Below are 60,948 nucleotides of genomic sequence, written 5' to 3' on the forward strand. Positions count from 1 at the left end.
CTCATCAGGGGCTGGCATGAACCTATTAATCTGTTCAGATTAATGAAAAACATGAGTTAGTGCGCGCTATCGCGCGCATTTGTGTCATCAGGGGCTGCCATGAAGCTGTTAATCTGTTCAGATTAATGGAAATGTATGAGTTAGTGCGCGCTATCGCGCGCATTTGTGTCGTCAGGGGCTGCCATGAAGCTGTTAATCTGTTCAGATTAATGGAAATTTATGAGTTAGTGCGTGCTATCGCACGCATTTGTCTCATCAGGGGCTGGCATGAAGCTATTAATCTGTTCAGATTAATGAAAAACATGAGTTAGTGCGCGCTATCGCGCGCATTTGTCTCATCAGGGGCTGGCATGAACCTGTTAATATGTTCTGAATAATGGAAAACATGAGTGAACACAGGCTGGCATAAAGCTTTTACAATAGGGCCGCCATGTTGTTTCAAAAGGCCTGAAATGTCTTTTTGAAAGGAGCTGGAGATTTAAGAAAGAAAAGTAGCTGAATGGGATTAGTTGAACATGCTCAAAAAGCTGAATCTAGTGGAAATTTATCAGAAATGAAGTGATTAATAGTTAAAATGGCTTCAGTGTAATATACAGCAGGGAGTGGAAGAGTGATGTCATCAGTGACAGCAATGTTTGTCAACAGCTGCAGCTCTCTCCCTGTATAACCTGCAGAAATTGCATTTTGGATACTATGACCTCCTGTGAGAAAACCGGAAGAGCGAGGAAAATAATTTGAAGACCGTAAGAAGCAGAAGGCTTGGAGGAACACAGCAATGTAGTTTTTATTTCAATGGATTGAAAAAAATTTAAACGGCAGCAGGTTGAACACAGTTGAACCTGTCTCTGGCGTTCCACCAAATTTACATTGGAGTTAGTGAGAGAAATTGAAAGGTTTCTCTCGCTTCAAGGCTCATAGCTGAAATTCTGTAAATGTGAGCTATTTAGTAGTTACATCAGCTGAAAGAGGACAAGTGTACCTACATTTTAAGGTATAATTTGTTTATCTGAGTTGAACAGTTTTAAAGTTAGAGCAATTTGTTTGAATATGAGAAAAAGTTAAAATGATCAGTCTGCCACTCTAATCTTCTCATTCATAAAAATCAGGAAGGAGCAAAAATGTTCATGTTTTTTAAACTGTCATATTTCAGAATTGGCTTAATATTTGAAAAAAGCTGTATAATCACATAATAGCAGAATGTGTTGTGAACATTTTAAAGTTTGAATGATGTCTCTGTGATACCGTATGGCTGAGTTACTGCCCTCTAAAATAGGACAGTTTGGGGCTCGTTGAGTCTGGCCTCCTAATTAGTTGCTGTGGGCAACAGCTGCACGTGCCCACTGCCAAATCTGCACCTCACTTTGTCCCCTTAAAATCATGGGGTTTTCATTTTGAGCAGGAAATCTGGAACAAACGGTCGCTGTTCGAAAAGTAGAAGTCGTATCCGAATAATTCTTTCACCGTGAGCGCCAGAAGGCCCGGGGGAAGCCAGCGGTGTAATTTTTATTCTTCTAACCCCCGTGGCTCCTTTATTATGGCAGTTTTAAAATGATTTTTCCGACTGATTTCAGGCCTCGCCCGTTTTATAATGGGATTTAATGTTCCCTCTCTGCGCTCAGAGGGGATTTGTGAGAAATCTGTGAGGCCCAGCTCAATGACAGTCACATTGGGTGAAAGACAACTAAAATACCTACGTTTTGATGTATAATTTATCCAGATCAGGCAGGGATTTTGGACGTGAGAGGCATTTGTTTGAAAAATAATTTTTTAAAGATTTTTAGAGTGAGAGGTAGAGTGGAGAGGATCAAAATTTGCTCCTCTGGACACCTAAAACGTAAACTGCCGTTGTGTCAAAGCCGTATAAGCTATTAACAAGCCCTTTACACCAGTTAAACCTGAGTCTTTCCTGTCACACACAAACTTTGAATGATGTGTGTGTGACCTTGTATGGCTGAGTTCAGAGGCCTCAAAGGGGAGGCAGTTTTGGGCTCTTCGAGCCCAAAACTGCCTCGTTAAGGCCTTCTCCATTCATTTTCCCATTGACAATTTGCCCGCTTTTTCCCATTTATCCGCTATTCCGGTCGAGTAATGAGAGAGAAAAGTAATAGCACACCTCTCCCGATCGGCGCGCACGCAGCCATGTATTTTTTATTTGAGTCGGACCTTCGCTGTGGGACGAGTAGCGCGCCGAAAAACGGGCGGAAACGGAAGAATAATAAGTATGAGCAATAGTAATATGTGTGCCCTGCCTATGGCATGGGGCACCCATAATAAAAGGTAGGTATCTTTCCTCTGTCATATCAGCACATGGCAGTGAAGAAAATGATGCTGGAATTAACTCTTTAAATCTAGTTACAGTATTCTCTGATAGACACCTTCTATATGTAAAATTCTTCTCAGACGCTGTATAGTCAATTGTAAATTGATAATGTAAATTTGATAGTTATCAAAAAATGATTAGATAAGACGGGTTATGAGGGAATACTGTTAACTGTTCACTCTCAATGCCATAAGTCAGCACAAGGTCAAGGGTATGATTAAGGCAGTGAGTAGGTCTGTGAACACTTTGAGAAAATCCAATCAAGTCTAATATAGAATTAAAGTTAATATTTAGGCTGTCATTTTCAACATCTACATGAATATTATAGTCACCCACTACAATGACTTTATCTGTACTCAGCACTAACTGGGATAAAAACTCGGTCATTTCCAAATTTGGGCCAGGTGGACGATACACAACAAAAAACACAAAACATTTTTGTGAGAATCAGAGATTAAAAAAAGAGATAAAACTAATCTTGGGTTTAAGACTGATTAGTACCCCTGATCTGAAGATAGCTGCCACTCCTCCTCCTCTGCCTGTGGTTGGAGGAACATGAACATTTAAATAGTCCGAGGGAGTTGATTCATTAATGCTAACATGATCCTCCTGCTGCTGTAAGACAAAATATATCAATATGATGATCACAGATCAAGTCATTCACTAACAGAGACTTCAAAAGGAGAGATCTAATGTTCAGCAAACCACAGTTTAATAGTTTATGTTTTTGTTTGTTTTGTTTTCGGTTTTCTGGATTTGCTCCTTTTGTGATTATTGATGCATCCTGGTCTCAATTCTGAGTTATCACTTTCCTTAAACATGCAGCGCGATCTACATCTGTATTTTTCTAAGTAAGAACTGAAGGCTTTTGAAGTTAGAGGGGTGGTGGGAGTACCACTTAGTAAGGTTTACAAAAACACCAAAGCTTAATATAAACTCTGTCACAGTGATAACCTTGTTGTATTAGCACATTGTGTATGAGATGTCCCTACATTAAAAAAAAAACAATGTCCCACTGTGTGATCATAGCTTACTCCTCTCATTTTCACACTGTCTCCATGATCCCTCCCCAAGAGTTCGGTGTCTTTTTTATCTCTTTGTAGTCTCTGCCTAATGAATCCCACAAGTGAGGATAATGGCACATGTTTTTCTGGTCTCTCCTTGAGAATATTAACGGTGTTGTGTGGTGAGAAAAAGAAAATGGTACAAACAAAAATGTGTTTTCTAAGTTCTTATGTCTTTGCATCTGGCCAGTCTATTTGAAGTGGGACAACCATATAAGATTGTTGATAGAGGCTAGCAATGTGAACAGGGGGTCTCAGATGATTTTATCTATGAAGGCATGTCAATTTGAAAAGTGCAAACATTGTGCAAAAGTTCTTTATGACTGGTACGGGCAGTTTATTTATACGAAAGTAAACGTGCATATACTATATGATTTGCTTTGAGGGGTTATAATGTCATGCTGAAGATAGAGCTATAGTTGATGTCTACCCCCTTAAAAGTGGAATTGTGAGAATGCTGTAAAGCACTATTGTTTTCCTGTTTCTCTTCATTATTATTATTATTCCAACATCGTAGTTCTTCCGTACATTGTTCTTTCTTTAACAACTCCTGCATACTTTCACTGTTTTCAACCATTTTGTTATCAAAACGTTCTGCTCCTCCAGGAGATTTATGCAATGACTTTTGGTATAACTTTTATGCTTTTTAAAATATTTAACTTTTATTCAAATTTTCCCATCATTCAAATTAATGGGAAATGCTTTCAACTCTCTCCTCTTTCCAACCCAACTGCTCCTGCAAACTTTCAGCTAGAGACACCAGTCAAACTTTAAACGGGTCACAAGACATTCAGTTATTAAATGGTTCAGCTTCTTCAAATACTAAGCCAATTTTGAAATGTGACAATTTAAAAAGATTTTTGCTTCTTGATTTTTATGAATGAGCAGCCAGCAGAGTGGCACACTGATCAGTTCCATTTTTTTCTGATATTCAAACAAATTTCTTTAACTTTCATACACTTTAACTCAGAGAAACAAATTATACCTTAAAATGTAGGAAACGTCCTCTTTCAGCCAATGCAACTACTAAAGAGCTCACATTTACATAATGTCAGCTATGAGCTTGAAGCGAGAGAAACCTTTCAAATTCACTAACGCCAATGGAAAGTTTGGTATGACACCAGAGACAGGTTTAACTGTGTTCAACTCGCTGCTGTTTAAAAATGCTTCACTCCATTGAACAAAAACTACATTATCGCATTCCTCCAACCCTTCTGGTTCTTACGGTCTTCAAATTATTCTCCTCACTCTTACAGTTTTCTAACAGAAGGTCATAGTATCCATTCAGCCATTTCTGCTGGTTTGACTGGGAGGGAGCTCGTTAAGCTGCAGTTGCTTAAACACTGCAGCCATTTTAACTATTACTGACTTGACTTCGGCAAAAATATTTTCACTATTTTAGCATTGTCAGCTATCCCAATTCAGCTCTTCAACATTCTCACTGGTATTTCGCAGGAACAGCTTTTTCTAGTTGCACATCAGGGTTACTACCTACACATTTTTTCTTCTTGTACAACAAGTCACGTTTGCACAAAAGGAGTTGGAATTGAAGAAGCAGAAAACAATTTGTCATGGTTCGGAGGGGTAGGACCCAGATGCAGTTCTTTCAAACGGAACAAGGTTTATTAACAAAAAGGGGACAAGGAGCAAGAACAAAAAGCGCGGCTGAGCCGGATTATCAAAAACACTAAACTATGAAATAACAAAACCATGAGAAACTAAACAAGACTGAGAACGGCTAAACGAGACATGTGTGGCAAGGCATGAAGTGAGGTAAGGCTTCTGCAGTGACTGAAAGGAAACCAGAAGACTAAATACTGTGGAGGGAGTGATCAGTGAATGAGGTGCAGCTGTGAACAATGAGCCAGGTGACTTGAGTGAACCGAGGTGGCAGGGGAAAAACATGACTAGAACATAACTGAAACCATGATTAAACAAACTGACCGATAAAACATAGACTGTGACAGAGCCCCCCCTCAAGGATGGCTCCCAGACATCCAACGAGGGTGGGAGGGAGGGGCTCTGAAGGGCCTAAAGCCAGTTCCCGTCTGGCGGACGGCCCGATCTCTGGTGACCCAGCCGCCCCTTCAGGGCAGCGAGCCGAGGTGGAGTCCGCTGCGGGACCACCAGGGGGTCCCCACTGGCGCCAAGCAGTGGTGAGTCCGCCCGGGCTCCCATCGGCGACGGCGCAAGGTCGCCCGAGCCTCCATGGGCCAGGACCATGAGCCCACTCTGGCTTCTGTGGACGATGGTGAGGACAAGGCTTTGCCCACCCGGGCTTCCATAGGCGGCAAGGTCAAGGCTTTGCCCACCCCTGGCGACACCCATAGCCCCCTCCTCAAGGAACGGCTGCCAGACGTTCCTAAAATGGGCTGGGTGGGCGAGGCATCAGGCGTGGACGAAACCGGCAGGAAGGCCGGATCAGGCGTGGTCGTGGAAACAGGAACGGCGGCAGCGGACGGCTGCGGCAGGACGACCTCGGCGGCAGCGGACGGCTGGCAGAGGTGTGGATGAAACCGGCGTAGACGTGGATGAAACCGGCAGGACGGCAGCGGGCTGTGCCGGGACGGCGATGTCAGGAGACGGTGCTGGGGACGCAAAGGGAGAAATGAGAGGCCCGCGGAGAGCGTGCAACATTTGGGCCGAATCCACGCCGAACACATCCACGAGTGCCTCATGGTGGATGGCTCTCACGCCCTCCCAGGCAGCCTGGATTGTGGGCGTCCCCGGACCGAGTCCCCACCGGAACACCTCCGGGATCTGACCCGACAGCCACCACCGGTTGAACGAGTCGGCTCTGAAGCTCCTTCTGAACTGCTGGGTCCATACTGGCAGAATCCTTCTGTCACGGTTCGAAGAGGTAGGACCCAGATGCAGTTCTTTCAAACGGAACAAGGTTTATTAACAAAAAGGGGACAAGGAGCAAGAACAAAAAACTTGACTGAGCCGGATTATCAAAAACACTAAACTATGAAATAACAAAACCATGAGAAACAAGCCTGAGAACGGCAAAATGAGACTTATCTGTGTGGCAAGGCATGAAGTGAGGTAAGGCTTCTGCAGTGACTGAAAGGAAACCAGAAGACTAAATACTGTGGAGGGAGTGATCAGTGAATGAGGTGCAGCTGTGAACAATGAGCCAGGTGACTTGAGTGAACCGAGGTGGCAGGGGAAAAACATGACTAGAACATAACTGAAACCATGATTAAACATAAACTGTGACCGATAAAACATAGACTGTGACAGAGCAGACTGTGACAAAATTAGATTTGGAAAAAGCTACGTTGCAAGAAAACTTAGAAGCACTAGAACTTGAAAAGGCAGCTGCTGCTGCTAATGCAGAGGCTGAAGTTTTAGAGGCTGCGGCAAGAACGGAATATAAGGATACATGCAATGTCGCTAGAAGTGATGTCTCGCCACGATTAGTTCGACAACGAACAGAGGCATATCTAGAACAGCAAGCTCAGGTCAGCTTCAATCCTAACACACCTGCCCCAGATACACAGCCCCGTCCCCATATCAAGGAGACACAGCCATTGACAAAGCAGGAGCCCCCTGAAATAAACTCCACCTACCACCATGATGACTGGCCCACAATGCCAAGACACACAGCAAAGAGAATGTGTATTAACACCAGTGGAACAGGCGTCAGCACTTAAGTCCACAATCTCACTCCTCTTACAAGACGCTTCAGGAGCAACCCACCTCTCCACTTAGGTATGTGAGTTATTCAGATCGTTTTCCAAGGAAAGACACAGGACTCTGCTATTACTCCAGGTGCTAAGATGACAGAATTGGCTAAATATCTGGCTTGCAGGGAGTTAGTAACCACAGGTCTTACCAAATTTGATGATCAGCTTGAGAGCTTCAGACCATGGCAGTCCTCCTTCATTAACGCCGTTCAGGACTTAGACTTAACAGCTATTGAAGAGTTAGATCTACTTGTAAAATGGCTAGGAAGAGAATCATCGAAACAAGTTAAAAGGATTCAAGCAATCCATGTCACTAACCCTCAAGCTGCACTGCAGATGACTTGGACAAGACTCAGAGAGTGCTATGCTGCACTCGAAGTGATAGAGAGTGCTCTATTTAAGCGACTGGATAACTTTCCTCGTCTCACTTCAAGGGGGAACATTAAACAAAGAGAACTTAGTGACCTGCCCATGGAGCTGATCTCAGCTAAAGAGGATGGGTACTTACCTGGACTCAGTTACCTCGACACACCCAGAGGCATCAACCCCATTGTTGATAGGTTGCCTCCAAACCTGCAAGAAAAATGGCTGTCAATTGGGTCGAGATATAAAGAACGATATGGAGTTTGTTATCCCCCATTCTCTTTCTTTGCTGATGTTATCAGTAGTGAGTTAAAGGCCAGAAATTATCCCAGTTTTGTCTTGATGAACAGCATCCGCACTCATTACCGAAATGAAAGTCTCATAGCAAAGCATGATGTTGTGAAGGCAGCTATATCTGTCCAAAAGACAGAAGTGTCAGCAACAGCAGGCTCAAGCGCAACATATAGAGCAGATATGGAGAAGAAAAACAGTGGTAATCCAGCTAAATAGTGTCCACTTCACAACAAATCTCATCCTCTAGAAAAAGGCAGAGCTTTAGAAATGAAGTTGCTGACAGAACGCAAGAAGTTACTAAAAGACCACAGACAATGTGTTAGGTGGTACTCTGCTTCTCACATGGCCAGAGAGTGTTCTGTGGAGCTAAAATGTAATGGGTGTGAGAGTGACAGACACTGCACACCCATGCATCCAGACCCTGGCTTCTCACCAGCAGTGTCATCTGCAACTGAGCCAGATACAGCGCGGCAAAACAACCCACCTCCAGAGAATACATCAAGGTCCACTGAGGTCTGTGGAGAAGGCCTCCCTGCACGTTCGTGTGCAAAAATATGCTGGGTACAAGTTTTCCCGAAAGGACAAAAAGAATGCTCAGTCAAGATGTATGCTATCCTTGATGACCAAAGCAATCGCTCACTGGCTAGAGTCGAGTTTTACCGAGCCTTACCCTACCCGATGAGAACCTGTGCTGGCACTATTGGAATGACTGGAAGAAAGGCTCTTGGTTTCCAGATAGAGGCCATGAAAAGTGAAGTGTATTTAGACTTACCACCACTTATTGAATGTAACGAAATCATGACCGATCGATCAGAAAACCTTTTCACCAGAGGTTGCTCTTTCCCATACTTACCTGAGACCTGTGATGCCTTACATCCCAGAGCCTGATCCTGAGGCACAGATCTTGATCTTACTGAGGAGGGACCTCATACGTGTTCACAAGGTGAGACAACAAATCAATGGGCCCCACAATGCACCTTTTGCCCAGCGTTTGGATTTAGGCTGGTGATAGTGGGGGAGGTCTGCAGTGACAATGCTCACAAACCTACAGTAGCCATCTTTAAGACCAACATCCTGCAGAATGGATTTCCATATTATCTAACACTGTGTCAGACACACATCTGTGTTAAAGAAAAAGTGAGTTACGGCGGGGAGCACAGGCATGGCATTTCCACCTATCTATCCAGCTGTCCTGCTGTCAATGTGCCTGCTGAAGACAAACAAGGGCATGGTGTGTTCATGAGAACAGAGAGAATGATGACAAACCTGCTTTGTCTTTTTAAGATGAAATGTTTCTGGAGCTTATGCAGAAGGAGCACAGCAGAGATGAAAAGAGCAGCTGGATTGGCTCACTACCATTCGGGTCACCCAGACCACGCCTTCCAAATAATCGTACTAAAGCCCTCTCCTGCCTCCACACTTTGCAACGTACATTGAACAAAAATCCTGAAATGAAAGAACAATTTGTTACCTTTATGGAGAAGCTCTATAAAAATGGACGCGCTGAGGAAGCTCCACTCCTCCCCGAGAATGCAGAGTGCTGGTACTTACCCATTTTTGGAGTGTATCACCCCCAAAAGCCGGGTCAGATACAGGTTGTATTTGACTCGAGTGCACAAGAAGGTGGCATCTCTCTTAACAACATCTTACTCTCAGGCCCTGACTTGAACAACTCCCTCCTTGGAGTACTGTTTAGGTTCAGAAAGGAGCTTGCAGCTGACATCCAACAAATGTTCTATGGTTTTTTTGTGAGAGAAGATCACAGAAACTACTTAAGGATCCTCTGGCACAAGGATAATGATCTGACTAAGGAGGTAACAGAATAGTGAATGTGTCTACATGTGTTCGGAAAACGGCCCCTCACCAGCAGCGCCTATGTATGGCCTCCGAAGAGCTGCCCAAGTATGTGGAACTGTGCTGGCAGCTGAGATGGCTGAACTGATCTCTGACAAGCTTGACCACAAGCCAGATGCAGTGAGATTCTGCTGTGACAGTAAGGTTGTCCTTGGCTACATACATAATGACTCCAAGCGATTCTTTGTATATGTACACAATCGTGTTCACTGTATACGCAGGACAACTTCACCTCAACGGTGGCATTATGTGCTTACGGATCAAAACCCCGGCTGATCTAGCCACCAGGTCTGTTCCAGTATCACAGCTCACCAACAGAATGTGGTTTACAGGACTTCCTCCACAAACCACGTCTGGCTAAAGTGCATGAGTCCTTTAAGCTTGTGGCTCCTGTAACAGATGCAGATGTGAGACCTCAGCTTACCACCCTCGCTACTCACTTAATAGAGTGTAAACTTGCCTCTGGATGTTTTTGACGCTTCTCCACTTGGAAGCCTTTGCTGAGGGCAGTTTCATTCTTGATCCACCAAGCTCACTCATACAGGTCCGACTCACAGACTACATGCAAAGGATGGCATCAGTGCAACAAACCTCATACCCCAGAGGAGCTGGCTGCACCAAAGTTGGCCATACTAAAGTCTGTCCAAAGGGATGTTTATCCAGAAGAGTATGCTGCACTACAAGAGAGTACAGTAATTTCAAGATCAAGTGCGATCCTGAACCTTGATCCTTTTATGTGTGATGGTCTCTTACGGATTGGGGGACGGCTGAAACATGGTAGAAAAACCCAACCATTTTCCCAAAACAAAGTCATGTCACAACATTACTGGTTAATCATTATCACATGATAGTGGAACACCAAGGACAACAATTCACTGAAGGGGCAGTCAGAGTTGCAGGCCTGTGGATTGTTGCTGGCAAGAGGCTGATAAGTTCAGTCCATCATCAGTGGCATCACCTGCCGCAAGCTGAGAGGGAAACTTTAGGTGCGAAAGATGGCTGATCTCCCTCCAGAGCATCTAAGCTTGTCACCAGCATTCACATATGTAGGATTAGACGTTTTTGGACCCTGGAATGTGGCCACCTGACGCACCAGAGGTGGTGTAGCTTAGAGCAAGCGGTGGGCCATACTTTTCACATGCATGAGTACTAGAGCTGTGTATGTAGAAGTTATAGAGTATGGATTCAGCCAGTTGCATCAATGCCCTGCAAAGGTTTTTTGTTTAAAGAGGGGCAGCAAAACAGCTGAGGTCGGATAGAGGCACAAACTTTGTTGGAGCCAGTTTTGAACTGAGGATGAGACCAGAGGATCCAAGTCAAACCATCACTTTAAGGTACCTACATGAGAACGGTTGTACATGGGTATTCAACCCCCCACACTCCTCCCAAGTGAGGGGGAGGAGTGTGGGAGCAGATGATTGGCGTAACACGGAGGATACTTGACTCCATGTTGCTTCAAACCAAACATGCTCACCTGACTCACAAAGTGCTTTTCACTCTGATGGCCAATGTCTCTGCCATAATCAATTCTAGACCAATAGTCCCTGTCTCCTCTGATCCTTCCTCACTAATGTTGCTGACTCCTGCTATTCTCTTGACCCAGAAACCAGGTGTTCCTCCTCCAGCTGACAGTTTCAATGAGAAAGATCTCTTCAAGTGTCAGTGGAGGCAAGTGCAGGCACCTGCAAATGAGTTTTGGAACCGGTGGAGAAATGAGTACCTCCACATACTTCAACCAAGGCATAAGTGGCACACAGCATGTCAAAACTTGGAAGTTGGAGACGTTGTGCTACTTAAAGAGAGCCAATCACCCCAAAATGAGTGGCCAATGGGTCTAGTCACCTCTACCAGTTCAATGATGGGAGGGTCCGCAAAGTTGAGGTCAGGACAACATCGCAAGACAAAGTAAAGTTGTTGTTAAGACCTGTCTCTGAAGTGGTCTTACTCCTGACAAAGGAAGGGCAAAGCTCTTGTTAGACGTGTTAATTCTTAAGTGATCATCAATAAATGCCAGTGTTCTGCCCTGAATATGTTTTATGTGTTAAAAAGACTCTTAATTTGAATTAAATGTTTTTATTGTTACGGAGCCTTTTGAAATCCAGCTAAACAGGAAGCAGATAGTAAGATCGTAAACAGTGAGAAAACGGCGACTGCATGCACTAAAAGTCTGATGGCTGATTCATAGTGATTTTTGTCTGCATCCTTCAGAAAGCAATGGCTGTGAGTGTCTCATGTTAACATTAAGAAGTTAATACTTACCTGTTGTTCACATAACAGTTCATTAAGTCATTCTTGTATCTTTCTTTTATAGTTTCACTCCAATTCATTGTTGTCACTCTGACTTACCTGCTGTGTGCAAAGTTATTAGTCGTCCCAGTCGAGGTGTGTGTAGAATTCCCTCTGTTAGCGCTCCTATAGCTGCAAGTAGCCACATAACAGTAGCTATGTGCTAACAGAGCAATAGTACGCATTCGTTCATTCATTCATTTTAAAGTATTGGTGAAATAAAGACAGATAATGCCTTATTTAGAGGCTGCATCGTCTAAGCCCCGTTCACTCCGTTGAAGGGCTAGGTTTAAAAATACTGGAGTTCCCCTTTAAAGGAGCAAGCACGGTCATTTCCTGGCTCTTAAAAAGGAGTTTGGCTGGCTCTTTATCTATGTTAACAATTGAGAAGTATAACAAGATAATAATAATAAGAGAGAGCAGTACACTTACTATGAAAAACTATTTGTTTACCAACCTGTTACTTATGCCAGAAGAGACTGCCAGCAATTGTAAGTGCAATGAATAATTTGGAAAAGGTTGTGTAACAAATCTTAAACTCACAGAAAGCATTTTATGTAACAACTGTATTAAGTAGAAAGTTAAAAAAAGCGGGATCATGCTTATCAAAAGAATATAAAGACAAGGACCATAAAGGGCAGCTCCACATGGGCTTGCTACCATCAGTGAAGAAAAGCAAGGTCAGGTGCAAAGTGAGCTGGGTGGCAGATGAAGGTAGGTGTCTGAGTTTGCTGTCTGCCAGTGACATAAACATGTCACCTTACTGGTGGAGAAGGAGCCTAAGCTGGTGTGTGAGATGGAGCAGAACCAACTACAGATAAAGAGGCTTGCCTCCACACACAGCATGGCCTCTGGAACATAACTCCTGGAGAGGGGATGGACTCTTTAATCTCTATTGCCCTCATAGAGCTGCGTCGAGTGGGGGTGTGGATAATCATCAAGTCCCCAACTGTGTGCCTTGGTACTGGAGTTCACCCTGCCAAGTGAGAGGGTCGCCTCCCTACAGGTCCTGGAGGGAATGGAAGGATCTTACTGTGGATTATGCATAAGCACCAAACAGTAGTTTAAAATACCCAGCCAGCTTGGATTCCATTGTTCTCATGTTATACTTCAATACTCATGTGGGCAATGATATAATGACCATGAGAGCCATGATTGGGAAGAACAATATCCCTGATCAAAGTCCAGGTTGTGTTTATTCTGTAAGAGGTTGTGGTACATAAGTGTACTTGGTACCAAGACCAAAGACTGATGTTCACTTCTTTCTTTTTTATTTTCTTTAATTGTATAATCATACCTGGATTCATATGTCTTTGAAACTCTGGTGAAGACGGGGCTGAGCTGTGAACTAATCCCCAAGTGGGAGTGACTTAAATCCAGTGACACGACAGACTGCTGAACAGACCTTAAATAAACTTGAAACATCTGGTGGAGAGCCATGTATGGCAGATATGGGTTCAAGGAGCTGTAGCCAGAAAGTCATCGGTGCCTGGGAATCTGGTAAGATGATGAAGGACGCCTTTCAGGCTTGGTAGTCCTGGGGATCACATGAAGCAGCTGATAAATTCCAAGTGATCAAAAGGGCTGAAGCGTTGGTGGTTGCAAAGGCTAAAATTCAGGCATAGGAGCAACTGAATGAGGCCATGCAGATGTATTTTCAGTTGATGGATGTTCTTGCAAACTGTTCAGTGACTCAGGAAACAAGTGCAAAGTTTATCCCAGTTTGTACTTGGCCTGGGTGGAGAACAGCTGACTGGAACGTGGGATATCATCAAGTAGTGGACGAGCATTTTGAGGAACTCCTTAAGAATCCTTGGGAGATCAACTTGGCAGAGATTGTTGAGGCAGTTAAAAGGCTCCCTAGTAGTAGGGCTCTGGAGAAAGAAGAGATTCACACTAAGATGCTAAAGGCCCTGATTGTTGTAAGGATGTCTTGGCTTACATGCCTCTTCAATGTCACATGGAGTTCTAGCACAATGCCTTTGGATTGGGGGGCGAGGGTGGTGGTTCCCATTTTTGAAAAGGGGGAGTATGGTCCTCTATCACAGGATTGTAATTCTAAACTTCCTTGAGAATTTTTTCACAGGGTAATGGAAAGGAGGCTCTGACCAATTGTCGTCCCTCACATTCAGGAAGTGGAGTGCATTTTATGTCTAGATCATGAAACATTGGACCATAGTTCCCCTCGCAGAGCTGCTTACGGGATAATGAGAGCTTGACAAGGCTTTTGTGTACTTGGAGAGGGCTTTTTACCTTTTCCCTATGAGGATTACTGTGGGTTCAGGGCTCTAGAGTGTGACCAATCTCGTCACTCATGCCACCTAATTTCTCAACGTTGCAGCTAAAAAAAATCTGTGGTCGCACCGGTGCCACCAGCCGTTCGAGGGAAAAAAAAATCTTTGTGACTCTGAAAGCCTCCCTTTGGTTCGACAACAGACATACATTAGGCCTAAACCAATTAGGTCTAAACCAATCAGAAATAGTGAAGGGCGGGACCTCCCTCTGATTGGCTGTGGTCTAGATATTCCTGTAGATGTGTGTGTACGTTTGAAAATGCATGTGCTGCGGTCACCTAGAGAGAGGTGAGTGGCCTAGGCCCATCAGATTTAGAGTGGAAATAGCCCCGAATGATAAGATGAAAAGAACGATTGACAACTTTTTCGTGAAGAATATTAAATTAAGGCCTGATTAGTCTGAAAGTCATAGGTTTTAAAATATAGGATTTAAAAAGTAGATTACATTATAAACAGTTGATCTTGGAAGTAAATGGTATTATCTTTTTATTGTTTTAGGAATTTATGCTGCCTCAAATAAAGCATTTGCTGCTGGGGTAATTTAGATTTTTTTTAATTTAATTTATCTCGAGATGTTTTAAGTTTATATTTCAGCTCAGTGAAGCACTTTAAGCACCAACACTTTTCAGTTAGTTACCTGTCTTGTGGAATTGTGCTTCAAATAAAGAACTTTATGTTGACCAAGTTGTTAGTTAATCATTTACCAGTCAATATTGCCTAAAAAGACAGGCAGCTATTTTTAAAAAAAGAGTGAATCTGTAAAACTGTGGTGTTCAACTTAATTAAGTTGCCCTAATTAGGTGCACTAATTAGATGCACTAATTAGGGCAACCAGTATGAGACTGCAGCTGCTGAATGACTGCAGACCGGTGGCTTTGACATCTCATATCATGAAGACCTTGGAGAGACTCCTTGTTCGTTGCATGATATTGCGGGTTGCTGAGGATCTTGACCCCCTCCAGTTTGCCTACCAGAAACATATAGGAATGGAAGACGCGATTCTGTACATGCTGCATCGGGCATATGCTTACCTGGATGTGCTTGGTTCATATGTGAGAATCATGTTCTTTGACTTCTCCAGTGCCTTCAACATCATATGGCCTCCCATCCTGAAAGGCGCATTACTGCCCCCACAGGTCACAAATAGAAGTTTGGATAGCTCACAAATCTCGCAAGACAGATTTTTTACGCGATAAGATAAGTTACTTGCATATGAGTTGTTCAGCTGTTTGGCTTTTCTCTCTAGTTCATTTTCAATCTCCATGTCTTTTTTCTTCTTGTATGATGAGTATGATGTTATTTTCCTATCATTACTGCTTTTACCATTTCCCACAGAGTTGTTGGTGAAGTGTCTGGAGAATCGTTTGTATCAATCAGGGATGGCCATTCTCTTTTGAAATAAATGTCAAAATCTGGATCTTTAAGGAGAGAGGTATTGAAGCGCCATCTTGAGCAGAAAGGTTTGGTAGGGGGATTAGTATTCAAGGAAAAAGATACAGGGGCTTGGTCACTTATTACAATTGGATGGATATTTCTATCAGAGATAGTGGATATGATGGAGTTGCCAACGAGAAATAAATCCATGCGTGAGAAGGATTTATGAATGTTTGAGTGATAGGAATATTCCCTTGATGTTAGTTTGTGTTTTTGCCAAATGTTCCAAGACCAAACTCATTCATGTATTGTTTAATTATCTCAGATGAGGTCCATGGTTTGAAGATGGTTGGGCTGTACGATCTGTCGAGAGTGCTGTCTATAATTATATTAAAATCTCCTCCAAAAATTAAAGGTGAATCATGCATGTGATTGAGTGAGGAGAAGAATGTGTGAAAAAAAGGGAGATCATCATTGTTTGGGCTATAGACATTTGCAATTATATAATTATCACTGAAGAGAGAGGCATGGATAATAATGTAGCGTCCCTCTAGATCTATTATTGTTGAATTTATAATAAGTGGAATAGTTTTGTTAATTAGAATTGAGACCCCTCTTTTTCTAGAGTTGTATGTATGACGGGCCTAAATCAGAAGTGAAGTGGTCCGAGAGTGCCAACAGTGTAGGACACACTGGGAAACAAGGGAGACCGTGGTTTAGTCTGTCATGGCTGGTAATATTTTGTTTGGGTGAAACAATATATAAAATATTTGTTTTTTGTCATTCTTGAAGAAAGCTATTGCTGTCAGAATCTGTGGTAGATAACGATGTGAAGGACACAGATCCAGACACAGATTAAACCAGAGGTAGAAGAGACTGATTTATTAAAACAAAACAGAAAATCGGGCTGAGCCGGAAGACCATGAAACTGTGCAAGACAAAAGACAAAAATGGAGCAAAAACAAGAACAAACTGAGAGGCAAAAGCCATGGAGTAGTAATGGCAACAGCAAGGATCTGACAAGGACTGAGAAAAACCAGGGAGCTTCAAAACAGAGAGGAGTGATTGATGAATGAGAATAGCTGAAGATAATGAAGACAGGTGAAGTGAGTGGAGCTGATTATCAGACCAGAGAGACACTGAGGAAACTATAGGTGAGAATGTGAAACAATAAACAAAAACAGGACTAAGACGAGATCTAAACTGAAACTAATAAAGTCAAATCATGGAAATAGCTGAAAAAGCTAACTAAAGACTAGAATATAGAATGAAGAAAACAACCAATAACTCAAGAACACAAACTGAGTACACCCAAAAACCGACTAAGAGTGAGAAAAGAGAGCAACCAAAAGCTAATCAAAGCACAAATCGAGACTAAACAGAATAAATCATCCTATTGACAATCACTGACAAAGGAACTGACAAGAAACTGAATAGAAACACAGAGAACCCAAGACAAATACAAAAACAAAACCAAAAAATCCAGAACCCATGACAATAGCATTTCCAAAATGAATTGTAAGGAACCAATAATGTTGAAAGAAACCATGTCTTACATAATGGTAAACCTGGTGTATGCTTCTGTTAATACTCTCAATGTTGAATGGAATGGTTTTGAAAGAACATCTTTATCAATAAGGGCATATAATTATGTTCCTTTCTAATACATACAGTTGCCTCTTGCTCTGTCATCTCCACTTATATTTCTCTCCCTTCCATGATTCTACATACTTCCACAACAATCACTTTCACTCACTTACATGCACATATTTTCTCTCTTCTTCGGCCTCATATCTTTCTATTTCTTTTACATTATATATTTTAATCCTTTCAGTTTTTCTTCCATATTTTCTCTTTTCCATCTCCATGTTTTTCCTTTCCATACCTCCTTCTGTCAATTCCTCTGTCTGCTAGATTTCTAATAAGCATTCAGCAGCAGTAGCATCAGATTCCACTCCCTCACTCACAGTAATACACACATGCACCCAGCACCCACTACCCCGCATCTCCCTCCAACCTGCCATTGTATCTTAGCAACCAAACTTTACTAGTCGTAGTGACATCATTCTTGCGTCTTCTCTCATCACGCATGAATATCCTCCCTCCATTTGAATTATTGCAGGTTAGTAGTTTGTCTGTGTGAAATTACATACACTTACAGGTCAAGCAGTAAAAACTATCTACTTTGGTTCTGAGTTTTTTCTCAGCTTCTATTATTTATTAAGCACTTTGAATAATGCATGTTTTAAAGTAGGTAGTAACAATGACAGAATGTGCTACCCTAAGTTTTAATATTTCCATCCAGTGAATCACAGCTCAAACAGGCCAAACTGTGAATTATTTGAACACTGGAATGAAGTGCTACCAGATTTAGAACACTTAATCCCTCCTCCAGCTTTCCATAAAATAAGATCTGATGATTTTCTGAAAGAGTTGAGGTTTAATTACCATAAATGGCCTCCAACTGAGACAAGTGATAATTCTGTGAATGCTTTGTGGATGTGTGAGGATGCATCACTGCAGCATCGTCATGCTTGTAATGTGTTTAGGATCAAAGCATATTGGATCCCCTTGAAAAACATTTACTTCTATTATGATCATTATCCCAAGCAACACCAAACCTAACAAACTGTGTTTTCCACTCTTAACAAGACACTGTTAAAGGTGAACTCCGGTATTTTTAAACCTAGACCTTATTTCTGGCATGAAATATGTTTATCTACTCACCGAGAACAGTTTGTTGAAAGTCGGCATCCTACTGAAGATATTTAGATTCCTCGAGATCCACATAACGGAGTGAATGGGGCTTAGACTATGCAGCCTCTAAATAAGGCATTATCTGTCTTTATTTCACCAATGCTTTAAGATGAATGAATGAATAAACGCATACTATTGCACTGTTAGCTCATAGCTGCTGTGTTATACCTGAGTAAATAGTCTGAGTAAAGTAGTAAAAAATCTTGGTTCCGGGTTTGTCATATCACAGATAAATGTATGAATACCCAATCAGTCAAACATGAATGAGTACAGCAGACTTCCCGTAAATAAGATGGGGTCTCAAAATCATAAGAAAAATGAGCAGTGCTCCCTGCTCTGAGACATTGAGGGGGTGTTCACTGAAGACCCCTTATTAACAGATATTAATATATTGATTAATATAGATATATTGATACAGATAACAGATACTCTAATGGGGTAGAAACTGAGTGGAGCTTGTTTTAACTGAAGCAAACTGCTTAGATGTAAAACCACAAACACACACTGCAGATAAGAAATATTTCCATCAACTTCCAGTTTCCAGAGTTTTCACTTCCAGCTCCTGATACAAGTGACACTTTCAAGTGTGCCTATGGTAGCTTACAGTTACCCTCCAGACGCACCGCCAAAACATTCAGACAAATGCATTGAATCAGCCTAAAACTACAAGACCTTGTAGCACAACAATTAGAAAGTATAGGCTTTTATGAACTAGAGTCACTGTAAATTAACATTAAGTCTAGTCAGACACAATCATAGTGAGACACAGCTATAATGGTAGGCTGCTCCCATTGACCCCCTTATACCATTCCCCAAATTTCACACCCTTGAGTTCTCCACTCGGCTCCTCTCCTCATATCTTACTCAGTCCACCAAAGATGCCATTGGAGGAGGTGAGGACAAACATAAGAAGAGAGGAGGCATGGTGACAGACATTTAATGAGACCATAATTGCAAACAGACCATATTTGACACATAACTTAGCTACATCGTCAACACATGAATTCGATTATTTTTTAATAATTCTGCTAAATGAGCATTAAATCTGTTTGTAGCAAAGCATATATTTACTTTTAATCCAATATACAGTGTAGGATTAATCGCCATACCCCCTTCAGACATCAACAAGCCTCCCCTCTCCTCTAGGTGCATTATAGGAATTCAGACATCCTTCAAAATATTTTACTGTGAACGATTTCTGAGACAAAGGAGAGAAGAGATTAGACTTAAATTACACAGATCAAATTGAGCCTTAAATTGTAGCAGCCCAGAACATCAGCTGAGCAAGGGTTAAATGCAGCCCAGCCAGGTACTGGGATGCAGAGACAGGCCATTTAAGAGCTAAACCGTTGAAACCACATGTTCAAAATCCTGATACCAGTTCACAGCGAGAGGATTGGGCTATGGCCCCTAACACCAGGTCAATGCAGAGCATGTAAAAGCCCACTGATCTTAAAATTAAAAAAGGATTACACCAAGCTGGCTGGTTAACTAGTGCAGGATGTCTTTACTGTGGGGATGATAGGGATTCAGAGGGGCTTCAACCACTTCCAAAGATTAATGGCAACCTTTGAAACAATTTTAACATTAGGCTTACTAGAACACCAGTGTCTGTTCCTAATCTCTTCTCAAGGTATAATGCCTGAGGTGACATTCCCTTTTACAATCAAATTTTTATGAGCAAGTTGAAGTGTGGAGAATGTCGGTTCTTTGTTTTAACAGGATGGTGTGGATCAAATTCTTGTGCAGGGTCTTTCCAGCACACATTTGACAGAAACATTTTGAGTCATTCAAGCAATATCACAATATCTAAGTTACAGAAAGGTAAGAAATGGATTGTTTGTTATTTAATTAATATTAAATAACATATTATGCATTACAAGTGATTACAGGTATTGGCTTTTGGATGTGATGTAATGACTGACATAAATTAATTGCAAAGCTCCTTGTGATATTGTGAGCTGTCCTCATTTCTGCTGCTATAATATTGGTGAAGCAGTCTTACTGAAAGGCATTATCTTTGCCACTGTGAAAAAACTAGCAGAACAGTTAGAGATATTTCTCAAAAGGGTAAGCTTCATACATCTTACAATACAACGAATCTAACCTTTATTTTCATTGTCAATGCTCCCACCTCTCCAGCCAAGTAGTGGGCAACAACAACTAAAAGAACAACTGACGTCTGTTAAAATCAAATACTCAAAAAATTTAAATTCTCTGATTTCCAGACCTTTTTTAATGTATTTCTACCTTTATTCAAACAAGAGAATGTGATTCTTACGATTTAGAATCTATTTTGGGAATGTCCTGGCTGGGACAGGTGGCATTTCAATCAGCAACATTCACAAAATATACAGAACATATGCACACAAGATATACACAGTACACTATACTGCCAAACCGTATTCGCTCTTCTGCCTTTACACGCATATGAACTTAAGTGACGTCCCATTCTTAATCCGTAGGGTTTAATATGATGTCGGCCCACCCTTTGCAGCTATAACAGCTTCAACTCTTCTCGGCAAGCTTTCCACAAGGTTTAGGAGTGTGTTTATGGGAATTTTTGACCATTCTTCCAGAAGCTCATTTGTGAGGTCAGACACTGATGTTGGACAGAAGGCCTGGCTTGCAGTCTCTGCTCTAATTCATCCCAAAGGTGTTCTAACAGGTTGAGGTCAGGACTATGTGCAGGAAAGTCAAGTTCTTCAACATCAAACTGACTCATCCATGTCTTTATGGACCTTGCTTTGTGCTCTGGTGCGCAGTCATGTTGGAACAGGAAGGGGCCATCCCCAAACTGTTTCCACAAAGCTGGGAGCATGAAATTGTCCAAAATCTCTTGGTATGCTGAAGCATTCAGAGTTCCTTTCACTGGAACTAAGGGGCCAAGCCCAGCTCCTGAAAAACAACCCCACACCATAAGCCCCCCTCCACCAAACTTTACACTTTGCACAATGCAGTCAGACAAGTACCGTTCCCCTGGCAACCGCCAAATCTAGACTTGTCCATTTTCTTCTATGTTTGTTTTAGGCAACATGTAACATGTCTAAAGGTGTTGATATTTCCTCAGTTGTAAATTTTTGTATTTTATTTGATTTATTGATCACTCAGAATGTTCAAACAACCAGCTTCTTAGTTAAGAAGAGGTACATTAATGAGAGAACAAGTGCTCAGTTTAGGGAGGCCATAGCTATGTTACCTATGAGCGCAGAGTTGGTTGACAGACTGCTGGATCATTTCAACTTGAAAATGTTGAATGTAATGGAAGCCGTTGCACCGATAAGAATCAAGAGCACCTTGAGCAAACAGAAAACACCATAGAGAAACACCACTATGGTCAAAAACCTGAAAAGAGAATGCAGGAAAGCTGAACGTAAGTGGAGGAAAACAAAGCTTCAGAATCACTGTGAGCTGTACAAACAAAGCCTGCGTAGTTATAACAATGAGCTGTGCAAGGCCAGAGAGCTGCATTTATCTGAACTGATTAATAAGAATGCCAACAATTCTCCAACTCTGTTTGCTATGATTAAAAAACTCACAAATCCTTCTAAACAGTCAAACCCAGACCTCCTCTCCACTGAGAAATGTAACAAATTTGCAAACTTTTTAAGCAAAAAAATCAAAACAATTAGACAAAATATTCACGCCACACAGACCAACAATATGTCTCTAAAACCTAGAAATAACTCTGACGTTATGTCACAATTTAATATTGTTGATTTGAAAATTCTGGAGGAAACAGTTTAAAAACAGTTTTTACCTCAGTTGAAAGTGACCTCCTACAAATAGTTAACAGCTCACTGGCATCAGGCATTTTTCCCAAGTCACTAAAGACAGCTGCCATTAAGCCACTAATAAAGAAGAGAATTCTAGACGCCTCTGTCTGCATGCCTAGGTGGCCATGGAAGTGATTGGAACACCTAAATTTAATTATTTGGATGGATGAGTGAATGCTTATGGGGCTGCACGGTGGTGTGGTGGTTAGCACTGTTGCTTCACAGCAAGAGGGTTCCAGGCTCAATCCCTACCCTGGTTCTCTCCAGGTACTCCATCTTCCTCCCCCCATCCAAAAACATGCATGTTAGGTTAATTGTGAGTAAAATTTATTTATATAGCACTTTTCGCAGAAGAAAAAAACTCACAAAGTGCTTCACATAGCACCGTCAACGTATCAAGTTAAAATCATGAAACAGGTACACACACAAATAAAATAAAAATACAAAGACAAAACCAACAGACAGAAACAGTCAAAATAACACTACAACTCCTTAAAAGCCAGCCTGAACAGGTATGTTTTAAGATGTTTTTTTTAAATGTCCACGGTAGCTAAGTCTCTCAGGTCCTGAGGAAGACTATTCCACAGCCTGGGTGTGACAGACTGGAAGGCTCTGTCTCCTCTGGTTATGCACCTGGTTCGAGGCACAACCAGAAGACCCAGGTTGGCAGACCTGAGAGACCTGCTAGGGACATGAGGGCGAAGAAGTTCAGACACGTAATCTGGTGCCTGACCACAAAGCGCTCTAAAAGTTAAAATCAAGACTTTAAAATGAATCCTAAAACTAACCGGAAGCCAGTGCAGCGAGGCCAGGACAGGCGTTATATGGCAACTCCGCCTAGATTAACTCATAAGCCCATTTCATGCAGTCTGTTCAAGGCAGGACATATTTTATTTACATCAGTCAGCACATTTTCATGACACTTAAAAACACGGAATCATTGTGTTAACTCGCCTCCTAAAATGAATGTAAACATTTTTATTCTGACCAAAACTGTTTAACATCTCAGAACTAGACAAACACATCTACATAATGCAGTGAAGAATCAAATTTCTAATACATGCATACTTTCAATTAAACTCAAATGTGCTTTGGCACCACACATATGCTCCACAATTCAATCTATTTGAAAAAATATAAAGTGATGTATTGGTGTGTATTGACTCAGCAGATTTCCTAATAAAGCTGTTCTCAGTTGCATTTTTTTTTGTCAGACAGCTTAACACTACATTGTGATTAAAAATCAGCCCATATGTCTTTGGACTCCCCATCGAGAAGGTGGGTAAGGAGAGGATGATACCTTAGCTAACATCCATGAGGAACAATGCCTTCCACCCCCTGCATGTGACACTACGGGCTCTGAGCAGCTCATTCAGCAGCAGACTTTTACTCCTGCAGTGTAGGAAGGAACGCCACTGCAGGTCAGTGGGATAATAAAGGTTATTCTATTCTATTCTATTCTATGTCTTGATGCCTTTCCAGTCATTACTCTTCTCTGATAAAATCCTGATTTTATATCTGCAGCGTCATCAGACAAAATCACGATGTCAGTAACTATGTAGCCATGTAACTGTAGCTATGATTACAAGTATGATGACCTCCCACAGAGAAAGTGAGAGGCAGCAGAATGTTTTAAAATTGTTCTCACACCATCCACTGTGTTAGTATAGTGACTTTGGACATACCTCAGTTAATAACTCGATACCCCTCCCATGCATGTACACTGGGAAAAGGACAGTGGTCCAGTTGAATTGCCCAGTCACTCTCTAACCATAGCTCAACTCTGCTGTGCACGTAACCAATGTCCTGTTTCAGAGGAGAAATGGGGGGGGTCAAGTTGATGGATTGCTGATTAGGCCCTTAGGCGGCAACGGAGGTAGCCACAAAGCCACGACTGCTGTGTATAAGGGCAAGCCAGCATGGCCAAATACATTGCTCTAACCACCAGTAACACTTTTTTCAATCAGCTGATTCTGTCATACTGGCTTCTTGTGGTTATGCACACAAAGACATAGCACTGATCTTCTTCTAGCTGGTTGGTTTGCATGAATTATGAAAGAGACTGCTGTAAGGAGAGAAATTCCCAGCAACAACCATTTTACACACAAAAATATTTGGTTGTAAAAACATTCCAAACTATTTGGGAGCAATGTTGTACCAGCATAGAGTTTTTCGACAATAATGTTTTTCGACATTGAAATTCTATCCGATCTAATGAGAGCACACTTCCACCACATCATGAAATTATTTTCTCAACTTTTTTTTTTCTCAACTTTGTGTAGAAAGTAGGCTCTTCCTAGGACATGAGACAGTTGAGGTGCATATGTGAATGCTGGTACTGAAAGTCTCTTAAGCACCTATCTGTGTATTAGATCACTTTAATTGCAACACAGAGCTGGAAAACTAGAGACTGCAGACACCTCTAGTGGTTTGCTGCTATCTGGTGGAGAATGAAATAACTGCAAACAGAATTTAGTGGATGAGAGCATCTGGGAAGAATTTGAAGGTGTAGGTGCCAAATTCTACTGTAATTCCTTATTATTGGGCTGTCCCACATATGCTCTGAAAAACCTCCAGCTGATCCAAAATGCTGCAGCCAGAGTTCTGATGAGAACTAACAGGAGAGATCATGTTTCTCCAGTTTTAGCTTCTCTTCATTGGCTCCCTGTTAAATTCAGAATAGAATTTAAGATTCTTCTCCTCACATATAAAGTTCTTAATGACCGAGCTCCATCATATCTTAAAGATCTCATTGTAAGATATTTTCCTAACAGAGCACTTCGCTCCCAAACTGCAGGTTTACTTGTTGTTCCCAGAGTTTCTAAAAGTAGAATGGGAGGCAGAGCCTTCAGTTATCAGGCCCCTCTCTTGTGGAATAAGCTGCCAGTAAATGTCCGGGAATCAGACACCCTTTCCACTTTTAAGATTAGGCTTAAAACTTTCCTTTTTGATAAAGCTTATAGTTAGGGATGGCTCAGGTGATCCTGAAACATCCCATAGTTAAGCTGCTATAGGCTTAGACTACTGGGGGACCTCATCTGTCACACCTTTCCTCACTTTGCTCTCTTTTTCTCCCTGTTTAATTTCACGATTGATTTTATGTACATGTGACATTATTGTGGTTATTAACTTGTGTTTCCCTGTTCCAACAGATATCCTTTGAATGGCGTTATGGTGTTTTTCCCCCCTCTTTTCCCTCTTTTCTGTCTTCTCAAACCCCAGCTGGTCGAGGCGGATGGCCACCCTTCCTGAGTCTGGTTCTGCCAGAGGTTTCTTTCTGCTAAAAGGGAGTCGTTCCTTTCCACAGTCGCCACAGGCACGCTCAGGACGTGAGATTGGACTGAAGACACGTTTCGGTGCAATCTGTTGGTTTCCTTAGCTAGGATATTAATTTTTTGAATTGGCTCTATATGAATTAATTGGATTATGATTACAATGAATTGAATTCCAATTGGCTTGAATTGGACTATATTACTTAAGTGCCTTGAGATGACAATTGTTGTAATCTGGCGCTATATAAATAAAATTGAATTGAATTGAATTGAATTGAAATTCTTCTCAGTTTCATATCTTGTAATGTACTGATGACGTTGAGCTGTGTAGGTCCAAAGGCAGCAAAATAACCGCAATCACATTGATGCCTCCATAGTTTTTTAGCTGTGACATGTTTTGTGCTGGTATGCAGTGCCTTTTTCATACTGCTTTATATTTTCATCCAAGAATCGTTTAATCAGTACTTTAAAAATAGCAGCTGCATTGTTGGGTTTCAGGAAGCTTATTTACAAACTTTAGGTGTATGCTAGTTTTGTAAGTGGCTTTCCTTCCATGAACTGTATGCTTCTTTATTTAAATGCATACTATTATTTATTATTTAAGTGCATGACTGCACTGAGTTGTTAAGTCACTTCAATGATACCTTTAAGTATGGTAATGTTGAAACAGAATAACAGGAATGTGTTACCCACTACTATATGAACGATGCAGTTTTGCCTCCCGGTTACATCTGAAGACACTTTACTACACTTTTTAGCTGTCTTGGCGAGATTAAAGGCTGGCTGACAAGTCATTTCCTTCAACTAAATTAAAGTAAGGCTAAAGTGATGCTTAGTTCATCCCACTCCATCAACAGACTCAACTTTCTGACATCATGCATCGGTTTGCTTGACCACCATGTTGTATTTGAGCTTGCTCTGAGGCCGTCTTTTGTGTGCAGGCCTTAATTCTGACTTCAGGATGATGTTTCTAAGTTCAAACTGTAGGAGCAGTCTCTAAAATCAAACCATAGTCCATTTCTATTCCTCGTCACTAAATCTTAAACATAGCAGTCCACTGCAAGAAAATAAAAATCACATTTTCATTGAGTTTCAATACTAAAACACATCCTGATTATCAATGTAGTGACTCACACATCACTTAATACAGTAAACACATGGCTGTAATCTTTGGTAGTTTGATGATGTATCTATTAAAAAAAACTAGTAAAAAAATAATTTAGCAAAAAATGGCAAAACTAGCATTCAACAGTGTGATTTAATTATTCACAGTTAAGTCGATCTTCTTCCTCCTTTTTTCTTTCTTGATGTTTTCTCTTCTTCTCTAAATTTCTCTATATTTAGCCAAACAACATTAAATCTAGCCAAGTGACAATGGTCTTAAACAGAGGTAAGGGGGGGCTACCTCATAAGATGGCACTCCTATCCCAGTCTATAATAAGTTGTAACCCATCTTCACTTTCTCTATACTGTTTTGAAATTTTTTCTGAAAGAATCCACGACTCACAGTTTAGTAAACTAATGTATTTTTCCTGTAAAAATAGCACATTGTATACTCTGAGTGGATTTCATCTGAGCAAAGAGAATAAAGCCAAAAGGGGGATAACAACCAATGAATGACGAGTTTCGTGGCTATCTAATAGCCTCTGGAAATTGAAAAATAACCCGCTAATTTTGTGTGTTGTATATATATGATAGCTCTTGTAAACCACACCATAGACACAGTCCTTGTGAGGATTGATACTTAAGTATTGATATTTGTTAATACTTAACAATATCTTCATAATTTAAGATATATGATGGAAAGTATTAATAAAAAACTACCTTGAACACTGAAAAAAACACATTTGTCACCTGTCCACCATGGAAGCGAATCGTGATCAAAATTTAAATTAAAATGCATTTGCAGAAATGCTTTTTCACTTGATTTTTTTCAATTTTTCAATTGATGACTAATTTAATTTATGAGTCAAATAATACAGCCACAGTCTTAAAATGAAAAAGTATTTCTGCAAATGCATTTAATTTAAATGTTGGTCACAATTCGCTTTCAGAGTTCTCATTCTATAACATTACACTTTAGGATGAAATATAATGAAAGAAATCCTGAAGTAATATTTTTTTTGCATTTTTGTGATACTCCATATCCCATTTTCACGTACATATATTTTATTCAAAATAAATCTATAATATTTGTGTTAAACTACACATTTTAGTTGTGTTTCACTCAGTCTTGTTATTCTAACACATTACCACATCTGAAAAATGTCTACAAGTCGCATGCACAACAGGAGGTTGTTCAGTTGGATCCTCTAAAGGCCAAAGGAAGACCAAAAGTATGTTCTCTAATTTATTTTTCTGTATATTTGATAATATTTTAACTACGTCTGAGAAGGTCAATCTCAATATACTGTCTTGTTATCTAAATTATATCTTAGTTGTTATTTGTTCATTTTAGAAATACACATACGCAGTGTGACTGCTAAAAACTCAGTCCTGTTATTGTCATCAACAGGAGAGAGTAGAGTCCACCGATTATTACTAGTTGATATTACACTATGATCTTTAAATTTTACTGTTAAAATTACTTAAAGGGGAACTCCGGTATTTTTAAACCTAGACCTTATTTCTGTCATGAAATACATTCATCTACTCACTGAGAACAGTTTGGTGAAAGTCGGCGTCCTTTGGAAGATATTTAGATTCTTCGAGATCCATATAACAGAGTGAACGGGGCTTAGACGATGCAGCCTCTAAATAAGGCATTATCTGTCTTTATTTCACCAATACTTTAAGACGAATGAATGAATGAACACGTACTATTGCACTGTTATCTCATAGCTATTATGTTGTTGTTACTGGCGGCTATCGGGGGGCTTAAAGAGGGACGACGTCATCGACGCGCGCTGATGCAGCACAGCTCATTTACTCCGTGCTCTGTGACAGTCGGCTAACTTCACACGTAGTTCATTACTGACAGTTTTGTGCAACATGGCAGGATATTTATCAGATTTTGACGACGTGGACGACAACTTTGAGTACGATGGACGTCCTTACTGGAGTGAGTAGGAACAAGGGCTGCACGGTGGTGTGGTGGTTACCGGAGCCCTGTCGCTGGCTCTGGGTTCGATCCCCACCTGGGGCCTTTATATGTGGAGTTTGCATGTTCTCCCCATGTATGTGTGGGTTCTCTCTGGGTACTCTGAGTTCCTCCCACTGTCCAAAAACATCTATGTTAGGTAGTGAGTGTGAGCGTGCTTGGTTGTTTGTCTCTGTGTGGCCCTGTGATGGACTGGCGATCTGTCTAGGGTGTACCCTGCCTCTCGCCCAATGACCGCTGGGATAGGCTCAAGCCCCCCTGCGACCCAACCGATGGATTAAGTGGGTATAGAAAATGAATGGATGGTAGGGACAACTGTCTCTTCCAAACTTTAGTTGTGACTTGTTCCTATGGTCCCTATGTAAACTTACACCCTTGAGCACAGTGTACATTTTAGGACATCCTCAGGATCAGGTGAAAAGGTGTCACAATCGCACCAAAAGGCTTCGTAAAAAAACTTTTCACAATGAACAGCCTCAGAAAAAAAAATTTCACACTAAACGGCATCAGCTGAAAAGTTGTCATTTAAAACGGCATCAGCTCAAAAGTTCTCATATAAAGCGGTATCAGCTCAAAAGTTGTAATTCTGAGGTATGACGCTGAAGCCTGATCCTGAGGATGTCCTAAAATGTACACCGTACTTGAGAGACATACCATAGGATCAAGGATGGAAAAGAAGCTCAACAGCAACCATCAGTTTACCAACTAAAGGGCACAGAGAAAAGACTTGAAAGCACAAAAATACTTAATTCATGTTGACTGCTCTGAAAATTATCTCTGCAAGTACAGTAGAGAAATAAAGACTGTCTACTTCTGAGTGTCACCCAGCTATGTTTTATGTACATACATCCTCTCACCCAATGTCCTTCTGCACAGTGCCCCCCTCAGGACAAAAGGGCCCACCAGCAATCGATAAAAAAAATCTGACCTGTGAGTGCTTTAATGCAAAGCGTTTGACATTCAATCATCAACAGACAACACCCACAGCCACAGAAATTCTGTGACAAAGTCCTGAAGTTGTTGGCAAACCGTGTCTATTAAATTATGATGGTGATCTTTACCCAGGTGTCATGACAGATACAGGTGAAACACATGTTGACGTCCGTTGCATGCACAAAATTGGGGTCAACAGGTTTTGCTGGCCAGCGTGCGAAGACATGATGTGGTATTTCTTTGAGGACATTTTATGTATCATCCCACCCCTTAAGCTAGTCACAGCTCACTATGTGGACATTGAAAAAGAGGTCTGGGCCAAACTAAAGAGGGCCTCTTGGAAAAGGCCACACGTTTATTTTCATACAAAACTCACACGCACACACCTGAACACTAACATACATGCACACATGGCACATGTTTGTGTTACCCAGTGTCCATTCCTGTTACTTAATTGCTTTTTTCCAAAATAATAAAAAGACAAAATACTTATGTTTATGCATTTGGCAGACGCTTTTATCCAAAGCGACTTACAGGTAGGCAGATAGGGTAAGGGGGTCTTGCCTAAGGACCCCTACTGGAGATAGTACCTTTCATACAGGGGATTCAGACCCTGGTCTCCCACACGATAGGTGGAAAAATCATACCACTACGCTTTCCTGTACTTTCTTCTATTATGTTTGGTCCATCATTTATCCAACTGTTTAATATATTACATGATAATAAATTTGATAAATTTGAGCTTTGGGTCTCCTTGAAATGATAAATATGGCTTTGGATCTTTAAAAAATACAATTTCTGTATAGGGAAAATAGGGATTTTCTAGTCAACTACGGAAGCCGAGAACGGTCGTGAATTTATAAATTTTTTTAATGCATCGTTTTCTAGTGATAACGACTTGTTATTTTGTTATTTCGAGATAACAAAGATCGTTTTCTTGTGATAACAGTGCATGAAAAAAAATCTACTGCCGTTCTCGGCTTCTGTAGAAAACAAAGGAATTAATTGACATGTTTTTAAACATGCTTTTTAAATGTCACATGAATTTTGGTAACGGGACTGAAGAAAATGCAACCATCTTTTGCTTAAAACCATTAAAACAAACAAACCAAAACATTAAACTTGAGATTGACCAATGCACATTTTGAATAGTTACATATTTCCTTACTCAGTTTTGAAAAATATATTTAAAAAACTAATTTAATTTGGGAGACTTACAACAAGCAAATGGCTTTTTTTTTATTCCCTTTGAAACACGTTGAGCTTTTGTAAAAAGAATCGGTCTCAGTATCGACAAAATCACCTTTAGTTTTAGTTTCTATTGGATCAGAAAGAAATGTATAAGTCTATGACCCGGAAGAACTTCTCTTCGACTTTATATCCCACAATTCCTTTCTTCGTCTTCCTCTTTCCCTACCGCCGCAATGTCTAAGAGAGGTATGATACCGTGCTTGTTAAATCCATGTTCATCTGCTGCTTTTACGAAACGCCAGTGTCTAATATTTAGTTTGTATGTGATAGTAAGCTGAAGATTGCATGTTTTACGTGAGTCGTTTTAAGATTTTGTGTACAATTGACGAGTATTCAACGATGGCATTTTCACAGGTTGACGGAAGCCATGTTTGACTGTCACCGTCATATAGGCAGGCAGCGAATAAAGTTAGACTGAAAATCCATATGTGCTTTTCGTGTCTAAATAGACACATTGAATTTTCGCGTAGTTGGAGTCTATTATCATGAAATCCTGATTTAGAATGTTTAACTGCACATGAACAGTGAAAAGCATTGGTCGGAGCTAACTCGTGCTAGCAAAAGAAGCTATTAAGAGCTGGTTTGCAGCGTGTGTCGTAAACGTGTGCGAAACGCTGTCTGTGGGGAAAAACTACCATTTCTACTGTACATATTGAGTAGGAGTGGATTTCCCTGTTTGGAACTGGGCACACTGGTAACATGCTTTGCATTTGTTACATGCAATATCGGTTTCTGAAAGGGTTTTTCCCCTCGCTTCCTTAGCTTAATCTTTTCAGGTCTTTTGAAAAAGAAAATTGAGACCTACACGAGAATTTAGTTCTGGTTTAGGTGAATGTGCTTAACTTTATTTATTGGAAGACAATAAATCATGTTAGGATGCTGAAAATGTTTGTCAGCTCGGAAGTATGGAGATGAGCTTTTTCATTTGGCATGTTTCAAATTGAAATTCTTAGGTGGCAGAATGTTTCCTCTCTTAAAAAAAAAGAAGTTGTTTGTCCTCTGTGATAACTGTAGAAGTAAAGAGTGGCTTCAACTGGGCTGCCTCAAACAGATTGTGCTTTAACTTGTAAGATCTTCACATTTCTGAAAAGTCATTGACTCTTACGGTTTTTTTTTTTTTTTTTATTCCAACAGGACGTGGTGGATCATCTGGTGCAAAGTTCCGCATCTCACTGGGTCTCCCAGTGGGAGCGGTCATCAACTGCGCCGACAACACAGGTTTGCCTCAAAAACCCTGTTGTAATATTACGAACTGAGTGTGGATTTGTGTAGTTATAATAAACTCAGTTTATATTTACACTTGCACTATGGTTAACTTTCTAGTGCAAATTCTAGATTTGTTAGATTAAAATTGTTTTGAGGGGTGTTTTTTATATGGTGTTTTGATGTGGTTAGTGTGGGTATAATGTGGCAGGTGATAGAAGTCTGTAATGGTAAAAGTACCCCTTTGATATGGTCTTTTATTTAGGCTACCACTGGGATTTGTTTCAGTCATATTTTCTCAGTGTAGTCCTTCCAAAAGCACTTGCTTTGTCTGCTCAGTGGCTGGGTGAGTTGTCGTAGAAGGAAATACTGAAGTCATCACTGTGGGTGAGACGGCAGCATCCCACTGTGGCTGATTGATCTCAATCAGGGATGAGACAAGCTCTGAAATGTGTCACAGTTGAGCAGGAGGGCCTCGGTGCTCTTCCAGTTTATTATGTCTTGAATTTTTTCCCCACACTGTTCTGGTTTCACCGTATTGCTTTCCCCTTCTACAGGTGCTAAGAACCTGTACATAATCTCTGTGAAGGGCATCAAGGGGCGTCTGAACCGTCTGCCTGCGGCAGGAGTGGGTGACATGGTCATGGCCACAGTGAAGAAAGGCAAGCCAGAGCTCAGGAAGAAGGGTAAGCGGGACAACAAACACTGTGCCAGTTACTGTTGGTTGGCACTAAGAAATCCATGCAGTATAGACTGTACTGTAGCCTCTAGTCTGTCGGATGTGCCTTTCAGACTGGGCCTGCTTTATTTGAGTCGTGCACCGGTGTCAAGTGTGACAGTACAGAGGCAGCAAGAGGGCGTCGAGTTGGATGTGATATGTGTGGAGTTGGCGTGGGAGGTAGTAATTTAGGTAAAAAGGGCCACATGTTCAGGTAATTTGGCATCTTGGAGCTCTAACCAACAGTCTGCATTCTGATTCCCCAACACCAACTCGATGCATGGCTGAGCCATCTGTGTCAGGCATCACACATGCCAGGAGGAACAGTGGCAGGTTAATAATTTTATTTTAAACATGTCCAGCTGTGGATTTGTGAAAAGAGCTGTTTGTAAATGGTGCATTTGCATTGGTGTGAATTAGTGTGGCCTTGCCCTCAGTGCTCACTTTCTTGTATTTCCACTATTAAAGGCCATTAGCACTCAAATAATTTCAGTAACGTTTCATCAAACTTTTGTTTCTGGATTTGACACAAAGCAGGTGAAAAATTGTCACGTTAGTGCATCAGACGAATGATGGCAAACTGAGCCTAACACTTCATAAGAACTTCAACATCAGTTGTGTGTCGTGTTGCTTTGAATGATCTGAATAGAACTCTTCTTCTCTCCACAGTGCATCCTGCGGTGGTGATTCGGCAGCGGAAGTCATATCGGCGAAAAGATGGAGTATTTCTCTACTTTGAAGACAATGCAGGTGTCATAGTAAACAACAAAGGAGAAATGAAAGGTGGATATTTGACCCAATGCTGTCTTTTTTGTTGGTTTTCATGTTAACTATAGATTTGAATTTGTGTAGTCATCAGATAAACAGAATTATGTCTTTGAAGTTCTGTTTTTGGCAAAGTAGCATCGTGCTCATTTCACTCGTGAGACATTTGCATCACTGTAGTTACAAACTTACTTCAGTGCTGATGGAGGTGGTGGCTTGCTGGAATGTATTTTCCCTTTCAAAAGCACTTGCTTTGTCTGCTCAGTGGCTGGGTGAGTTGTCGTAAAAGGGAACATTGACTTCATCGCTGTGGGTGAGACGGCAGTGACTTACTGTGGCTGACTGATCTCAATCAGGGATGAGACAACTTGCAGTATTTTACTGGTTGCATGCATCCAGTAATGGGAGTCTGCATTAATTTGTCACATTGCCATTCTTCATTGCAATGATAGTTCAGTTGTAGTTGTAATTTCAGCTTGTGTCACCCTACCTGTGTCTAATTAATTGCTTTGTTGCGATGACCGTAACGCGGTTTCTTTTCTTTATCTGTAGGTTCAGCCATCACAGGCCCAGTTGCCAAAGAGTGTGCTGACCTGTGGCCCAGGATCGCCTCCAATGCTGGCAGCATAGCTTGATCAGGACCTGTATGTTTTCAATAAAAACTGTTAATCAGACTTGCTGTTGAAGCTTTCTCTAAACCCAGTCCTAGTCTTTGGGATCCACTGTCCTTTAAGGGCATGCTTTCTTGGTCTAAGACACCAGGGTACAGTGCCTTACTCAAGGGCACCGTATGAACAGTTTCTTTTTTAATGTGCATGTTTAAAGTTGACATGCATCTTTCTGTTTCCAAATGGTCTACTGTTTCAAATATGTTCTAGAACTATTTCTGACTTCCAAATGTGAGATTTTGACACCGCTTTAGCCACAATAAGCTTAAGCTATAATTGATGCAATACTTTAGAACAACCACTACATGGTTTGTTTCTTTGTTGTGGGACATGCTCCAGAAATGCAATGATATGTAGGAAGGAATTTAGGATCTATGATATGAATAAGCAGGTTAAATACTGGCTGGCAGAACATCTAATTGTATCATGTACCACAACACAACTTGATGGCATGCCTGTCTGTTTTCTTTAGACAAATAGGATGGAGGGAACACAGCAATGTGAGCTTAAAGGAATGTGACACTAAGTGCAACCTGCAGCCCCATTAAAGCAGAATGTAAAAGTGGCATGAACTGCAAACACACAATCTGTTAGTTCAGCCTGTGTTTGAACATCCCCGGCTCATTTGCGTACAGATGGACATCAGGAGGATTGGAGAGAAACCAGACGACCACCAGCATTCAACATGTGTTTCCCCTCTCAGTGACGTTAACTCCCACTTACTGGTACTCCACCAAATCTATCCATATAACTGCAAACTAAGGACACGGTATATCTGTGCATATTCTATGTAGACTGCTGCAAGCATATAGTTCACAGAAATGATACTTCCATTAGGATGGCGTTGAAAATACTCGTATAGCTAGAAAACAACTGTATCTGTACTTTGAATGTATGGTTACTGATTGGACTGAATTTAAAGAAAAAAAAATGCACCGACTGAGTTGTATGACAAATCTCAATCTAATGTTTAATATCAGTGTCCCAGCACAGAGTAGCTCTCCCATAAAATTCCCAGTTCACTAAATTATTGATGTAGATGAACGTCACCAAAATATTAAGAGTGATTAGAAAAAGTAGACCATTTCAAACGGGGCCTGGAATCATACTAAGAAAGTGTATCATTACAGGTGTTTTTTTTACCTTCAAAACAAAATAAGTGCAAAGTAACACCGAGGGCTACACCAGTGCTTTGTATTCCCAGAGTCTCAAATAGCTACTCCCAGAGTTCCAAATAGTGAAAATGTAATATTAGATGTAAAATTGAGATGTAAACAATATACAATGGGACAAAGTTATTTTTTATTTGTGCCACTCTGCAAAGCAGTTTCTGTCCACAACAACACACAGCGCCACATCACCAGACTGGCACTTCCAGGGAGTGAGATTTCTTTTTTTGTCGACCTGGTGGCAATGTAGGCAATTCCTGCGGCCTTCAGGCTGGCATCTGTTCCCACAGAATGTGTACAATGCCACAATCTGTTACCACCATGCAAATGTGGGCACTAACGTTGTAATTCTCTGGCTCCTTACAACAATGTGAATACTCAGTTTACAAAAAAACCTTACAGGTATAAATAAATACATACAACTAGAAATAAACATAGATAACATTAAATATAACTCAAAATACACACTAGTAAAATCAGAATATTCATTTTCTTGAGATAAGAATGAAAATTCAGGTAAAGAGGACAACAAAATGCCGAACATTTACCCATCTCTGTATTTATCATTTCAGCCCTGCTCTTCTGTACACAAAAACCTACATAAATATATAACGTTATCAGACAGTTTTATAACGTTTACAATACAGCAGTAAACAAAACAAACGCTACAAATATTCATGATTAGTATGACTTATCGCTCATCACCGACGACGTCGCTGTTGACAAAAGACGGATCTGTCACCTCATCATCCTCATCGCTGCTCTCCTCCTCCTCGGACGATGAAAAGGAAATGACATCGTCTTCGTTGTCGTTCTCGGCATACAACAGCCTGAGGGCCTGATTGACATCCAATGACAGCTTCATTTCTCTCTAAAAAAAAACTCAGTTATCTTGTTCTGTCTTCTTTCTTCTTCCAAAAACACTCGTCTTCTCCTCAAAAACGTCCGCCGCTAACTCCCGCGGTTGGCTTCCGGTTCAGCGATTTTTGGCGCTCCCCACATCCCGTGATCGACGTAAGATGTCTCTGGTACATTGGTTACGTAGATTAGTATTAACAGATTCAACCACTTTTTCCCGTTTTCTAAAATCACAAAAAATTACGAAGATATGGAAAGAAATGCAATCCCTGCCCCTCCCATCCCGCCCTTTTTTACGATCGGATAAATATTCTTTTACGACCAAATTTAAACTATCATATCTCCGATTTTGTATCAAAGTCAAATAAAAACTAGGAGATAGTTTCAAATCCGCACTTTTGAGTAAAGTTGATGACAGTGCTCCAGGTGACCTAGTTTGTTTTCTATGATGCCACAATGACGTCATGCAATCTGATCAGTCTTTTTACTGGCCTGTCGTTAATTGGTGCTAAATAATTATCTTTCTGTTTTATGCTAAACAGCTGAAAGACACTATGGCACATCTGCAATTGCACTATGCAATTTTGATTTCGTAATGATAAAAAAATTGAATCTTAAATGATGCAGCCAATGTTCCAAACTGCTGCACCCCCTCATTATTATGAGGCATTCACAACGACGTTTGATGTATAAAAGTTGGTTGATCCAATTTCACAATCCCCCCCCCCTATAAATCTGTAGTATACAATAGTTCATGCAGCATACACGTGTCAACATGAACTAATTTTAAAGATTCCCATCATATCTAACAGAATTTTGTAACAGGTTAATGTGAAAGCAATACATTTCAGTCTGGACCAGTATGGTTGAGTGAGGAGCAACAAAGATAGATGCATGTCATCATTAAGTATCTTTGTAGTGTTTCACAATCTCCCCTTTTTTTTTTTTACACTAGACACCAAACGCAAATCCAACTGGCCATCAGTTTTACTTACATTTCATCAGATGCACTGAAATATTCGCAAATGTGTGAAGTAAATAAAGTAAATGTACAGGTCGTGTAAGGCTGAACTGGAAGGTAGTTTGTCTCTTGATACTATAGTTGACTTAGCACATTTATCTCATTGATGCTCTTTGGCTGCCTCTTGCATCATTTCGTCAGGGAAGATCTGGTTCTGGAATGATTCTGTTCTGGGACTGCCACAAACTTCACGTACCAGCATACACTATTTCAATATTACAATCAAATCAAATTTCAGAGGAACTGACTCAGCTCATCTTCTTTACTTGTAAGCTTCTAACACGTGGGTATTGCAACAGAGCTCTATGAGCTAGTTATGAATAATATATAGGTACTAGCATTTAAGGACCTTATCTATGGTTCCTCCTTTTCAATAATGTGCCAACATATGACATCATCACAGTTTTGACTTAACCTACTAGTATTTTCCTATTGCCAAAGAGAATCAGCTTTTACAATCATGACAACTTTTCTAAAGGTAGAAATAATCAGAACAATTCTAAATTCGGTCCAGGACCCAATGCCCAACTAGTTCTGCTTTCATACGTAAGCTACATAATTCTCATCAACACTTTATTTGTGGTCCATATCTCTGAAAACTGCACTAGCCTGAACAAAAAACTTGGGTTTGTTTGTACCTGGAGAGTGGCTCTGCTTCTATGAGACATTTATCTAACCAATAATCCAGTTCATGGTATCAAATCAAGTCTGGGAATAAACGGTCTCCCCCCTCTCCCTCTGGTGTCCTCGTCTCTAGGGGGCTCAGTGCGGGTGCTCACTGTCGGGCTAGGCTGGGGGCGCTGTTCACAGGTGGCCTGGGGGTGGGTGTGCCATGTTCCATCCCGGTAGGTGCAGTAGCATACTGTTCGCTCGTCAGTGTTCACACGCTCCCCTGCTGGGATCACCCTGCTCCCAGCAAAGCAATTGGGACCTAAATGGGGCAAAGGACAGTGCACTGTAATCCTTCCTTTTTCCAAGTCTTTTCCCTTATCTAACAGTGTTTTAGGTCACAAAATGGTTTATCCATCTGAGTAACGTTTCCAGTGGCACATCATCCACTGTTAAGAGTTAGACAGGAGTTAGCCATTGCATGGATATGTGTTTGGACCTGATCACTGGAGTTGATTTATTCATTTGTTAACTCTGTAACTTCTGTAACAATGAATTAATACAAATATAGTGGGAATAATTTATTCCTTTGCTTATTTCCTATTCTTATGGGAAGAATTTAATGTCTTCTCAGGTTTATTTCTTCACCACTTTTGTTACAAATTAGATAAAGACCAAGGCTACTCATGTCTGTAGTAGTCATGTCTTACCACTCCCTGACCAAAGAAATACACATTCTAACATTTTTGTTGGATCATATTTAGCTTTGGTTACACTACATTTTCATCATGATATCATTTAGATAAGCATATGCAATGTCACAACATTAATTTCCAACAAAAGTTACATAAATTTTTTGCTAAGATATTGTACTGATGATGGGAGAGTCGGACTGCTGCATAAGTTCTACCCCAGCACATTCCCCAGTTCCTAAATTTGATTAAGGACACTGTAGTGGCCTGACCACTGTAGTGGTCTTGCTAAATGTTAAAACTGAACTGAATGCTGAATGAAGGTCACAGTTTGAGCCTGATGAATCCTGGTCATATTAAAATATGTCAATGCCATCAGGAAAAATATTTTTAAACCTAGACCTTATTTCTGGCATGAAATACATTTATCTACTCACCGAGAATAGTTTGGCGAAAGTCGGCGTCCTTCGGAAGCTATTTAGAGAACTCGCAATCGGCGTATATGCATATAACGGAATGAATAGAGCAGGGACGATGCAGCCTCTAAATAAGGCATTATCTGTCTTTATTTCACCAATACTTTAAGAAGAATGAATGAACGAACGCGTACTATTGCTCTGTTAGCTCATAGGTGCTGTTATGTGGCTACTTGCGGTTATAGGAGAGCTAACGGAGGGAATTCTCAATCAAACCTAACCCTGAAAAATATGCAAAGTGCACCTTTAAACTCAATTCAAAATGAAAAGAGGACTTTCCTCCTCTTTTGTTGCGTCAGATCAGACTACAAAAGGAGATAATCCTCTCGTTTGAAAATATAACTATGATCAAATTTTCCTTTTTGTCAGATAAAAGGTGCCTCTTGTGTGCTGTTAAGGATGAAGAAGAGAGAAAAGTGAGAAAAGGTATCATCCTTGTAAAAGTAAAATTGAAGTCACAAATTCAATTAATTGATAAAATCGATTTATTGCGCATCCCCACTCATAAGACACCTGCTCATACTTATAGCGTCTCTTTTCCCTTGTGATTGATGTTCATCCTAAACTGAATTGTTTCATATTGAAATGGATACAAGTCACTACTTCTAGAAAAATTGATGCATAAATGCAGCAAAAACTTTCAATTTTATTTATTTTTTTATAGAATAAAATAGAATAGAAAATACTTTCATCCCCCGTAAGGGAAACTTAAAAAAACAGCTTTTATAACCTTTGTTAAACAAACTCAAGTCCATTCATTTTCAGTGTCTTCACAGTTTTTAGAAAATGTAAACAAATCTATAATTTGATGCTAGCTACACACAGAAAGACAAAAAAGTTTATGCAACATAACATAACTAATCTCCTTCTAAATGAATGACAGGTGAGGGTGTCGGGATTGGGTATAAAAGGAGCTACACCAAAAGCTTACTCTCTACAAACTAAAATGAGTCATCGCTCACTACTTTGTGCCAAACTCAATTAAACTTGGTTAAAAAAAAATTCCTAATGCAAGATTGCAAAAAATGTTGGTCTTTCAAACTCGACAGCGGATAATACTGTGAAAGATTCAGGTACTCTGGGGATATCTTAGTGCATGAAGATCACTGTTGCCATGATCACATGTGACACACGAGCACTCACTGCATGAGAAACTATCATGCTACTGTAATCAAAATAGCCACATGGGCTCAGGAGTACCTTGTTAAACCATTTTTACTCAATGTAGTTTGATGCTGCATCCACAAATGTAACCTGAAACTGTACTACGCAAGTAGGAAGCCACTCAGAACAGAAATGCCATCATGTTCTCTGAGCACAAGCTCATTTTAGAGTGACAGAAAAACAATGGATACATGTTCTACAGTAAGATGAGTCTGGGTCTAAGTGCCAAACATACAAGAAGGACCTTGTTAGAATCTGAGATGCTCATGGGTGATTTTAGTTTTTGTGAAGATGTAGAGGCGCAATTTGGATTTTTCAAAATTTCAGTGTCTGATTAACTTTATTCTTTCGACTTAGATAAATAGCAAGCTTTGCCTGCCCAACAATAAAGTTAATCAAACGACACTTTGTGTTACGTTTTTGACAGTAAGGGAACCCAAGAATAAACCTCTGCCTTGACCACATCACCCCCAATGGGCTAAGTAACCCATTAAAAAAAATAAACATAGTAAGAAGCCTGTCACACCCCATAAAACAATGAAACACCGTTTCCCTCTCGTCACAAAATGGACATTTATCACTTGCTCCTGGATTCATCACAGCAGTAAGTGCATTAACAGCTATGGCCCCATGCAAAATCCTCCACTGAAGATCTCCTGTCATTTTTGTCAATGGTGGTTTGTATAGAACCCTCCAAACTGGCTTATTCTTTCCATCAGTCTGCAATTTCTCTCTCCACACTGTATCAGGTCTATCTTTTAGTTGTTTCTCATTCAGAATCTTTACCATCACTTTGTACATTGCTTTCCCATCAGCTGAACGCAGGTTAAGGTTGCCATGGATCCCTAGGTCCAGCAGGGGACTAGTGTAGCTGGACTCACTGAAACCAGAACTAAAAACAATGTCAGGAAAAGGAACATCATCATTGGGCTGAAGGTTACCTGAACAGTATCCCTCTAAGAGGGCCCTCTCCCCACCATTCAAAAGTGCAGCCATTTTTTCTAAAAGCCTATGAGCATACCTCACAGACCTCAGTCCCAAAGAAGAGGCAAAAGCCTCTGCATCCTGTAAACTGTTCCCAGCTTTTTCAAAGACATGTCGCAATTGAAAGCAGTTACATGCACACAATACATTCTTCAGTCCTGGGGTGTCATCCCCACACAAATCAAAACGAGCCCCCAAGATGACCGGTTCTTCAAGCAACCAATGTAGAGAAACCACTGGATTCAGCCAGCGGTGCTTGATCAGGCCCCAGACCTTGAAGCAACTCTGGTAGAAGGGTGACAGTCCACTTAAAGCAAGTCTCTTATGATCCACTAGGAACAAGGCACAATCCATTCTCAGCGTGTCCACCTCCCGCAGAATAGCCAGCGACAGGGGGCGCCAAACCATACTTTCTGGCCCCAGCAAAAGCTTCTGGATGAACTGTAGGCGGAAGGTGGCCTTTCTGCTTATCAAGTTGACGAGGCCCAAGCACACTCTGAGGAACCTAATGTAGCTTGTCCCAGAAAAAGTCAATCATGTCTTTGGATTTGGGCCAAGAGTCCAGCAGGTGGTTCATCACAGGCTAACCTGTGCCACAGCGAAGAAGCGACCAAGTTGTTGATCACTAAGGTTCGCCCCCTATAGGACAAACAGGGAAGAATCCATTTCCACCTTTCCAGACGACCCTTGATCCGAACCACAGTGCCCTCCCAGTTCTTCTTAGGAAAAGCGTCATGACCCAAAAAAACCCCAAGGTACTTAAAACCATCCCTTTTCCTGGTCAGCCCACCAGGCAAGCTGGATGGCAGCCCGTTCCAGTTTCCCATCAATAACGCTTCACTCTTCCCCCAGTTAACTGTTGCAGATGATAAGCTGTTAAAAACTTCCACAATACATTCAAGTTTGCGCACATCATCATCACAGGTGACAAAAACTGTTACATCATCAGCATAAGCAGACAAATAAAAGCGGCTGGAAATGTCAGACCATTCAATTCAGATCGCAGTTTGTGAATCAATGGTTCTATAGCCAAGGAATAAAGCATCCCTGACATAGCACAACCCTGCCTAACACCCCTACAGACCTTAAAAGGAGTTCTCAAACCTTAAGCACACTCTCAATGTCTCTGTACATTGTTTTTATCATGGCACTAAAACCAGGGATAAAGTCAAAAGCATCTAACATTTGCCAAAGATACACATGTTCGACCCTGTCAAAAGCTTTTTGTTGGTCCAATGAAATCAAGCCAGCTTTAATGCCCTTTTTGTGAGAGAGATCCAGAAGATCGCGAACCAGAGCAATATTATCAAAAATTTACCTCTGTGGTATACAGTAAGTCTGATCGATGTGTACAACTTGTTCAATTACCCCACGCATTCTTGTGGCCAAGGCCTTGAAAGCTATTTTAAAATCTACACACAGGAGAGAAACCGGACGCCAGTTTGCTATATTTCGTAAGTCACCTTTCTTGGGTAGTAAGGTGATAGCAGCTCTTCTGCAACTTTGTGGTAGTAGGCCTTTTTTAAAACTATCAAGCAGGACTCCCAACAAGTCCTGCCCAATCACTGGCCAAAAACATTTATAAAACTCTCCTGATAAACCATCAATTCCTGGCGCTTTACCATTGTCCATACTCATAAGTGCAAAGTGGAGTTCATGAAGGGACAGAGGTTCATCCAAAGCAGTGGTGGCTGATTTCTTTATTTTGGGTAACCCATCGTAAAAGTCACTGGCTATATCTTCTGCATTAGCAAGCTCGCATTTATACAGACCAGCATAAAAACCTAAAGCGTGCTTACGAATATCAGTAAGATCGGTGACTGACCTGCTCTCAGACACTGTGAGTGTCTGAGCTCTTGTACCTGGGCTCTTGTGCCTGGGCTCTTGTACCTAACAAATCAGACAACATGTTCTGTTTACGCTTAAGTACTGTAGAATGTTCTTCATATTCAGTGGCAGCTACCAGCCCTTGCAGATCAAGGATTTCATTCTCCAGGGCTGTCATCGTTTGAGCCATTTCTTTTGTTACATTCAGTGTATACTGTTGGCAAAGCTGCTTAATTTGTACTTTTCCACAATCCCACCACTGCTGCAGGGAGGAATATGTTCTCCTTTCCTTCCTAAAAGTTTCCCAAAAAAAGGAAAAAATGTCCAGAAAGTGCTTATCATCTAACAAAGACACGTTGAAATGCCAGTAGGCACTTTTAGGCTTAATAAGGCTCCATAATTACATTACAAATTACTGCACTATGATCAGAGAAGCCAACAGGGGATATTTTGCACAATTTCATAGAGCTTAAATGATGTTTAAAAACATAGTCTATCCAATCTTGCAAGAGATACAAGGTTGTCTTTACTATGCGCCCAAGTGTACTGTCTAGTGCTCTGGTGGAAACTTCTCCAAACATCACAAAGGTCATTGGCTTCAGGTAGTTGTATAAGAGCCCTTTGAGAAGCAGAGTGGGGCTCCGAGTGGTTTCTATCCAAAGTGTCATTCTCAGTGCAGTTAAAATCACCACCCAAAAATAACAAGTCACCTGTACATGCATTTTTTCAAAATATTATTAACTACATTCAAAAACAGAACTTTCTCTGGACCTAACGTAGGTGCGTATATATTTAAGAAAATCATGGTCGCACCATCAAATTTGGCCACAACCTTTAAACATCGTCCCTTAACAATTTCATCTATCTCATAATGAAGCGGCACAGAGGTCTTAGAAAAAAGCACAGCCTACTCATGGAGGACTTGTGACTTAGCACAGACAAACCTTCCCACTCCCTTTTCCAGTCAATTTCATTGACCCCATCACTATGTGTTTCCTGCACAAAACATACATCGATACGCCTCAATTTCAGAAACTCATAAAGCATCATTCTCTTTTTAATGTCCCTTGCACCATTTAAGTTAATAGTCCCAATAGTGAAGTTCCTCACAATGTTGAAAAAAGCCTAGTGGAGATGTTATGAACCACGGTCAACCGATAAACCGAAATGTCACTTAGAAGCATCTTTACCGTGCAGTTGTTTTCGAATCTGGCTAACCTTTGCCCGAAGCCCATAAAATTGTGGCTTGGGAATGACACCCTCCCTCATCCATAAAGTCGCATCATTAACAAACTGTGGGAGATCAGGGAATTTCTTTTCAAAGTCAACACCTCTTTCCCCTTTATGGGTTCTAAGGAAACTCAATATTTCTTCAGACTTATAAACTGTGTTTGATGCATCAGTCTGTGAACACTCCGACCAGCTAGACTTCCCAGTGTCAGAGGGGTCAACACTATCCTCCCCCCTCATCATTTTGCTGGCATTTTTTAGAGTTCTCTGTGGCTTTCTCTTTCTGTCTGGTACCTTAAACTGTGCCTCCATATCAGACACTATATCTGCCATTAGATAATCTACCTGCTCTGCCTGCTTAACAGGCTCAGGGAGGTGACCAGCGTTGGGTCCAGGTGAAATATATTTTGCAACTTTACAGTCGACTATCGCAGGTCCAGGCACCATCCTGTTTGCCAGGGCAGCTCACTTATGAACGACGCTGTCTTTGACAGATTCAGTTCCAGCAGACCCACCCGGTCCCTGCTCCACAGATGTTGCTATAGTTACAGCAGCCGAGGGGTCTCTCACAGAGAATACAAGATCACCATGAGAAACATTTTCAGGGGAACCAGTCTTAGAAGGACCGGCTGCATCAGTAGACGCTGAGGGGCCAGTTACGCATCCTGCAGACTCTGTCGCAGCCGCTCCCCCCTGCTCCGTGTTCGGTTTAATATTACCGCTGCTCACTAGGGCAGTCGCGCACCAAATGCTCGACTCTACCGCAACCAAAACATTTCAGTGCTACATTTGAGGTTACAAAAGCTACATAGTCAAAACCATCATCATTAAATTTAATCGTTAGGTCCAGCTCATTTTGACCATGATTTAAAACCATGTAGACTTGTTTAAGCAGAGGTGATCTTTCTTATCAGAGACACCAGTTTTCCGAAACGTGATAATTCACGGGCAATATGCTCATCTTTTAGAAAGGGGGGGACATTTGACAGAATTATCTTCCGTGAGGGACTACTCAAGGGGAGAACAGGTGTCAAGGAGCCCTTAATAACAATACCATGTTGAGTGGCCTCATTTGCTTTCTCAACAGAACTAAGAAATAAAACAATCGCCCGATTCATCCGCGAGGCAGAGACTATATGCTCATGCCCCACGACTTCCCCAACAGCTAGACTGCACTCCTCTATACTGACATCAGAAACCACCTTGATGCCATGGCGTCTAGTCAAACTTTCAAAATCCATTGTTCTCCCACGGGGTGTCGGCCTCCCAGCAAACGCTGGAGCGCACCTCCGCAAAAAAATCAAACAAACACCACAATTATCCTCAAAACAAACCAGCCAACAAACAAAGAAAATATTGTCACAAGGACAAAACAAAATCGATCGCATATACACACACATACACATATATATATCCATCCATCCATTTCCTATACCGTCAATCCGTCAGTCGGGTAGCGGGTGGGCTGGAGCCTATCCCAGCAGTCATTGGGCAAAAGGTGGGGTACAGGTCAGGTCGCCAGTCCATCACAGGGCCACATAGAGACAAATGAGACAATGAGTGTGTCTATATATACATGCACGCTCATTCCTACGGACAATTTAGAGTCACCAATTAACCTCCATCCATTTTCTATACCGACAGTCTGTTAATCGGGTAGCGGGTGGGCTGGAGCCTATCCCAGCAGTCATCGGGCAAAAGGCGGGGTACACCCTGGACAGGTCGCCAGGCCATCGCAGGGCCACATAGAGACAAACAAGACAAACAACCATGCACACTCACACGGACAATTTGGAGTCACCAATTAACCTGACATGCATATTTTTGGACAGTGGGAGGGAAGCCGGAGTACCCGCAGAGAAGTGTGTGTGTGTGTGTGTGTGTGTGTGTGTGTGTGTGTGTGTGTGTGTGTGTGTGTGTGTCTGTGTGTGTGTGTCTGTGTGTGTGTGTGTGTGTGTGTGTGTGTGTGTGTGTGTATGTATATATATACATGTGGGGAAACGCGGTTCGACGGAACACCGGCTCCCATCCTTCACTTAAAAGAGCAGGCTCTTTGAACCGGCTCGTTCGCGACTGACACATCACTACTTATGACTTGTAGCCACTATAGCCAACCACAAGGGTGCTCACTTTGACTGTGTAGCATATGTTGCTAAAAAAAGTAAAACTCACACCAGTAAGTGACGAAGTGAGACGAACTCATGAGCTGAAAAACAAGGTGTGTAACTGTGAATTAAAGACTATGTGAAGATGTTCTGAGCAGCAAAGCATTTATGCTCATATGTGCTACACATAAAGTGCATTGATGCTAGTAGCAAATCTCTACTGGCTGCCGTTTGCTAGTTTAGTTAAGTTAGTCTTGACAAGAATCCAATGCTACGTGATTTGGAAAACATATATACCGAGGTGGCCTGTGGTAGCCCTGTGGCGGTTGCTGTCGCTGTGAAAAGATTTTGTATTGCCGCCAGAACAGCTCTGCCGATATTCTCCGCTAACGCAAATAAAGTTTCTCCATACGTGTTTATTATTTTAGGTAGTTATCATCACGATAATCAAATTATTAGACTAATCCATGCGTTTGTCTCCAGCCAGTTAGACTACTGTAACGGCCTGCTCACTGGGCTCTAAACAGGCTGTAACCGGGTGCTCACACCAAAAGCGTCTTGAGCGGCCGTGGTTGCTTAGGGCGCTCACAACCCGCTGCCTCTGCTGCTGAAGCAGCCAAAGGGGCGGGGCTTTCAAATAGCATACATATACAATAATCCATCTATACATCAGTTCCTGCAATAATAGGTTTCTCCTCCATGGTTTTCCTCTCACTCTGCCTTTTTCCGCCTTCGGAATCAAGATCGGCTGTGTCACGTCGCTGCTCATTTCCATAAAGTTGAGCCTCTCTCAACTTTCGAAGCTCATGACGCTCATGAAGCTCACGAAGTTCAAGAAGCTTAAGAAGCTCATGACGCTCACTGACGCCGGTCGCTCATTGACGCCAGCTTAAAATTAATGCCAGCTGGCCGCCTCAGCCGCTCAAGACGCTTTTGGTGTAGTACAGCTGCAGTATATCCAGAATGCTGATGCTCGAGTACTGACTAGAACCAGGAAATACGACCATATTAGTCCAATGCTCAGATCTCTGCACTGGCTTCCTGTCGCTCGGAGAATAGACTTTAAAACAGCTCTGCTTGTGTACAAGTCTCTTCGTTGGCACATATGATGTGAAGTAAATCTTCCAGTATTTGAGGTACAGATTGCAAAAGGTAGATAAAAGGTAAAAAGATAGATTTAGTCCAGTTCTGTAATAATGGCTCTGACAGGTGTAAATGAGTTATAAAGTCTGATTGCTGTAGGGAGGAACATTTCCTGTATTGTTCCTTAGAGCAGCAGGGTTGAATGAGTCTGTTGCTGAAGCTGCTCTTTAGTTTGTCCAGTGTTTTGTGGGGGGGTGAGAGGGATTGTCCATGATTGCCAGCAGTTTTGCTAGCATCCTGTCCTCCACCACCTCCTCCAGGGTGACAAGCTTAGAGCCAACAACAGACTCTGCTTTCCTGTTTGTTCTGTCTTTGCCTTGTTGCCCGCACCCCAGGACACCAAAGATGATGGTGCTCGCCACAACAGACTGATAAAACAGCTGCAGCAGTTTTTTGCAGATGTTAAAGGTCCTGAGTCTCCTCAGGAAGTTAAGCCGACTCAGGCCCTTCTTATGGTGATAGAAGATGGAGTGTTATAGACAGAGTGTGTGCTTAACTAGGCCTGCCTGCAGTTCAAATCTGTCTCCTCTTGAAAATATATGTAGCATCATAAAGAGGAGAATCAGACAATAACAACACTCTGCTGAGCAGCTGAAATCTTGTACTCAGCGGGAATGGATACAGATTGTAAAACTGAAACAGTTAGTATCCTTAGTTCCCAAAAGATTAAAAAGTGTAATTAAAAGGATGGCTGATGAAATGCAGGGGTAAACATGCCTCTATTCCAACTTTTTCTGAGTGTGTTGCTGCATTGCTGCATTGCAGCAACACACAAGTTTTTGCTTAGCGGAACTACTAATAATCACCTTATTTCTCCCTATAATTTACACATCTTGCATAGTTAACTCTATCGCATACTTGTTATATTCTAACACTCACTCTTACAGACCTTTAGTCGTTATTTTTCTCTTTTTAGCAGTGTCTGGTTCTCTAGCTTAGCATGGCTACCAGTTCTCTTCACCCATCTCCTGCTTTCACCTGCTCCGTGTGTCAGATGTTTAGTTACTCCTCTGCCTCCTTTAGTTATAATGGTGCATGTAACAAATTTAGTCTTTTTGTAGTTTTGGAGGCAAGGTTATCTGAATTGGAAGCTCGGCTCTGCACTGTTGAAAACCACCCGATAGCGAGCCAGGCCCCTTTAGTCAGTGCATAGCCAACTAGCCTAGTTAGCTCTGTTAGTCGTCCCCTAGCAGATCCCGAGCAGCCGGGACTTAAGAGTGGCTGGGTGTCAGGAAGAGGAGTCATAGTCCTAAAGTCAACCTGTCCACGTTTCAAATAGATTTTCTCCACTCAGCGACACACCCACTGAGGACAAAACCCTGGTAATTGGAAGCTCTATAGTCAGAAACGTGGCATTAGCGACACCAGCGACCATAGTCAAATGCATTTCAGGGGCCAGAGCGGGCGACATAGAATCTTATTTAAAACTGCTGGCTAAGGATAAGCGTAATTACGGTAAAATAGTTATTCACGTCGGCGGTAATGACACCCGGTTACGCCAATCGGAGGTCACTAAAATTATTGATACATCGGTGTGTAATTTTGCAAAAACAATGTCGGACACCGTAGTTTTCTCTGGACCCCTGCCAAATCTGACCAGTGATGACATGTTTAGCCACATGTCCTCAATCAATCGCTGGTTGTCTAGATGGTGTCCAGCAAACAACGTGGGCTACATAGATAATTGGCAATCTTTCTGGAGAAAACCTGGTCTGATGAGGAGAGACGGCTCTCATTTCTAGAAATATGGACGAATTTATTAGTCATCCAAAAACATGACAACCCAGGGTTGAGACCAGGATGCAGAGTTGTAGTCTTACACACTTCTCTGCGACTTCCCACCTGATGCTGCCCCCCCATCAAAAAACACAAAAGGAGCAAATCCTCTTGTGCAGAAAAAAATTTAAAACAAAAACTTTAACTGAACAAAAGCATCAAACTATTAAATGTGGTTTGCTGAATATTAGATCTCTCCCTTTGAAGTCTCTGTTAGTGAATGATTTGATTTGTGATCATCATATTGATATATTTTGTCTTACAGAAACCTGGCTGCAGCAGGAGGATCATGTTAGCATTAATGAATCAACTCCCTCTGACTATTTAAATGTTCACGTTCCTAGAACCACAGGCAGATGAGGAGGAGTGACAGCTATCTTCAGATCAGGGTCAGTCCCAGACCCAACATTAGTTTTAGCTCTTTTGAATCTCTGATTCTCAGTTTTTCCCACCCAAGGTGGAAATCAGAAAAACCTCTTGTGTTTGTTGTTGTGTATCGTCCACCTGGCCCTTATTCTGAGTTTCTGTCTGAATTCTCAGAGTTTTTATCCCAGTTAGTGCTGAGTACAGATAAAGTCATTGTAGTGGGTGACTATAATATTCATGTAGATGTTGAAAATGACAGCCTAAATATTAACTTTAATTCTATATTAGACTCTATTGGATTTTCTCAAAGTGTTCACAGACCTACTCACTGCCTTAATCATACCCTTGACCTTGTGCTGACTTATGGCATTGAGAGTGAACAGTTAACAATGTTCCCTCATAACTCTGTCTTGTCTGACCATTTTTTGATAACTTTTGAATTTACGTTACTTGACTATACAGCTTCTGAGAAGAATTTTACATATAGAAGGTGTCTATCAGAGAATGCTGTAACCAGATTTAAAGAGTTGATTTCATCATCCTTTTCTTCACTGCCATGTGCAGATATGACAGAGTACGGCTACCTAAATTTGACTCCCGTAGAACTTGACTCTCTTGTTGACAACACTATAGTTTCAATGCGTACAACACTGGACAATGTTGCCCCTCTGAAAAGGAAGGTAATCAGTCAGAGGAGGTTGGCTCCTTGGTATAATTCACCGCTGCTTTAAAGCAGACTGCAAGAAAGCTGGAGAGACAGTGGCATTCCTCTAATTTAGAAGAATCTCAATTTGTCTGGAAAGATAGTTTAATAACGTATAAGAAAGCCCTTCGTAAAGCTAGAACTGCTTATTATTCATCATTGATAGAAGATAATAAGAATAATCCCAGGTTTCTTTTCAGCACTGTTGCCAGGCTGACAAAGAGTCCGAGCTCTGTTGAGTCATGTATTCCTTTAACTCTCAGCAGTGATGATTTCATGAGATTCTTTATCAATAAAATTGTTTCTATCAGAGAGAAGATTAATGGAATCTTTCCCACTATTATCACTGATGTATTATCAAGTAGAGCAGCTTTAGAAGTATCTTTAGAACCTGATTTGTATCTAGACAGCTTCTGCCCAGTTGATCTTTCTGAGCTAACAACAGCAATAGTCTCTTCTAAACCATCAACTTGTATTTTAGCCCAATCCCGACCAGACTGTTCAAGGAGGTTTTCCCCTTAATTAACACATTTCTTTCATCAATCGGTGTTTGTTGACAGGACATATGCCTCAGACTTTTATGGTTGCTGTAATTAAACCTTTACTTAAAAAACCTACTCTTGATTCAGAAGTGTTGGCTAATTATCAACCTATATCCAATCTCCCTTTTTTGTCTAAAGTTCTTGAAAAAATAGTTGCAGATCAACTTTGTGATCATTTACATCAAAATAATCTGTATGAAGAGTTTCAGTCAGGATTCAGAGTGCATCATAGCACAGAAACGGTGCTGATGAAAGTTGCTAATGATCTTCTCTTGGCCTCTGATAGCGGACTTGTTTCTGTGCTTGTCCTCTTGGATCTCAGTGCTGCATTTGATACGATCAATCACAGCATTCTGTTACAGAGACTTGAACATGTTATTGGGATTAAAAGAGCTGCATTAGGCTGGTTTAAGTCATATTTATCTGATAGATTCCAGTTTGTTCTTGTAAATGAAGAATCTTCCTCACACACCAGAGTAAGTCATGGAGTTCCTCAGGGTTCTGTGCTTGGACCGATTATTTTTACTTTGTACATGCTTCCATTAGGTAACATTAATAGACAGCATGGCATAAATTTCCATTGTTATGCTGATGATACTCAGCTGTACTTATCTATGAAACCAGATGAAACCAATAGGTTGGTCAGACTACAAGCCTGTCTTAAAGAGATAAAGATCTGGATGACTCAGAACTGTCTGTTTTTAAATTCAGACAAAACTGAAGTTGTTCTCTTTGGACCTGAGCGCTTCAGGGAGAAATTGTCTAGTTATATAGTTACTCTAGATGGTATTTCCTTGGCTTCTAGTTCTACAGTGAGGAACCTTGGAGTTATTTTTTACCAGAATTTATAATTTGACGCACATATAAAACTGGTTTCTAGGACTGCCTTCTTTCACCTTCGTAATATTGCTAAAATCAGGAACATCCTGTCTCAGGGTGATGCAGAGAAACTGGTTCATGCATTTGTTACTTCAAGATTGGACTACTGTAATTCCTTATTATTGGGCTGTCCCACATATTCTCTGAAAAACCTCCAGCTGATCCAAAATGCTGCAGCCAGAGTTCTGATGAGAACTAACAGGGGAGATCATGTTTCTCCAGTTTTAGCTTCTCTTCATTGGCTCCCTGTTAAATTCAGAATAGAATTTAAGATTCTTCTCCTCACATATAAAGCTCTTAATGACCGAGCTCCATCATATCTTAAAGATCTCATTGTAAGGTATTTTCCTAACAGAGCACTTCGCTCCCAAACTGCAGGTTTACTTGTTGTTCCCAGAGTTTCTAAAAGTAGAATGGGAGGTAGAGCCTTCAGTTATCAGGCCCCTCTCTTGTGGAATAAGCTGCCAGTAAATGTCCGAGAAGCAGACACCCTTTCCACTTTTAAGATGAGGCTTAAAACTTTCCTTTTTGATAAAGCTTATAGTTAGGGATGGCTCAGGTAATCCTGAAACATCCCATAGATAAGCTGCTATAGGCTTAGACTGCTGGGGGACCTCATCTGTCACACCTTTCCTCACTTTGCTCTCTTTTTCCCCCTGTTTAATTTCTCAAATGATTTTATGTACATGTGACATTATTGTGGTTATTAACTTGTGTTTCCCTGTTCCAACATTCCAAAGGTATCCTTTGAATGGTGTTATGGTGTTTTTCCCCCCTTTTTTCCCTCTTCTCAAACCCCAGCTGGTCGAGGCAGATGGCCACCCTTACTGAGTCTGGTTCTGCCAGAGGTTTCTTCCTGTTAAAGGGAGTCGTTCCTTTCCACAGTCCCTCAGGCTCAGGACGGGAGATTGGACTGAAGACAAGTTTCGGTGCAATCTGTCGGTTTCCTTAGCTAGGATATTATTTTTTGAATTGGCTCTATATGAATTAATTGGATTATGATTACAATGCATTGAATTCCAATTGGCTTGAATTGGACAATATTATTTAAGTGCCTTGAGAGTTAGTTTGAGAAACAGTTTACCGAATCTGGTACCACAAAATCTACATGCAGAAGTCCTACTGCAACATTTTCCTCATTTACCCCTCTCGCTCAGAGCAGTGTGTCTAAACTTCTCACATGTAGCCGTGCTACTACATGCCCGCTGGACCCCATCCCTACTAATCTTCTCCAATCCATTGCTCCTACTGTAACTGCAGCAGTCACGCATGTGATTAATGCTTCACTGACTTCGGGCACATTTCCTACCACATTCAAGCAAGCTCAGGTTACACCGCTGCTCAAGAAACCTTCCCGCCCTCCAACTCATGTGGAGAATTATCGGCCGGTCTCTCTCCTCCCGTTTCTGTCTAAAACCATTGAAAGGGCGGTCTTTAAGCAGGTCACCGATTACCTCTCACATAACAACCTCCTTGACCCAAACCAATCTGGGTTTAAAAGTGGACACTCCACCGAAACGGCTCTGTTAGCTGTGACAGAAGCATTAAAAGAAGCCAGAGCGACAGCTAAGTCCTCTGTGCTTATCCTACTCGACTTATCAGCTGCATTTGACACTGTCAACCACAGTATCCTTTTGTCCATACTCTCTAGCTTGGGCATCACAGGGAGAGCACACTCCTGGTTTGAATCATACCTCACTGGTCGGTCTTTCAAAGTATCCTGGCTTGGTCACACTTCTGCAGTGCACCACCTCGCCACAGGGGTCCCCCAAGGTTCAGTATTGGGACCTCTTCTCTTTGCCATATACACCAACTCATTAGGACAGATCATCCGATCACATGGCTTCTCATACCAATGTTATGCTGATGATACCCAGCTCTATCTGTCATTCCCACCTGACGACCGCAAGGTCTCAGCACGAATCTCAGACTGTCTCTCTGACATATCAACATGGATGAAAGCCCATTACCTCCAGCTTAACCTCCCAAAAACTGAACTGCTGGTCTTCCCAGCCAAACCAACCATACATCACAGCATCTGCATCCAAACTGAATCCCTATCTCTTGCTCCATCAAAGGTTGCTAGAAACTAGGGTGTCATGATTGATGACCAACTAACCTTCAAAGAACACGTTACTTCGGTTGCTCGTTCATGCCGCTTTGCATTACTAAAGATAAGAAAGATCAGACCATACCTGACCCAACATGCCACCCAACTCCTGGTGCAGGCCATGGTCATCTCCCACCTTGACTACTGCAATGCTCTCCTGACTGGTCTCCCAGCCTGTGCTGTGAAACCTCTGCAGATGGTCCAGAACGCGGCGGCACGTCTGGTCTTCGGTCAGCCTAAAAGAACACGTCCCCCCTCTGTTCATTGAACTCCACTGGCTACCCTTAGCCGCCCGCATCAAATTCAAGTCCCTGATGTTAGCTACAAAGTGCTTAATGGAAAGGCTCCCATCTACTTGAATGCTCTTGCAAAGGCTTATGTCACAACTGGGTCCCTCCGTTGGTCCCAGGATTGTCGTCCTACACCATGCCTAAGACAATCCAAACTCTTTTTATGTGTCGTCCCACGATGGTGGAATGACCTACCGAGCGCTACCAGAACAGGGGCGTCCCTGTCTATCTTCAAGAAGCTCCTGAAAACCCAGCTCCTCAGAGAGCACCTCCTATCCTAGCACTTACCTTGTACTTCCCTACCCCCTCTATCTTTGCACTTTATCTTTCTGCACTTCCTTCTATGCCTGCACCCTATCTCTACTCTGTCACCTCTGACAGAGTCAGACTATTGGGTTTCTTCTATGTAGTTTATTGTTAGCTTTTTGTATAGCTTGTTATATCTTGATTTGTAAGTCGCTTTGGATAAAAGCGTCTGATAAATACAGAAACAGAAACACATAAACAACATGACAATTGTTGTAATTAGGCGCTATATTTATATAAAATTTAATTGAATTGAATAGAATCAAATTGTAGGTTTGTTTATATTTCCTAAATATAATGAATTTGGTCAGTGTCTTTGTCAGATGAAAATTGTGCCTATAAAAAAGATGTTCAAATGAATAAACAAATCAGTTTTAGTTGCATATAAGAAATCTAAACAACTCTTCTGAAAAAGGGGTCTGTGCATGAAGAAACATGGAGGAAGTATGAAACGCTGTCTTAGAAATGTATGCTTTACATATTAATGTTATTTTGAGAACAGTAATGCAAGCAACACATGTAAGCAGCCTGGCTTTGATATAATTTGAATCCCTCGTTCACAGATGGGAGTTCCTCTATTTGGCAGCTACCTGTGAAACAATTACCAACACCAGTCAGTAGGAGCACAGGAAGTACAGTTCATCTGATGCCAGATCCAACCGTGTGCACTAAAACACAGATGACGTGAGGGAATTTGGAAGCAACAAGGAAAAAAAAAAACAGTGACGCAACAAACATAACCATCTGTCCTCCTGTCTGTCCAGCAGAGGAGTGGCAAATAGATGGTGCATCTTAAATACAACTGCCAGAAAACAGCACAAGCCAGGCTGCTTTGAACCTGATAGAATATTTGTTTTCCTCATAAGGGTTCAAAAAGTTCATCATAAAATCAATGAGCTTCTTTTGTTTGTCAAAAACACCCATCCTAGCAACATTAGTAATTTCCCTTTTGTTATTTCTGTCCAACACACACACAGGCACACCAATCCCACTAATGTTTGAGAGGGACTTAAAGATAATGAAAGTACGCATGACGTAATAGGGAATGCTCTGTAAGCTGCAGGCTGTGTAAGGTGATGTAACATGGGCAGCAGGGTTGACACGCATACTGCCATAATGTCGGCGTCACTAGCATAGACAGGGCACAAGAGAATAATCAGTGAAATAAAATAAGACCGAAAATGTGTTTACTCTCCTGTAGCAGTACAGTGGTGAGGGGTTAACTAGTATCACTTAATGAAATCAAACATCAAAGCATCAAATAATAGTTTGTCATCAAAATCTAAGCCTGTTTTTTTCCTATCAATATAGATTGTTGCACTATTGATCCGAAAGGGAAATTGTTTAAAAGTGTAGCTGTAAGTTAGCAATAAATTATGAAAAACAATATCTTCTCATCAACAGTAATAAACCAAGCCGGAGATGTACACAGCAAAACTGGAGGGTACAAATATGTACCAATAATTACTGTGTTAAACATTTTATATGTATTAACGTCATTCCATAATTGTACTGGGAGACCTACATCTTTATTGGTAACATGCCGATAATGCAACTCAGCATTCAATGTAGCAAACAAGAGTGAGGAGAGGACCACTGTTGTGCTGAAAACCCACCTTATCCACACAGCTACGCTTTGTCACAGAAAATAACCGTTCAACTAGAAAGCTCTCAGTTAACAAAGTAATGGCGTAACAATAGAGTTAATCTTTTAAAAAGTCCTTAGAATTTGGTCTATGTTAACATTATTACCTAAGCTGTTAGCATTAGCTACTGCTAAAACCCTGACAAATTATTTCTCCCATACTTCCAATTCCCTCATCTGAAGTTCAGGCACTGAGAGCTGCAATCAATCTCTCTTTGTGGCTCAGTCCATTACTGAACTAAACTAGTTAAAAAACAGCCTGATGAAAAGTGGTTGCTGTACATACATTCTTTTGCTATCTTTAGCTAGAACATTGCCCTCAAATTTTGTTTATCCACAGGGCTCTAATATCTTGTGAGGCTGGTAGTAAGTAAGTGTAAGCAACAAAACATTTCCGAGTGAAGCTGGCTTCATCGTTGTAGCAGGTTGGATGTGAGCTGGCAGGGCTCAGAGGTCGAGGTTTAGTAGCGGAGGCGGAGTGAACTTGTGGACAGATATAACTTTACTTTACAACAAAGTTGAAACTGACAGCTTGGTGCTTATCAAATAACCTAGATCTAAACACCACAAAAACAAATGAAATCATTAATTCAGAAAGAAAAGGGCTGACCTCACTCCTCTTCACATTAACGATGTCTGTGTGGAGAAGGTCCACACCTTTAAATACCTGGGCATTCTTATCTCTGCTGACCTCTCCTGGTTCCTGGTCCGCAAACACCACGGCAGTGATCAAGAAGGCCCAGCAGCAAATTCACTTCCTAAGGGTGCTCAGGAGGAACAACTTGGAGGGCAAGCTGCTGAGACCTTCTACAGATCGTGCATCGAAAGCCTCCTGACATACTGCATCTCAGTGTGGTATGCTAGCTGCACTGAAGCAGACAGGAAGAGGCTGCAGAGAGTGGTCAACACTGCACAGAGGATCATCGGCCACCCTTTCCCCTCCATGGACTCCATCTACAACTCCTGCTGCTCAAACAGAGCTAGAAACATAGCTCAGGACTGTTTCCATCCAGGCCACCATGTGTTCAACCTACTGCCCTCAGGGAGGCGCTACATCAAGACCAAGACAAACAGACCAAAAATCAGCTTTTATCCCAGAGCCATTACCCTGCTGAACATAAACATGCACTGCCAACAGATATATTTATGTATTCATCTTGTTATGCACTTGCACTTTACATACTCAGCTCAGGCAATATTCGTTGAATGCTGAGAGAATGGCACCAATTGTTGATTGATTATTGTTTAATGTCTGTTTGTTAAGTGATCTGCACTTTAAAGGCTAAGCTTTTAATTTTGTTGTGCTCCTGTACAATGATAATAAATTCTGAATCTGAATCAGAGCTTGCTAGAAGCCCATTTAGCAGCACTTGCAGATTTGAGTGATTTTATAACTGATTCTTCACAAGCCTTTCCCAACTAGATGGTAAACGTCTTTGAACTGCCATCCACAGGCCTCTATATGTGTTTCATGGTAAGTGAATTTGGGCTTTGGCTGAGAAACTAATGCTCTTCTTACACCAAAAGTAATGTGTTTTTCAGGCACACCTGCTAAAACAAGGCATTTAAGTCCTTTCCCATTGCCAGTAGTAGACGGAGTACTCCGATGTTCTAGGGGCTACAATATATTCAGAAAGTCCAGAAACTATCACTACGTCTCAGTGGACAAGCCTGTAACTGCTTCATCATGACTCGATGGCGTTACAATGCATTACACTGTTAAAATTCTGATAATTCCAACTTTTTGAGATGATAAGACTAGTTTATTGTTTTTGATTTGACCATGACCGTCAGCTGTCTTTCTGTCAGACAAGACAATTCTGATTGGAGCTGAAACTCATAAAAATACATGACTATTGCAGAGGCATTTCATATAAGACTGATTGCAGATTAAAGACTTGCACTGAAAAAAACTGATGTTAGTGGGTGTCACAGGGTTTTTTTCTGCCTTTGTAAAAAAGCTTTAATAGACTGTTAGATGTGGTGATAAAATGTATCCTGGTTGATCCAATCACAAGTCGACAGCACTGGATACAGGTGAGAATCCACTCAAGATGGATTGAGAACACATTTAGATCTGATCGCTCAGGCCACATTCAGAGGTGGCCTAGGACACTTGAAGCCACATTACAATAACAGTATGAAGGCAAATCCATCCTGGGATGTGCTCCAGGTGACCATAAAACTTTTTGTACCAATACTTTCATTAATGTTTTAGAGACTGTCCACCTCCCCAAAATGGACCCATGTGGCGTTTGGTCATGCAAGCAGATCTAACAAAACATGTTGAAAGAATATTTGACCTCTAGCTGTCATAAGAGCAGCTGCATGTGATGGGTAAAAAATGGTGTTCATGATTTTTGTCGTGACTTTATAAAAAATTATTTATTTTTTTAGCCCTAACCAAGAATGTATTCTAACTCAACCCAAGTAAAGTTATTTTCTAAAGTAAAATTTGAGTGTCAGTGTTATGTTTCAGTGTGTTTTGTGTGATTCGAGCCCCAGTGAACACCACAGTGCAGAGTGCATGAATGAATGAGTGTCTGTATGAATGAGTGAATATAAACAAACAAAGACAAAGCACTTTGAACCTAGTCAAGTTTAAAAAGATGCAATATGAGTATGGAACATGTGTGGACTCTTGGCGTTTACATGTAACTGAGACAACCCCCAAAAGGCGTTTTTTCCAGACCTTAAACCAAATCAGGAAGTGATTTAGTGAGGTGTCATTGTGTTATTATCTGATCTACCACCCCTCTTTTCTCTTGATAAGGTATTTGTGGCTTCTTAAACAAAAGACTTGAGAATTCAGAATTGAGTTTCATTTGGACTTACTACGGTTTCATTGCTGGGGTCAGTTTCATTATTTTCAATTAAATTAAGAGTGCAGTAAGCAATAGAGGTGTGAGTACAAGTGAATATAATACAAATACTGAGCTCAATAGAAGTCCAGTTTCCAGATTTAATTAAATCTAATTAATTTGTTTAATCATTTCGTTTTTGGGGATTTAACTGTTTGGTATACACGTTATACACGTTTGACACGAAAAGAGGTTCTTGGTAAAGGCTTGTGAATCTGAAAGGACTTTGACCATGACGTCTTACCAGTCTTACAGATGGGACAGCAGTGGTTGGGTTCGTAGGTAGGGTTCACACAGTGTGGGGCTGGGCAGTCTGAAATGCTGCAGTACACCTCTCTGTTGGCCTCGCAGCGACATCGCTCACACCGCGACAACTGAAACATAAGTCATTTGGACATCACTAGTTTCCAAAGACCAAAGGGAAGATGGCCGGAAGGCTCAACTAAACTGGCGTGTTTCAGAGGAAGGTGAGTAGATATCTCATGCAGCAAACATGGCTGCTCTGTTTCTGATGTTTTTGTATCCTCACTGCGGTGAAACATAGTCTTTTGTGCAGGTTTAAGCTTTCAAAATACAATAAATTCATCTTAATTTATCATTCCATCCATTTTCTATACCTGCTTAATCTAATTCAGGGTCACAGGGGGGCTGGAGCCTATCCCAGCTGCCATTAGAAGAGGCAGGGTACATCCTGGACAGTTGCCAGACCATCACTGGCCCACAGAAACAAACATCCATGCACACTCACACTCGCTCCTAGGTCAATTTAGAATTATCTGAATTTAAGATTTTCAATATTCATTCACATCATTTCAACACCTTAAGTACAATACCAAAACCTATGTGAAACAAAAATTAAATCGTGTAGTTTGCTTTGTACTGGATTCAGAGGGCATCCAAATGCAACATGGAGAGAAAGGAGGAAGACTTCTAGTAAATCCTACAAAGAAGTTATGCAAATATTGCATGATGTTAGAGAACACAGGATCTGTAATAAGTTTTCATAAGGCTATTTGTAAACAATGATCCTATGTCACGCTGACAAAAAATTTATTATTTTTAAAAACTATTAAATTGTGACAGAGGGTCAGTGGAGCTCATTAAACAACACCAACAGAAGCAACTGATAAAGAAAAATTCCTTCACAACCACCGTTTGGATGCTTTAAAAAACATTTGTCCTGTGCGTAAATCTCAAATGGCGCACGCGTATTGCGCAGATGCCACATTAGATACAGTTTGAGCTGTGTGAACTTGTGAACAGGACAAGGTGCGAGCGGATGGTGGTAGGAGGGATGTAGACGTTTGCATCTTTCTCACCCTGAACTCCTCCAGGAGTCTGTACGTTTTGCCCCCGTAGACACAGACTCTGGCCATAGCCTCACACACCGGGCAGCATGCCTTATACGTGATTCGCGTGCACTGAGGGTGGATGCGGGGACACTTGGGTCGGATGCATACTGGCCCGTCCACGGTGCACGTGCACGGACAGGCTGTACGGCTTGGATAGTAAACCTCTCCGATGCCGTATACGAAGCCATGGTCGTCGATGCACCACTTCCCGCGGTAGTCCCCAAACTCGTAGTCCAAATCAGTTTTGGTGGAGTACTCCGCCGCCACCACGAGCACCGCGACGCACCCCGGCTCGTGCAGCTGAGGTGGTGGATGCGACAGCAGGGTACAGAGCGCAATAGAGAGGAAGCTCAGCGCGCGGCTCACCATAGTTAACAGTTATTCCAAACTAACAGTGCCAGTCTGCTGCGAAGTGCACTCTGGTGAGCGTCTCCTCACACTGTCAGGGGGAATGGTGACGCCCAAACTGTACATGCGCGTCATTCCAGAGTGTCACTGTTTGAAATGATTGCATGATTACCATGGTGAGGACGTACTATATGTACCTTTTTTTTCTTTCCGCCCCTGCCCTTCAAAAAGTCTGTCCACGCCACTGGTTTATGGATTTTTATCATTTTTTTATGGATATTTACTAAACTTTATGGTTTATCTTTCCTGGTAGCCATGGTTAAACCCCATCTGGGGAGAAACTGTTGGGATGTCTCAGTGCCAAATACCTCCAGACCTTTTAACCTGTTAAATTATGTTATGGCTTCCTGTAACAACTTTCAGACCAACGATTAACCCAAACCATTTCAAAGCTCTGTTCACAAGAATTTAAGTGAATTCAGAATAGAATTTAAGATTCTTCTCCTCA

At 41.3% G+C, this 60,948-nt stretch overlaps 2 protein-coding genes across 2 annotated transcripts; one reads left to right on the forward strand and one right to left on the reverse strand.

Annotated features, from left to right (window-relative positions):
- Positions 1-30,782: 30,782 nt before the first annotated feature.
- rpl23 (ribosomal protein L23) lies at positions 30,783-33,990 on the forward strand. The gene is made up of 5 exons (XM_072368901.1): positions 30,783-30,816; positions 31,765-31,848; positions 32,391-32,519; positions 33,221-33,334; positions 33,869-33,990. Exons 1-5 carry the CDS (start codon positions 30,804-30,806, stop codon positions 33,949-33,951), a joined length of 423 nt encoding a protein of 140 aa, XP_072225002.1. The 5' UTR covers positions 30,783-30,803; the 3' UTR covers positions 33,952-33,990.
- Positions 33,991-35,278: 1,288 nt separating this feature from the next.
- Positions 35,279-60,534, reverse strand: LOC140273773 (von Willebrand factor C domain-containing protein 2-like). The gene is made up of 3 exons (XM_072369435.1): positions 60,060-60,534; positions 58,985-59,114; positions 35,279-37,963 (listed from the first exon to the last, which is right to left on the reverse strand). The coding sequence occupies exons 1-3, from the start codon at positions 60,459-60,461 to the stop codon at positions 37,722-37,724; spliced, it is 774 nt and encodes a 257-aa protein (XP_072225536.1). The 5' UTR covers positions 60,462-60,534; the 3' UTR covers positions 35,279-37,721.
- Positions 60,535-60,948: the final 414 nt, after the last annotated feature.

This window comes from Leuresthes tenuis, unplaced genomic scaffold (genome assembly GCF_036924035.1).
Source record: "Leuresthes tenuis unplaced genomic scaffold, fLeuTen1.0.hap1 SCAF_17, whole genome shotgun sequence".
In the NCBI taxonomy this organism is placed as follows: domain Eukaryota; kingdom Metazoa; phylum Chordata; class Actinopteri; order Atheriniformes; family Atherinopsidae; genus Leuresthes; species Leuresthes tenuis.

Bases quoted from the DNA above. Each gene is read 5' to 3' on its own strand.
- LOC140273773 (XM_072369435.1), bottom strand. From the start codon at position 60,461: ATGGTGAGCCGCGCGCTGAGCTTCCTCTCTATTGCGCTCTGTACCCTG. The intron at 59,115-60,059 runs GTGAGAAAGATG...CTTATGTTTCAG, and splicing joins GACTCCTGGAGGAGTTCAGG to TTGTCGCGGTGTGAGCGATG. The intron at 37,964-58,984 runs GTAAGACGTCAT...TGCCCCATTTAG, and splicing joins CTGTCCCATCTGTAAGACTG to GTCCCAATTGCTTTGCTGGG.
- rpl23 (XM_072368901.1), top strand. The intron at 32,520-33,220 runs GTAAGCGGGACA...TTCTCTCCACAG, and splicing joins GCCAGAGCTCAGGAAGAAGG to TGCATCCTGCGGTGGTGATT. The intron at 33,335-33,868 runs GTGGATATTTGA...CTTTATCTGTAG, and splicing joins CAACAAAGGAGAAATGAAAG to GTTCAGCCATCACAGGCCCA.